This window comes from Aegilops tauschii, chromosome 4 (genome assembly GCF_002575655.3).
Source record: "Aegilops tauschii subsp. strangulata cultivar AL8/78 chromosome 4, Aet v6.0, whole genome shotgun sequence".
NCBI lineage: Eukaryota > Viridiplantae > Streptophyta > Magnoliopsida > Poales > Poaceae > Aegilops > Aegilops tauschii.
The window spans coordinates 321,242,189-321,314,277 of NC_053038.3; the positions used below are offsets into that span (position 1 = coordinate 321,242,189).

Sequence of the window (72,089 nt, forward strand, 5' to 3'; positions counted from 1 at the left end):
GCTGACCAGCTTCGGATTGCTGATAACCTCAACTGTAGGCTGGCGACATTCCCCATATCTTACTTGGGGATGCCCCTGGCTGAGTCCAGGATCTTGGTGAGTGGGTATGATCCGCTTGTGGGACGAGTAGCGTCCCGTGCGGAGCCCTGGTGTGGTAGGTTCACCTCTAAGGATAGCAAAACTGTCCTCATTAGCTCTAACCTTGCCAGCCTCCCCGTGTATATGATGGGGATGTACATCCTTCCCGAAGGTGTGCATAACTCCTTTGACAAGGAGCTAGCTAGGTTTTTGTGGCAAACAGGAGATGGTCGGCCCGAGTACCATATGGTGAAGTGGGCTGACATTTGCTTGCCGAAGGACCGAGGTGGGTTGGGCATCCCTGCATCTCGCCGGATGAATGTTGTGCTTATACACGCGTTCCCGTTTCTAGGACATGGCCCTAACCTGCAGGTTATAGCCACTCAGGTTGGTCGTAAGCGCCGACTATTCTGGCTCATCTTCGCAGCTATGATGTGGACTCTCTGGACTACTCGCAACAAGATGGTGATTAAGCGGGAGTTCCCGCGACGTGCTTCTGACTCGTTCTTCAAATTTCTTGCCTTCCTGCAACACTGGCATCCGCTCGCTAGGCCGAGGGATCGTGATCGTCTTCAGCTTTTCCTGGATGCCCTGGTGTCTACCACGCGTCGGTTCTCCGAACGCTCTCCGGCTTCGTAGCTTGCCCCTGGTGGCGTGTTTCTTCTTCGTTCATTTGGGCATCCTTGTGCTGTGGCTCCAGCATTTTTCGTTTATGACTGTGCTTGAGATGTGGTTATATGGGCATATGCTTTATCTATAAACCGGGGCGAAATCCTGTTTGGCATGGCTGCACCATGGGCCGCCCGCAATTTGGGAAGCAGAGGTCGAGCGTGACGCATCCAAACTGTAGGGCGGCCGCGCTGAGCGCCGACGGGCTGGGAGCCGACGTGGCCATGTTGCCGCCGCGCTCGCGCGATATGCCGGCAAGCGCAGAGCCGCCGTGCAGGACGAAGCCACCGCTCCAAGCGCTGGCCGTTGTCCGCGCCTGAGGACGCGCTGCCGGGAGCCACGGTCACGCGTGTACTTCACGGGTCGCGCGCCGCGCGTGGCCACCGCCCTCCGCCGGGAACACCGCGTTGCCGTGGAGAAGCCTGGGCCTAGGCGAATGCGGGCGCGGCTCGGCGGCTGGACCGGCGCCATTCCTCGGCTGTGCGTTGGAGGCGGCACTGCGTTTCGAGGAGCCGGGCGTTGAACGCGCCGCATCGCGGGTAGCCCACAGGGAGGCGTTGGTCGTCTTCCGGCTGTAGAACTGCGCCGCCACGCCGTTCTGAGGGCTGAGGCGCCCTCGCACCACACGCCGGAAGGCGTTGCCTGCCGCTGGTTCCGCGTTGTCACGGACGAGCCTCCACGCAATTGCTCCGCCAGCGAGCGTGCTGACAACATGTTCGAAGGTTATAGCGAATGAAGTGAATCGCAAATTAACTCTTGTATTGACCGATGGAAAAGTTACAATATATACATCCGTAAAGGACGCGATGGTACAAAGAGACGTCGGTTCCTAGCGAACAAACACTACGTCTCTGTGGGGATGAACCGCAAGTCGGTTAGGATAAGGGTAGATTCCCTATTAATTAAACATGCTTAATTAATTCCAACAATTTCGGTATTAACACGTGAACAAGCAAAAACCACTTCTTTTTCTCCTATAGTAAGATCAGCCGATAAAACATGTACTGCAGATGACCAAAATTTCTATTGAGCCAAACACAATTGAGGCAACGACTATAATATTTCTATCTCCTGAAATGTACATTGACAACAGTTGGCTGCATATTTGTCTGCTGAATCGACAGTGCAAGCGGGAAAAATGGGTGAAACAAGGAAGAGATTCTTTTTCCGCGGCTGTCGGAAGCACCAGAATCTGACCCTGCAGAAAAGGGAGATATATGCACGTGAAGTTACTCAAGAAATGCTACTAAAACAAAATAAGACTTAGAAAAGCAAATGTACAAATAATTTCCCTCCAGTGTCCCGAAAGTGATATCAAGTCAGGTCAAGATGCAAGCGGGGCGGGTGCGGTGGATTACGTAATGAGAGAAGTCTGAAATAAATCTTGAATTTGTACCCGAAGTAATGAGATAAGTCTGAAATAAACCTTGAATTTATACCCGAAGTCTGAGATGGTGTTTGGTTCTCTAGTCCTAGGACTTTTTCTAGTCCCTAGGACTTTTTGAAAAAGACTCTTAAGGAGGTGCTTCTAAAGACTTTTAGCAAAAAGTCCCAAAAAAGTCCCACCCTGTTTGGTTTACTAGGGACTTTTTCTAGTCCCAACACAAAAAAGTCTCTGGAACCAAACACCCCCTGAATCGAACCCTTACCTCGAAATCCTTGAAATCAGCACCCTATTTTTATCAATCCCAGCCGATGTTCACCCCAGACCTGTTTGTTGCACCGGGTTACGGGCGATCCCGGTTCCCAACCGGGATTACTCACTCCTCTCCCTGATCATTTGGGCCCACATGCCATCTCTGTTTTATTCCTCGCTCTCTCTTTCACTTTTTCCCGCACTCACCCTGCCGCCGGCTTCATTGGCAGCAGCCGAAGCCTGACAGACAGTACAATGTCCATCAGCTGCTGAAGCTCGACACCAACCAGCTCATCAAGCCATTCGAATCCACGCGTCCATTGCCCTCGAAGATGACAACACCCGCTTCGTCAATGCGTCTCGGAACCGCACGTCCATCGCCCGGGAGCGTACTGCTCTGCTCTACACAACAGCGTCCTGTTGCCGTCGTTCTTGGAGACCTCACTCCGTGGTCAGATCCGGCGCCCAGACATGGACGAACTCGCACGCAGCCGCGTCTGCTGGGGTGCCGCGGGATTCCCACCCGGTCGCATCCCATGGGAGAATTAGCCGGACTTATTTGTGGGGCGGGCTAACGGCCTAGCAGAAAGGCCCGCCCCAGTTGCACCCTTAAAGTCAGGTGAGATTTCTTACGTTTTGGCTTGCTCTGATGTGGTCATGTTGCCTTCATGATTACATCACTACGCTGTGGGAGCTCAAAACCGTTCATTGGTCAGGTTAGACCCTGTACAATGCAAGGTGCTTAGAGGAGGTGCTTATAGTAAAATAAACAGTCTAAGCAGCATGAGGCGGGTCTAAGAAAAAAAAGCAAGGAGGGTCCAAGGAAACCAAATTTGTTCCAACATTTAGCACCCATTGGGGACCCACCGCTCAGATTTTTTTCTGTACAGGAACCCACCGCTCAGATTTTTTTTTCCTACCCTGTACGTTTCCCCATTGAACTTCCCTCCACCAATTCAAAAACTGGCAGCAGCAGATGGGAGGTGGGGGTGCTACCGCTAGCCTCCCTGACAGCGAGGGACAAGTGCTGCGATCCACACGTGGGCCTCATCAAAGGGGAGGACCGGGATGGGGTTGAGATGAGAATGAATATAAGGATGAAACGACGATGATGCATGCGGTTATTGAAGATGCCCAACATGCGGAGATCGATCAAGGGACATCAAGTGATGAAGCGGAATAGGGCACGGGGGGCATATGATGCTGGTGGACGACTACTTTGTCCCCGACGCGCTATTTGAGTCCTATTTTCGTCGTCAATTCTAGATGAGCTGAACTGTGTTCGATCACCTCTACAACGGTGTCCGGGCCTATGATGACTACCTTCATCTTGAAGAAGGATGCCGTTTGAAAGATTGGATTATCTGGTTACCAAAAGTGCATGGCTGCATTGAGGATGCTTGCCTATGGCATGGCCGCGGATTCGTGGGACAAGTACCTCCGGATGTCCGAAAGCACATGTCTCGAGTCATGGTCAGATTTGCTACTATGGTGGTCAAGATGTTTGGACCGAAGTACATGGGAGAATGAACTGCCGAAGACACCGCACGACTCATGGCACTATCAGAAGCAAGAGGGTGACCAGGTATGCTTGGATTTCCGGATTGCATGCACTGGCTATGGACGAATTGCCCATATGCTCTACAGAGGCAATGTCAAGGCCATTGTAAGAAGCCCACCATCATTCTTGAAGCACGTGCATCACAAGACCTCTAGATTTGGCACTCTTTATTTGGGATGCATGGGTCTCACAATGACATCAACTTGTTGCAGCGGCCTCCATTGCTTGCAAGGTTGTGTGAGTGACAAGCTCCTCCGTGCAACTATACCATCAATTGTCATGACTACAACACGGGCTATATTATCTTTGTGATGATAGATATCCTTCATGGGCGACCTTCGTCAAGACCATCTCTGATCCAAGGGGTGAGAAAGATCTCACTTTGCCCAAAAGACAAGGAGCTAGAAAGGATGTGGAGAGGACATTTGGAGTGCTCCAAGCCTGTTTTGCGGTTCTTCAAGGACCTGCAAAAGTATGGGATCCAAAGATGTTGTGGGAGGTGATCATAGTGTGTGTGATCATGCACAACATGATTGCGGAGGATGAGTGCGACGAAGTTTGCCACAGTCTAGAATTTGAGCAAATAAGTCTTGACCAATGTTGACTTCTCATGCGGATACAAGTTCAAATTGATATAGTTCCACACACCCTAGTTCTAGAATCTAGATGCTTGGTCACAGCAATGGATCAAGAGTTACCTGGTTTTATCTTAAATTTGACGACATTTGGTTGCCTCACTGATATAAATTTTATCGGATGCTCTGTGCAATGCCTATGCCGATCAATTGCTGAAAACAGCTGCAAACAAGGAAACGAAAGTACACGATATATCAAATGAAGGGAAAATTACTATCATGCACTTGAGTATGACAAAATCGAGAAGATAAACAAAGTAATGGAATGTCATAAAAATGATTTAGAAAGTTCAAGTTGGACACATCTAAACCATTGCTGTCATTACTCATCACGATGGAAACCCTCATATTGCATAGGTAAGCGTTGAGCTAAATTACTACTTTACTACAGCAATGAAAAAGCCATTGGTCGAAAACAAGTGTAGTGTTATATTATATCAATAAAACAACTCGCACATTGTATTGGAACAGGGATACTAAATTTCCAAGAAATATCTAGCCTACCCAGGCCTTCTGCGAAGTAGGAGGGGTTAAACTTACACCTCAACCCAACCTCATGCAGGGGCTAAGCTTGCATTTTAGCAACAGTGCTTAGCACCCACTACTCTCTCCTTAGCTGGAACCCACAAAAGAAATATTGCAGCCTGCTGACCCACCTTCCCGATTTGAATCGCCTGCCACTGCTTCTCTCAGCGCCGATCTCATCAAAATAAATTGAACTAAAAATTTAATACCGCACCACTCTTTTCCTTCATGCCAACCGCACCTACTCTCTCATTTCTCTTTCCTCAGATCGCCAGCAACCACCCCTCTCAATGGCAATGTAGCTGCATCTTCACTCTCCCAACTAATATGCAAAATCATCACCAAGTTACCAACATGCAAACAGCCAATCATCTCCCAGGCCAACAGGACCTCTGACCATCAGTGCAGTGCATAGTATCTATTTGCAGTAATAATGTCATAACAAGTGGATACATGAGAAAAAACATAGCGGCTCCATTTTCAAGTATAACCAATATGTAGAAGTCAGATGTTAATACTAACATTCTAAGTAGAAAATTTTTATAAGATGCTGCTCTGCAGTACTCCCTCCATTTTTGTATACAAGGCCACTTCGTTTTTCGTGTCAAATGTTGACTTATAATTTTGGTCAACAAAATATGAACTAAATGTCATCAAAAATATATCATCGGAAAGTTCTTTGAAATGTGCATCCAATGAAATACTTTTTATGGCATATAACTCACTTTTTGTTGGTAAAATTAGAGGTCAAAGTTAAGACATAAAAATATGAAATGGCCTTGTATAAGGGAATGAGGGGAGTATTATTTTTTTGCAATAACTCTGCACATCTAATCTCTGTTTTGTTGTTATTTATTCAAAGATGATAGAAGCTATACACATTACATGCCACAAATAGCAGGATATACAATGTCCTGCTCAGAGTTTTGAAGAATCATAGGTTCAATGACAGACTTAAAGTAAGCCCAACGCAACAATATCAAATGTTTAGACATTCCAGTTAATAATGTATTAACATGTGCTTCATGTTCAATTTTCTACCGAGGCCATATTGATTGCTTGACAAAAGCGAAAAAGAGGTTGGTGACTCGAGTAAAAGCACGTGAACACTTGCAAGATATTATAGTATGACACTCAAGCCAGAAAACTAGCCAAACTGGAACTACTGTATAACATATATTCAAACAAGCTGTAGAACAAACCTTCTCATCATAACGAAAAATTGACAGATCAAAGTATGGTGAAGGACTTTGTGATTGGCAAGTGTAAGGCAATGACGCCATCATCTTTTTCACAAACTGCTAGACAGAAAACAAGTAGCAAACTAGCAATCATCAAAAGGTTCATCATTACATCCTCTAACAAAAGAGGTAAATTGTTCACAAATCAGATGCCTTAAGCGTACACAAATGAGAAATATGTAGTAAGTATAGTTATTATCAAGAAATAAGCCATCAGCAACAAGTGACCGTTTCACACCTTTAGTTTTTTTCATCTGAAAGGTATGGGTTTCTAACATTTTCACAAGCATACCACCTCATCTGGAACTTCATGTAAGTTGGTATATAAAACTGAAAAGGCATGACAACCAGCAGAAAATAAGCTTAAAGCTAAAAAAAAAAGTTTTGCTTTTTCTTAGTTGATTCGCTGAAACCTGAAACAAATTGGACTTCTAGTACTACTAGAACTGACGCATGCTCAGGAAGCTAACCTGCAAGGATACAACTCATTCTAGCCCTACATTATTTGTAATTCTCCACATTATATCCAAGAAAATCTCTTTGTATTATGCAATTTATTCTGAACATAAATATCCAAGAAAACTGTTTTTTATATTGTATGTTATGTATGTTATATCCAAGAAAACCACTTTTCTTAAAATAATTGTGGGAATTGTGCATGGTATTACAGTATTACTAGAATACGTTGAAACATTTCAGTACAGTCAACAATCAGTGCATCATCCTTGGAAATAAGGAGACCATTAGCGCCGCGACATGCACAAATCCTCACATCTTGTCGAGGCATTTAAATGGAACAGATCAATAGAATGGTTTACAAAAAATGCATCATATATTCATACGACTTGTGTTATCAACATTACCTGTGAGGGGCTGCTTGCTTTACTTTTAATGGTGCGGAGTTGATCAAGAGCATGAACACTATTGGGATTGGACGAGATAAATTTCTCATGCAAAGAATTTTGAGGATTTGCATGGAAATGATCATAATAATGTTCAAACAATGAATACAGCTCCTCCGAAGAATTCTGCTGACAAATTATGTATTATGTTCAAACACAAGGGAAAATATATCAAATCACTTGAACAGCATTTCTGATGATCATGGATACCTGATAGAGTGACACAATCTCTGTCGTCTCCATGTTGTACACAGCAAAGAATGCTAGGTTTTGATCAGTGCTTCGAGTAACCTAAAGAAATATATTAGAGCATCTGCAATTAGATGGTGACAAGATGCGAATAAAATACTGGTAAGATGCAGGAGAAAATAGATTTACCCTTCCATTGACACTACCAAACTTGATAAATAGGTGATGGCGATCCAAAAACTGTACCTGTTCCACTATCATGTTATAAACACCTCTTGAAAAATTCTTTAGCAGAAAACAATGTGTTCAGTGAACAACATAGTCCCTGTAAATACTTGGGTTACTGATAGCTAGCTAAAATGAACAACAAAAACTGTAAGTGAAGAATTTAAAATTTTAATCTAACAGAAAAATGAAGGGATGACAGTAGGAGAAAAAAATCTCACATAGAAGACTGCAGAGAAGGCATAAGACTTACAAAGTAAACCAGCCAAAACCAGGAACAAAAAGGAGACAAAACCTAGGCTAGCCAATACTTAAGAATAACGAGAAGAGAGAAGAAAGAAAGAACCAAGGCAAAACAAAAACAGAGCAAAATCCTACGGCTATTGTGATTCATTTAAGCTAGTCTTGAAAGTATATATAGGTACCTTCCATATGATAAGATCCACATAGTCTTGAAAGTGAAAATAAAATTTCTTCTTCAGGTGCTGGACCCTCTGCAAATAAAAATTACCATTTCAAACAAGTAGAGATAAAACATTTTTCCTTCACAACAAAGACCACACGACCAAGAAAGAAGGGGGCATAAGCAATTAAGAATAAGTTTGTTTTAAGAATTCAAAAGATGCAAGATTCACTGTAGACGATAATGACAGGGAGTGCAAATATTTTAGCAGTGAATGCAAAAAATTAGAGATGATTTTAAGCATCATAATTGACTTGAGGATTCAAAATATTGAGATCAACCTGGGAATAACCAAGCGAGTAAGAATGCAAAGCACGGACCAAGATCACATAGCAAATGAATGAATGGCGTGTAAGATAGCTAAGTATCTAACCAAAGCCTGATCAGGTTCCTCATTCCATGTCTTGTGGAAAATAAATGATAGCAACCGTTGCTTGATGCCAGGAAGAAAAGAACTCCCTTGTGCAGCCTGCAAGCATAAACTCCATTATCAGTTTCGTAGTTCACAAGTTCAATATCAGACGATTTCCAATTAGTCTTGTTCAAGGATGACAGATTGCAGACATGAAGGTTTGCTCAAGCCTCCAAAGGCTATTTGCTGTATAGAAATGATGTGGGTAAAACAAAGACTATTTTTTTCAGACAACAATTAGAAGAGATGAACGAAAGAATATCAAACAACGAACGCACAAAGCTAGTTTTTTGGGAAAGGTTGCTCTTCTTCTTCCCCCCGCTTCGCCCACCGTGTCGTCCCCGCGGGCGACCAGGGGCAAACCCTAGAGCGCCGCCAGCGTCCTCTCTCCTCCTCGCCTCCCTCCCCCGGCGTAGGTGGCGGCGGGGAACTGGCTCCTCTTCGTTCGGTGTGCGGCTGGCGCGGGACAGCTTCTTGTGTGGGGGTGGTGGGCTGGCGCGGGGCCCTCTGGCGCGACGGCAGGCGCGCGGGTCGACGACGCGTGCCGCGTACGCTGGCGCGGTGGCGGGCTGCTGCTGGCCATGGTGTGGCCGCCGCGAGTCTGCTCGAGCGGGCGTGTGCGACCCGTTCCCTGGCCAGGACCGGACGGATCTGGCTCGGGGCAGCTGGGGCGCGGCGTGGGCGGTGGCCAGAGACCCAGACCCGGCTGGGTCTCTGGGGGCGGTGTGCTGCGTCCGTCTTAGGTGGGTGGGTGCGGGCAGGCCTCCGGCCAGATCTGGCCTCCTGGCTCAAGGTGGTGGCGCGGGCCACGAGCGGCCCGCGCCGGCTGCCGCGGTAGCTCCGGTGGCAGTGGTGGCTGGTGGAGGTAGGCCGGCGTCCTTGGGTGGCACAGGTTGGTGGTGGTGGTGCGTGCTGGCCAGATCTGGCGTTTTCCGGCGGGCGGCGCGGATTGGGGAACCGGCTTGGCGTGGCTGTTGCTCCAGCTGTGGGCGGCGGCGGCGAGGCGGCTCGGCCCTCTTGTGGCGGCTTCCATTCGCCGCGCCGGCATCACGGCAGCTCGACGGGTCGGCTGCGGCGGCGGCTGGATTTTCGGCGTCGGCTCGTTTGTAGGCGGCCCGGTTGGACCTTCGATCCATCTCCTCAGCATCCGGCCGCTATCTTCGTCATTGGTTGGCCATCCCCAGCTGCGGTCCATCACTCGTCTCGCACCCGGCAGCAGGACCGAGCTCGTCTCGCGCCCGGCAGCAGGACTGACCTCATCTCACGCCCGGCAGCAGGACCATGCTCGTCTCGCGCCCGGTGGCAAGACCGAGCTCGTCTCGCGCCCGGTGCCGCAGGACAGGTCGATGGACGCCAGTTTTGGCCGGCCCATTGGGTCTTGGCACTGGGGGCAGCCCAGGGGTGCGAAAGGCGGGTCCTTTCCGCTCGTATCTTTGGTTGGGGTAGCAGCGGGTCTTGGGAGAGGTGGTGTCAAGGTCTTGGATGCCGGGGCGGCGGCCCTGGTGGTGGGTCCGCAGTGCTCATGGGCAGAGCCCGCGGCTTGGTGTTGCCCGGTTGCCACGGCGTGTGGGCGGCGTGGTAGCCAGGGTGTGGCGTTCGATGGCGGTGAGTGGTGGCCGGGGTGAAAACCTGTTCCAACTTCGGACGGACCGGCGGCGGCAAAGCTTGCTCCCTTCTTGAAGGCGTCGTTGCGGCTCTCATTGCCCATCATGTTGCTCCAGAGGAAACTCTGATCCTCGGATCGGGTGGTGGCGGCGCTCCAGTGTCATCCCCTTCTTGAAGGCGCCGCCTTGGAGCCCACGGTTCGTCATATGCGGCTTCACTTCTTCGCGGTGGCGTGTTCACGGCTGTAGCCCCCGGCTGCTCTTGTAGTGCTAGGGATGGTGTTGCTGCGCTCGGCGCCTATGTATCCTGCCTTGGGTGTGTGTGCGTGTGTTGTGCGGGCATGCGTTTGTACCGGGTGCTGTTGATCGTTGCTTTATATATAAAGCGGGGCGAAAGTCTTTTTTTGTAAAGAATATCAAATAAAAAATTGAGAGTTCGATAGTAAACCAGAGATTTATATTGCCGGATAAACTACAATTGTATGTCTCACTAAACCATGTGGTATGTTGCTCACATGTTCCAAAAGTGATCATATAACTGATAGGTAGATCGCAAACCGGAAGAAACAAATATGAGAAAATGAATGCAACCCATGTACACACTGCAGACTCAGCAATCTTAAAAAATACAAACATTTGCATGTACCTGGCCATGTGAATAAAGAAATAGTTCGTCATCTTCCCGGCAAAATGCACCAATTCTCCGTACCTCAACAAGGCTGCCTGAATCTCGGATTTGTAGGACATGTATTGTTTGATATCGAAGAGAGACAATGCAAACCAGATCCTCATACAAGTATGCACCAATACTATGAGCCAAATTGATAAAATCATTGCAGAAAGCTTTCTCGTCTAGTATTGCACCATCTTCTAGCCTAATAACACAAATACAGATGTGCTAATCCACCAAATGTAGGAAAGCATGGTTACAGAATATATTTTAGTTTAAAGCCGCATTCTTCCTAAATCAGGACAAATAGATAACTGTACCTTACAAGATAGAAAGTTATTTTCTCAATTGATGGTACCCCGTGAATTGCACCCTCAGTGACACTTGATTCATTACTTCGTGCAGTTGACGTTGCAAATAAGCCATATTGATGGCCCTCCATGTAAAGGAAAAAGTCCTCACAAATGTACTCATTGCTGGATGCAAGTGAGATTGAGTAGAGCTGCTTAAAGAAACTCTCAAATCTCTCTGCATTGGCCGGAAGATCATGAGCATCACATTCTTCGTGGCATGAAAACGTTAACCAGATGGGACGGTACACAATCAAATCTTGGTGGTTTCGACTAAAGGCCACAAGATACTTGCCATCATCGGTGAACTTGCGAAATGAATAGTCTGGACAATCTATGTCGTATATAGTGTAACTTGGAACCAAATTCTCATAGAATTGTCTGACAGTATTAACCTGTCAACAATGGAAAAGGGAAGGAGAAGAAAGACCAGTTAGATCTTCTTAAGTTGCAAAATAAAAAGGTTGCAGAAATTTGCTCCCATCACAAGTTCACAACCAAGACTCAATATGAAGAGCAAGCTAGAACACCAAAGCATGTGAGTTCCAATAATTACAGGAAGACAACACACATTGGTCATCAACAATATACAGCAACAAGTGTGAATTATGTCTACCTAATAGAAAGATATGAGCCTACATTCTTGAACTTTAACTTTTGACAGTTACACTCCCCATCTTGGGTAACGAATATCTTTATCTAAAAGTTAGTATTGTCACAACATCAAGTCTGTAGATTTTGTGCATGTTTGATCTATCCTAGATTATGGACACATGCAATAACAAATTCATCCATATTACATGTATTTTTATTTTCAGTTCACACATTAGGCAATTGTTCACTTATCTGTTCATGCTTGATAGGTGTACTGCACTACATAACAACTCTCCCAAAAAAATACTCTCAATTCAGCAGTCCAAGGATTTTGTTGCATTATTCCTCAAACCCAGTTTCAAGCTTGACATCCTACACCATTGTTTTGCTTTCCGAACCATAAACTAGTTAACTAAATTACTTGACATAGATAATTGTCTAAGACTCTAAGTCATAGGGATAAGATAATCATGCACCGCCCCTGTTGTACAGATTACCCTAAACTTGTTAAGGTGATAGGTGGAAAGTTGTCAGTTCACTTGGAGCATTGCCTACTACATTTGACCTCTTATTTTTTTCGTGACATTTCACTGCTTATGAGCTAATACTTATTCACAAGCGTGACATTGTCGCATTAATATTTTTCTATGTATCCCACTGTGTAGCATAAAAATGGCTTAATACCAGGGGTGTCATTAGCTCTAGACTCTAGATATCTCTGGCAAATATCTTAGCCACAGTTTCCATACTACAACACAGACAGGAGTACCATAGTCAACAGTAGAACCCCAAAAATGGGGCCTCGCCCCACCCACAAACCCCCCAGAGGCCAAAGGCTAAGCACGTGTAGCAACGGCAACCACAGCGGCTTTGGCTAGGGTTTCTCATGCCTCCCGCCGGTGCCGCCGTCGATCTACCTCGTCTCCTGTGGTCTTAGGGCAATGGAGGTGCGGTGGATCTCGGCCCTTGCTGGCGGGGGGTCCGTTTTTCATGTTTTTTTTTAGTTTTGTTTGGGTTTGTGTCCTGCTCAGAGAGGCGAGGCGGCGGTGGCTCTTTGAAGATGGAATAAGGTTCTCCCCGCCTAGTCTCCGTCCCTATGGTGTTTCTAGCATACTTGGAGGGCGTGTGAAGGTTTGTCTCGGGCGGATCTCGCGGGATTCGGTCGGCGTTTGTCCTTGGTGGATTCAGGTGAATCATCTCTTTGTGTGTCTACATGTTATCTTTCCGATCTACGTTTCTCTTCGTCGGTGGTGGTTGCTGTTCTGGTGTGGTGGTCTTATGGGACCTTAGCACGACAACTTCCTGACTGTCTACTACAACAAGGTTTGCCCGGCTTCAATAAAAGAGGGGCGATGACGGCGGCGCCTCTTCGGCTCGCTCCAGTGCTTGTAGCCATCGCTAGGTGGTCTACGGACCTGGATATACTTTCTACTTCTAGTGTTCTTTGTACTACCTTGACGGTTGATGAATAGATCGAAAGTTTTTCTTGTAAAAGAAGAAATCGGCAACCACAGCGACACCACCCTCTGCCCGCCCTAACGCAAGGAAAGCAGCCGCATTCGGCCGCCCTCCGCGTACCCACAGTCGCAAGGGCACTACCCCTATCACCAATTCTGAGGGTTAGCGGGGCGGGAGGAAGGAGGAAGAAGCGTACGGTTGCGCCGGGGCGCGGAGAGAGAAACTGCCGGTCGAACACCCTTGAGGCAAGGTTGCCGCTGCGGAAGAAGCCCACCATCACTGCACCACCCGTGGCCGACGCCGGCGCGGAAGCATCGCAAGCGCACGCGCCGGGGAGGGTGGGGGTTGGGCGGCGGGGATTACTACTATTTTCCGCTGGTGTGGATGTGAGAGGGTGGGAACTGGGAAGGGGATTTTTGCTTGTGGTGATCAGTATTTATTTATACTCCTTTAAAAGGAGGATTGAAGGGACCTGGTGGATATTTGCCATTTAGCTTGCGTGCCTTGGCAAATTTATCGCTCTCAAGATTGGTTTGGCTTAAATTGTTTATTTAACACGATGATGCTTATACTATTAACATCTTTGATTATTATTATCTTCGTCCGGGTTTACTAGTTCTCACTGTATTTTAACCATAATTTTAACAAATAGTAAAATGTAAATTATACTCCCCTTTCCTAAATATAAATTTTTAGATATTTTAATATGAAGTGCATTCGGCAAAATGAATAAATTACGCTCTAAACTACGTCTATATACATTCATATATAGTCTATATTGAAATCTCTAGAAAGACTTGTATTTAGAAACGTAAGGAGTATGTAGTAAAAATAATATCATCAGAAACTACCCATAAATATGAATACAACAATATAAGTAGTAAAAGTAACATCATTAGAAACTACTCCCTCCATCCCATAATGTAAGACGTAGTGTCAAAAAATGTCTTACATTATGGAACGGAGGGAACGGAGGGAGTACATATAAATACGAATACAACGATATAAATTTTAGTGACACATATTAACATTTTGCTTGTTAAATATATGATCAAAATTTGACCCAAAATATGTAATGACGGATCTAATCCTCTCGGGCGCAACCGCCACCTTCTCTTCTCCAAAGCTGGCGGTCGGGCCCACCAGGCCAGCCCACAAGCACACCGGCACGGCCCGCCATGGGCCACGCACTGCACTGGCTAAAAAGATCGTGCCCGGCATGCGGCACGCCTTGGGTCATGCCTGGGCTTGGAGGCTGGGCATGCAGGCCGGCACGGCACGACCTATTTTATTTTTTTATGTTTTCGGAATTTGTGTGTGTGTGTGTGTTCTAAAATACGGCCCGATAAGCCTAAAAAAATAGCCCAATAGGCTGGAAAATATGTAGCCCAGCATGCTAAACGTGCCACGGGCCGGCCAGTTTATTAGCTGGGTCGTGCCTGGGTTGGAGGACGCAGCACACGGGCCGGCACGGCATGGCCCGGCTAGCAATCACGGCATGGCGGGTCGTGCCATGCAGGCCCGATTAGGGTGGCCCGGGGCGGGTCCGCATGTTTGGCCAGCTTTGCTCTTCTCCAAGAAAAAAGATTAGGGTTTCTCTACCTCCTGTCGGCGGTCGCCTCACTCCGGTAGCTCCTAGGGCCATGGAGGCGTGGTGGACCCCTTACAGGCGGGAGAGGTCTTGCTCTGTCTATAGGTGTTTTATGAATCCGTTTTAAGGTTTGTGTCCTGCTCATGAAGACAAGGCGGTGGAGACTTCTTGAAAATGGAATAAGGTTCTCCCTGTCTAGTCTCTGTTTCGGTGATGTATCTAGCATCATCGAAGGGCATGTGGAGGTGTGTCTCTCGAGGATCTTGTAGGATTCGCTTTAGTGCTAGTCTTTGGTGGATTGTTCGGATCTAGTCTTTTTTAGCAACCGATAGGAGCTCTGCCTTTTCATATAGAAGAAGAGAATTGACCAATTAATAAGGAAAAACTGGCGAAAACCAATACAACCGAGCAACGCACACCATCCCTGAGGCTGCGTACCAATCGAGCCGATGACTCCGCCTCCCAAGAGACCGGAGTTGACACCCTACACCACGACCCAGAGCTGCCGCTCCGGCTTACAAACAACACATACACACGGGCCCCGAGGTCGCGCACCAGCCGAGCCGACAACTCTGCCACCCAAGAGACCAAAGTCGACACCCTACAAACAACCACCTCTAGAGCCACCGCTCCGACTTCCACTCCAGCCCCGAGGCTGCGCACATTCGATCTGACGATTTTGTCACCCAAGCGACCAAAGTCGGCACCCTACATAAACTGAAGGAAATATCCCTAGAGGCAATAATAATGTTGTTATTTTATGTTTCCTTATTCATGATAAAGGTTTATTATTCATGGTAGAATTGTATTGTTCGGAAACTTAAATACATGTGTGAATACATAAACAAATACCATGTCCCTAGTAAGCCTCTACTAGACTAGCTCGTTGATCAAAGATGGTTAAGGTTTCCTAACCATAGACATGTATTGTCATTTGATAACGGGATCACATCATTAGGATAATGATGTGATGGACAAGATCCATCCGTTAGCTTAGCATATTGATCGTTCAGTTTATTGCTATTGCTTTCTTAATGTCCAATGCATATTCCTTTGACTATGAGATTATGCAACTCCCGGATACCGGAGGAATACCTTGTGTGCTATCAAACGTCACAACATAACTGGGTGATCATAAAGATGCTCTACAGGTATCTCTGAAGGTGTTTGTTGAGTTGGCATAGATCGAGATTAGGATTTGTCGTTCCGAGTATCCAAGAGGTGTCTTTGGGCCCTCTCGGTAGTACACATCATAAGAAGCCTTGCAAGCAAAGTGGCTAATGAGTTAGTTCCAAGATGATGTATTATAGAACGAGTAAAGAGACTTGCCGGTAATGAGATTGAACTAGGTATGAAGATACCGATGATCGAATCTCGGGCAAGTAACATACCGATGGACAAAGGGAATTACGTATGTTGTCATAAGGTTCGACTGATAAAGATCTTCGTAGAATATGTAGGAGCCAATATGGGCATCCAGGTTCTGCTATTAGTTATTGATCGGAGAGGTGTCTCGGTCATGTCTACATAGTTCTCGAACCCGTAGGGTCCCCACGCTTAACGTTCGTTGACGATATAGTGTTATATGAGTTATATGATTTGGTGACCGAATGTTATTCAGAGTCCCGGATGAGATCACGAACATGACGAGGAGTCTCAAAATGGTCGAGAGGTAAAGATTGATATATAGGACGATGGTATTCGGACACCAGAATAGTTTCGGAGTGCACCGGGTGGTCATCGGGTCACCGGAAGGGGTTCCGGACAACCCCGGAGGTCTATGGGCCTAATGGGCCAAGGGGAGAGACACACCGGCCCACAATAGGGCTGGCGCGCCCCTCTCCCTGGCCGCTGGCCCTAGGAAGGAAAAGGGGGAGGGCTAGCCCCTCCTGCCTTCCCCACCACATGGGAGAAAGGAAAGGGGGGGTGCCACCCTCCCCTGCCTTTCCCCTCTCTCCTAGAAAAGAAAGGGGGAGCTGCTTGGGGGAGGACCCCAAGTAGGATTCGGCCTACTTGGGGGCGCCTCCTAGCTGGTCCCTCCTTCCCCCACCTATATATATGTGGGAGGGAGGCGCCACACAAGGATACAACATTGTCTTAGCCGTGTGCGGCGCCCCCTCCACCGTTTCACCCTCGGTCATATTTTCGTAGTGCTTAGGCAAAGCCCTGCGGAGATAACTTCACCATCACCGTCACCACGCTGTTGTGCTGCCGACTCATCCACTACTTCGTCGTCTTGCTAGATCAAGAAGGCTAGGATGTCACCGAGCTGAACGTGTGCTGAACACGGAGGTGCCGTACGTTCGGTACTCGATCGGTTGGAGCGCGAAGAAATTCGACTACATCAACCGCGCTGACAAACACTTCTGCTTACGGTCTACGAGGGGACACACTCTCCCCTCTCGTTGCTATGCATCTTCATGGATAGATCTTGCGTGTGCGTAGAATTTTTTTGTTTTCCATGCAACGTTTCCCTACAGTGGCATCCGAGCCAGGTCTATGCGTAGATGATATGCACGAGTAGAACACAAAGAGTTGTAGGCGGTGATAGTCATATTGCTTACCACCAACGTCTTATTTTGATTCAGCGATATTGTGGGATGAAGCGGCCCAGAGCAACCTTACATGTCCACACACATGAGACCGGTTCCACCGACAGACATGCAACTAGTTTTGCATAAAGGTGGCTGGCGGGTGTCTGTTTCTCCTACTTTAGTTGAATCGAATTTGACTATGGGCGGTCCTTGAAGAAGGTTAAAACAGCAAACTTAACGAATCACCGTTGTGGCTTTTGCATAGGTAAGAACGGTTCTTGCTAGAAGCCCGTAGCAGCCACGTAAAACTTGCAACAACAAAGTAGAGGACGTCTAACTTGTTTTTGCAGGGCATGTTGTGATATGATATGGTCAAGACGTGATGTGATATATGTTGATGTATGAGATTATCATGTTTTGTAATATCAACAACCGGCAGGAGCCTTAGGGTTGTCTCTTTATTGTATGAAATGCGAGCGCCAAGTAATTGCTTTACTTTATCGCTATGCGTTTGCAATAGTTGTAGAAGCAACAGTTGGCGAGACGACCCCAATGCAATGATGGAGATCAAGGTGTCGAGCCGGTGACGATGGAGATCATGACGATGCTTTGGAGATGGAGATCAAAAGCACAAGATGATGATGGCCATATTATGTCACATATTTTGATTGCATGTGATGTTTATCTTTTATGCATCTTATTTTGCTTAGAACGGCGGTAGCATTATAAGATGATCCCTTCACTAAATCTCAAGATAAAAGTGTTCTCCCCGAGTATGCCCTATTGCCAAAGTTCGTCGTTTCGAAGCACCACATGATGATCGGGTGTGATAGACTCTACTTCACATAAAACGGGTGTAAGACAGTTTTGCACATGTAGAAGACTTGGCTTACACTACAAAAAAAGACACATCCGTGACATTTTGGGCCGAACAAATTTTTTTTCTGTCATACTTATGACACTTCTATGACAATAATTGTGACAAAACACGGTATCATCATAGATGTGGTGGGGTCCTACTTCTATGACAAAAAATGGGTTTTTCGTCCTGGGCGGGCCGGAGACGCAGCTCCATGACATTCTTTGGGCCGTCCATGATGGAAAAAACCGTGGTAGAAGCGAGGGCGAGAAAAATATCGGGGTGTTCCCGGTTACGGTGGGTGGTCGGGGCCGAGCGATGCGCGTTTCTCTCGTACACGCACGCGCGTGGGTGCGAGGCGTTGGGCTCTAACTGAACCCGAGCGATTGCACTGCAGGCTACGCGTTACTAAACCCGAATGATCGATCGATGGCTGTTAACTGAACCCGATCGAGTGATTCCTTCGCTACTGCTGCTAACTGAAGCCGATCGATGCTGCCTCTGGATGAACAGTGAGCATTGCTAGGGGTTTGGATGAACAGTTGCCGGTGGGGGTGGATGAACAGGACCCCGTGGTGTTGCCTCTGGATGAACAGGACCCCGATCGATCGAGCCGGTTGGGGCTGGATGAACAGGACCCCGTGGAGGGCAGGATGAACAGGACCACCCCGTGGAGGGCAGGATGAACAGTAGACGGTGGAGGGCTGGATGAACAGTAGCCCGTGGAGGGGTGGTTGAACAGGAGCCCGTGGAGAGGGCTGGTTGAACAGTAGCCGGTGGAGTAGCGCGCTATGGAGGCTGGATGAACAGGAGCCCGTGGATGAACAGTCACATGTGGAGGCTGGAGGAGGTCGACGGTGGATGAACAATAGCCCGTGGAGGCTGGAGGGGGTCGACGGTGGAGATGAACAGTATCCCGTGGAGTCCCGTTTTGCGGTACGCCACACCCAACCGATGAACAGGACACCCGTTTCGACCGTAGCGCTCCAACACAAGTCCGTTTCCACCGTTTTGCGGTACGCCACACCCCTCCCGATCAACAGGACCCCCGTTTCGACCGTAGGAGGTCCGTTTCCTCCGTTTTGCGGTACGTCAGACCCCTCCCGATGAACAGGATCCCGTTTCGAACGTGGCCGGTTGAACACAAGGCCGTTTCCTCCGTTCTGCGGTACGCCAGGCCTCGTTTCCATCGGCTATTCCGTCCAAGCCCTCCCGATGAACACGACGACGCATTCCGTTCCGACCCAGTCGGTTGGCTCCCCATGAACACGACGACGACGCTGTTTCTCCGTTCCGACCCAGCCATGTACACGAGCCTTGGCCATACGTACACGCGAGTAGGTGTTCGAGACCCCGCCCGTATGTACGTACGTGGCCGTATTTACTTTCTTGCACCCTGGCCGCTATACGTCGTGTACATGCTACGTGCGCGCCTCTACATCGACACGTGCGCGCCTCTACATCGACCAGTATGTACGTACACGTTCGCGACCAGAATGACAACGCTACGTACGCTTCGACCAGGTGGGTCCCAACTGTCAGACACTTCCTTGCGTGCAAAGATGTAGCTGGTGGGTCCCAGCAGTCAGGGGACGAATCGTTTTTTTTTTTGCCCGGACGCACTTCCTTGCGTGCGAAGATGTAGCTGGCGGGTCCCAGCAGTCAGGGCAAACGTTTTTTTCGCAAAATACGGTGGCCCGTCCGGTGGGTCCCCGCTATCAGGTGGAGGAATGATTATTTTGCGTGTAATAAGGCGGCATTTCCTTGCTGCGGCCGTGGACCCAGCTGTCAGCCTCTCCACGTACAGTACTCTTCCGATGGAAGTCGTTCCTTGACCACGTTGACCACGCCACGCCGAGAGCACCAGGGCGGTGGACGACGGCGAGGCCTAGGAAGGGGATGACGCGGAGCCGGGGAAGACGCGACAGTGGAAACCCGCGCAGAGAGGAGTACGAGGGTTCACTGGTTCGGCTGCGGTGTGAGGCTGCCGTCGCCGTAGGGCCTGGCCAGCGGTGGGAATAGTAGGGGGCGGTGAGGTCTCCGCGGCAACACAGCCGGCCACGAGAGGCAGGAGCATGCGGCACGACCGGCGCTGCTTTGGGCGGCTGGAGCAAGAAGACCAGAGGTTGAAGAAGCACTACGGCCGTTGGATAGACATCGTACGGTCACTGGAGCTAGAATCGTTCATATTGACTAAGTTGACAAAGCACTCCGTCCCCGTCAACTTAGTAGGCCCACAAGTCAGCCACCCACCAAGGTGGGTCCCAACTAGCAGGGGGAGTATTCATTTTTTTTTGTGCGTAATAAGGAGGCACTTCCGGTGGGTCCGAGCTGACAGCGGGGGAAACGTTTTTTTCGTGAAATACGGTGACCCGTCCGGTGGGTCCCAGCAGTCAGGGGGAAATGTTTTTTTTCACAAAATACGGTGGCCCATCCAGTGGGTCCCTGCTGTTAGGTGGAGGAATCATTATTTTCCGCGTAATAAGGAGGCACTTTTTTTGCTACGGCTGTGGACCCAGCTGTCAGCCTCTCCACGTATAGTACACTTCTGATGGAAGTCGTCCCTTGACCACGTTGACCACGCCGCGTTTCGTTGCATGCATGCGTCCATGGGCGTGGTGAGTCCCCACTGTCAGCCTCTCACGTACAGTCATGTTCCGATGAATCTCGGTTGTTGACCACGTTGACCACACCGTGCTGAGTGCACCAAAGGCCGGTGGACGACGGCAAGGCCCCAGACTGGAACGACCCGGGGATGGGGAAGACGGGGCAGTGGAGTCGCAGATGGAGAGGAGTGGGAAACTTGACTGGTTCGGGTGCACGGCAGCATAGCCGCGGTGCCGCCCACGGGAGACAGGAGCAAGAACAGAGGTTGAAGAAGGAGCACAGCTGTTGGATTAACATCCAACGGTCCAGCTGCTAGAATCATTTGTTGATTAAGTTGACAAAGCCCTGCGTACACGTCTGCTTAGTAGGCCCACATGTCAGCCACCAAATCTGACGGGTCCTAGCTGTCAACGGGAGGAATAATTTTTTTCGCATAACAAGGAGGCACTTCCTTCCGTGCGAAGATACAGCCGGTGGGTCCCAGCTGTCAGGTGGAGGAAACATTTTTTTCAGCTTAATAAGGAGGAACTTTCCTTGCGTGCGACCATGGACCTCGTGGGTCCCAGCCGTCAGGCTCTCCACGTACAGTCCTCTTCCGATGACTCTCGTTTGTTGACCACGCCGCACCGAGCGCAGCGAGGCGGTGGACGACGGGGAGGCCCCGGACGGGAACGACTCGGAGATGGGAAGACGCGGCAGTGGAGTCGCAGGTTGAGTGGAGGAGAAGGGTTATAACTGGTTCTGGTGCGGCGTGGGGCTGCTGTCGGTGGAGAATAACAGGAGGTGTGGAGGGGTGGAGGGATAGCCTGGCCAGCGGTGGGGTAGCACTTCCCAGCGATGCGTGCTAAGCAGAGCCGCTAGCCGCCGGAGGCCAGACCAGGCAGTCCCGGCGACGCTGGAGGAAGAAGACGAGAGATTGAAGGTGCATGCCGACCAAGTTGACAACGCCCTGCGTAGGCTTCGACCTATTGGCCCACATGTCAGCCTGCAAAAATTTGGCATATATTTAACCCATGTTTTCTAGAATGTACAGTCCATTTGCTGGGCTGGGTGAACAAATAATTTCGCGTTAATGCGGCCCATTTATATTATCTAAGAAATCCCAGCCCATTTACACTTCCTTCAAATACACGAATTAGCTGGGCTCGTTATATATATATAATGTTATGTTAGAAGGAGCAATTAATATCAAAAATAAACCGGAGAGGCACATTTTTTATATACATAATTAACAAATTAGCAAGTTATTGCTCAAAATAAAATGAGCGCGTTATTATTACATTGGTCCTTAAAATCTTCGCAAGCTTTTGTACGCAATCACAAGGATTTTCCTTGCCTGTGAGTCAAAAACAACCAGGATTTTCCTTGCCAACTTCTGTTAAACATTTACTTTTATAAGTTAATAACACGTGAGATGTTTTCATAATGTATATATAAGTCTCTATAAAATATACGATAATAGTAATAATATAAATATATATAATGTGGTTAAAAAAATACATTGGGCTGTCGATCTTTAAGAAAAAGCCCATAGGCCAGTATGGACCTCAAAAAATAAGTTGAAACCACTGTCACCCGTATGTCGTGGGCTATGCATGTTAAAATACAAAACCTAGGCCTAGCTGATACTTGTTCGCCCTCTGGAAAAAAAATATACCAGATCCCCGAGCGAACTGGATTATAGAGGGGGCCGGCGGCATGACTAAAGAAGCACATCAGGACAGATTTTTTTTCTTCAGTGGATGGCTCTTGATGGCGTTTTTTTACTTGCCTCTGCACCATACAACTTGTATTTTTAGCCTCCCAGTCCGTGGTGGACCAGCAGCCCATTTGCTGGGCGGGCCAACCTACAGAAACCAGCACTCGATTTTTCATCAAGCCCCAAAAACAACGCAGTACTATGTTTCTTTTGAGGCCGAAAACATTACGACAGGGGTTGAGCGGGGGAGGGGGCAAGACAGAGCAAAAAGATTAAAAAGAGCTGATGCGCCGTTGCTACCCTAACAAAGCAGGTGCAATTCTTCTCGGGAAGAAGGTGTGCCGTTGCACCCACACGTCACATACCCCAATAGTAGGCATACTAACAAGTTCACACACAAGCACAACAGAAAAGGTAAACATTCGTATCAAACTCAGGTTCACAGGACACGTTCATATTCATAGCCAACATTCACTATCAACAACTCAAAAGATTCATATATACACAAGTTCAGCATGTCTATGGATCCAAATGATTGATAGATCACACAACAATATTCATAGATAATTCACAAAAAGATTCAGATATACACATGTTCAGTATGTTTATGCATCCAAATGATTGAGATCACAGCCAATATGATCCATGGACGAACTTTAATTACCTAGGGTACAGACTGGTAAATGGTGTTCAGTCGGAGGTACTCCTTGCTAAAATTAATGCTTGTACGAGTAAACTTTCGAGTACATAAGAGGCAGCACAGACAATCTGAACTTTGCTTGTAGGTTTATCCTCAAATAGTGGCCTCGTGCCGAGGGAGGTTTGAGCAACTTGACCACTACTTTCATCCAACTAGTTTACTGGCTCATCTTGGTCCTGTAGCTCGCCAAAATTCTACATTGGAGACTGGTAAATGGTGTTCAGCCGGAGGTACTTCTTGCTAAAATTAATGCTTCTACGAGTAAACTTTCGAGTACATAAGAGGCAGCACAGACAATCTGAACTTTGCTTGTAGGTTTATCCTCAAATAGTGGCTTCGTGCCGAGGGAGGTTTGAGGAACTTGGCCACTACTTTCATCCAACTAGTTTACTGGCTCATCTTGGTCCTGCATCTCGCCAAAATTCTACATTGCAGACGAGAAAGGAGGCGGTTGAGAAAATGAACCACCCAAATTTTTTGTGCAGTTCAACTGAAATGGAGCATCCCTGGCGTGCAGACTGATTAAGTGCCAGATGAATATACGCGTCAACCAACTTGTCTGGAATCTTTAGACTCCATGCCATACACTTCGCTACCATATGTGCAGATAACCAAAAGGCACAAGTTGGGACCAAAGACTGGACTGCGTTTTTCTGGGCTATGCGCCAAGCAATATTTTTGGCGTTCACTCTCCTAATACTTGGAGTTTAACAATTGGTTGACGCCGGTTGATACTCAAATGAATATAGGCACTTCTTCTTGTCAACATCGATGCTTGTCTGAGTGAACTTTGGAGTACATAGCAGCAGCATAAGTACCTGTCCATTTGATCTTTTTGTGCAGTTCTACTGAAATTACCCGATGTAATGATTTGCCTGCGAATTCAGGCTCCAAGTTACTCCTTTATGAAATCGGCAAACAGTAGCACAATACCAAATTACCAATACATATGACAAGCACAATAATCAAGATAAAGACCAGTACAAACCTGTGTGAGGTAGCATATCAATTACTATTTCATTTGACTGGAAGCCGAGATAAGCCAAGCAACTGACAGCAAAGAAGAATGCAAGACGAGATTAGCGACTAACAGGAAAGGAAGGAAGCTGTCGAGGCAATGAAGCACCCAAAGTTTTTGTGCAGTTCCACCAAAATCAAGCATCCCTATTGGCACATATGTTGAGAGAGTGAGATTACTGTAATAGTGGGACTAGTTGATGAAACATGCACTGACAAATAGAAGCACCCTCATTATCTTAATGGGTAAAGTTAGCATTCCCTCCCTGCTCCACCACATGATTCACCTCATAGACAAACATACACACATACACGATTCAGCATAGGGTGCTACTAAAGATTTGTTTAACTCCGACAGGAAAATTAGGCAGCAATAAATTAGTGGTACTTAAGTACTCCTAATTAATTAAGTGAGACAGCAGAAGTGGAAGGGCTCCCTGGAGGATCGTCTCACATGTAAGGTAGTCGTTGCCGGAGCCCTTGAATGGCCTCGACTGAGGCCTCTGGCTTCAGCAAGATCGCTTTGGCACTGTTTACTCTTCTTCTTCTTCCTCTTCATGCTCTGTTTCTCAGTCTCCTCACCAGTTGGTGAAACCAAGTACATGATTGGCCTTCTATTTCAGAATTGGTTTTGTCACTGAGGGAGTACAAGTGTACTAGTAAAAAATAGCATTATTTTCTCATGGCAGTCGCAAAATAGAGATGAACACATGCATTAAATACCATTCTTACCTAAAGGAAGGTTATGGTGCCAATATGGATGATGAGGATTGGAACACAGATCTCCCTTTGTGCAGTTCCACCGAAATGAACCAACTGTTCCATTCAGACATTCCAGTTAAACAGCACAAAAGTCACTTCTTTTAAGAAGAGTTTTGTGCAGTGCACCAAAAGGTCACAACAGCAACCAGGTGAAATGGATATCCTTGTTTGCACAAAAGCTACAGAGAAACAGTCAAAGTCTCAAACAATTATAGGCAAAAACATTTGGCTAAACTCGTCATGGCTTATAACAGTGGCATGACTTCATTTTTACCAGGGGCATTAGATTAAGAACAACTAAATATTTGGTATAAGGGCATGGGACAGTGGGTGCACCAGCAGTCCAGCACCATGCACCTAAACAGGGGCATAAAGTGGTGATTCATAGTTTGTTGCCCCGAGAAACAAACATCCAAGAAACATATCTGGGTTGGTCCCATTTTTGTTCACTCTAGCCACCTACTCCTATGTGTGGATAGCAAATCTAGTCCTGGTCATACCACTGTGTATAGCGTTACCCCTATATTTGCCTTTTCGACCAAGAGACCGGTTGGATGACCAGTCTGTACTACTTTCACCCCCTTTCCTTCCTATTTGTACCAAGTCCGATGTACTACATACTAAATTCCCCCACCCCCACTTTATTTCTTGTTTGAACCAAGTACAAGATGCGACTCCATGAAGTAGCTTTACCTCTAACAATAGAAGAAGAAAATAGGTGACGTTGGACCATCCGATCGAGAGGGGCTGAGAGGTAGAAAATGATGCACATGCAGCGACGTAGCGAGCTGAGGAAGTAGAGCTAAGGCGGTTTCGAAGGAAGATATACCTGAAGGTCGTCGGGATGTGGATAGGTGGGCGGCGGGAGGCCGGATCCGCCCACTCTAGGGCAACGACGAAGGGATCGGAGGACCTCTCGCGCCGGCGCTCGGCCAGAGATAACGGTGCGGTCGGTAGTGGGTCTCCTCCCTCGCTGTCGACGATGGCCTAAACGCTGCCCCTCCTCCCCTTCACTGGCGGAGGGGGATACGTCCGGATCTGTAACCAGCGGTGAGGATAGAAAGACAGTGTTTTTTGAAGGGAGAAAGACAGTGTTACCACCCCTATCTTGTTTAGATCTGGAGAGGATGAGAGTGTGTGAATAGAGCAACCCTAGCAAGCAAGCGCGGAGGCTACGGCCTATATATACGTAGTGGGGTAGTTTTCCTTTTCACTCCATCAAAACAATCGTTTAAAATTGTGTACTACGTGCCAGGTCGCCGTTTTTTTAGTTGTTGATTGTTTTTTAAGATAGCTACCCGCTTGTTCCAAGTGGTGTTACGGTGTGCCAGGTCGCACTTTTTTTGAGGGTGCCAAGTCGCACTTTGTATCGTTCAAGTCTGGTACAAGTCCCTCCATTAAATGAACAACCACCCCCTCGTAAAAATTGTGAACAAGCCCACGGCTAAAATTATCGGAAACGTGGGTTGCCCCAACATGCATTATTATTTATATTTTCTACTCCCTCCGTTCCTAAATATAAGTCTTTTTTATTAGCCACACCTAAGACAAGATTTTTTTTATTAGCAGTGAACCCCACATGTCATAGACACAAAAAGTGTGGCAAGATTCCCTTAGGCAAGCCAAAGTGTGTCTAACAATTTGAGCAACTCAAGTTAGGCAAGTGTGGGAAAAATAATGTGGCAACATAAGACAAACATAGTCACAATCCAAACAGCCCCGTAATTTTTTGTGACATGCATGAAAATTTGGTTAGTTAAATTTATAGTCAAAATTTGGCAAGGTGCATCAAATCAACACATGCAAGTATCAAAAGGGAGGTCACGGTATGCATGCATGCGTTGTACTCCCTCCATTTCCAAATAAAAGTCTTTTTAGAGATTGCAACAAGTGACTACATACGAAGCAAAATATGTCTACATACATCCGTATGTAGTAGTCCATTTGAAATGTGTAAAAAGACTTATATCGGGTGCAGTGCTTTGATGTGTCGCGTCAACTCGTACAAGACCGAGCTCGCGCATGAGCGTGCTGGCTGGCAGGACTAGTAGGAGCTTTCGCTACACGCTTCTTGACGGCGGCGAACTTGCGGATGGAGTTGACCATCATGTCGTCCATGCGAGAGGCGAAGCCGGCGTCGGCGAGGGCTACGACGCCGACGGTCGCCAGCACCATCTGGAAACGCTGTGCGGTGCGGGGCCGCAGGCCGGCGCCTTGGATGATTTGGCACAGCCGACTGCCGCTCGCGACCATCGCCTCCATAGGTGCTTCTGGATTCTGGTCACTTGGTCTTGGATTGGAGTGAGCAGTGTTGCACAGTGATTGAGAAAGAACATTTATTGTCAATCTAACCCTACCATCCATACACCTCTTTGGTTTAGAGTTAGTTCACGGCTAGAATCTAACTCTAACCTCTAACTGAGTTAGTAGAGTTCTCCTCGTCTCGGTTCATCGCCATCATACTTTCCCCATTTCTGTGTTTTCAGTATCCTGCGAATCAAAGAGGCCCTTAGACTGGTTTAGGTCCGGTAGTTTTTTATAAACGTGTTATGTCCAAAATTTAATGAACGTGCTCCGGTTTCTATGAAAATAATCTGGTTTCATGTAGTAATTCATTTATTTATTTATTCTTCTGCAGGGGGTTTGCATGTAATTCGTGAGGTCTGAAATGTAAACTACCCTGGCATATGCTCCGAGTCGTGCATGCACTACGACCCAGATGCTCTATGTCCCACATGTCGGCGAAAGGGTGCATGTGGAAACATCCTAGGAGTACATATAGGAGGATAAATGCGTGAACAAATATGTAGCGGTGAAGCATAGCTGCGGTTCGAAAAGGAGACCTAAAGTGATGCTATGTATGGGTCGCACGCACCCAACTAGTGGTAGTACTAGACATACGACTGCTTTTTCCCTAAAAAAAGAGGTACGAGTGCTCAGTACTCCTATTCTATCAATGCGAGTCCCATCTGACAACAGCGTGTGTGCTACAGCTAGCTCTTCTCCCTCGTTTCTCTCTTCTAATTCTAACTCAGCCGACGCCCGGTGGGCGGGGTGGGGATTTGTCGATGGCCGGTTTGTTCAACTGCGGCCCCACCTCACAGTGAAAACGTTACTACTGGAATAAAAATCCCATATACTCCTATACTAATAAAACATTAAGGCCACGAGGCGATGCAGTGCTGGTTACAGGAGGCAAGAAGAAGAGATGCATCCATCGACGATGTCCACCTCCTCGACTCAGGGCGCCGGCCCACCGAACGGCGGCTAAGTAGCAGCGGCTTTCGTGGCCAGGCCGACGTGCTTCATAACAATGGCGTCCAAATATTCCAGCCGCTGGAAGAAGGCCAACGTCTTTATGTCCTTGCTGGCCTTGTAGTGGCCTATGTAGACGATTTCCTCGTAGACGTGGATGTGCAGGTCGACATTTTCTTGCATGGCGAGGCGCTGCGCGACGAGCGCGACCTCCGGCAACTGCAGGGCCACCAGGGCTTGAAAGAGTTCGTCACCATGGAGGCCGATGAGGGTGGCAGGCAATGAGGAGCCTGGGTGCGCGGGCTGGAGCAGTACGGCAAGGTCGTCCGCGCGCTTCTTGACGGCGGCGAACTTGCGGATGAAGTTGACCATCATGTCGTCCATGCGAGAGGCGAAGCCGGCATCGGCGAGGGCTATGACGCCGGCGGTCGCCAGCACTGTCTGGAAACGCTGCGCGGTGCGGGGCCGCAGGCCGGTGCCTTGGATGATTTGGCACAGTCGACTGCCTCTCGCGTCCATCGCCTCCATAGGTGCTTCTGGCTTCTAGTCACTTGGTCTTGGATTGGAGTGAGCAGTGTTGCGCAGAGACTAAGGAGTAGAAGGATTGGAGTGGCGGGGCGCCTTTATATGAGAATCCAAACTCTGTTGCATTCACATCGTGTTGGCTCTATTCTGCTTCTCCAATTAATTCCCTCTGCATGTAGAGTAATTTGAGGATGCATCATTGATCGTTCAACGTCTCGGGAACCGCTACCCTCTCCCTCCTTGGCATTCAAACACCTATGGAGGCGACTGCCGCTCGCGTCTATCGCGTGTTAGGAGACATTCCCGTCGACGACGAGGTGGCTATGGTGACTTCATAAATTTCAAGATGATAGTAGTAGTAGTATACTCAATATTGTGCACCGCGACCAAGGCCGAGAGGAAAACGAGAGAACTACGTATTTATTTACGGTGTAGATTCACTCATTTTGCTCCATATGTACTCCGTCTCGGTGTAGTCTAGTCACTTGTTGAAATCTCTAGAAAGACAAATACTCCTTTCTGGTTCACAGGGCTATACTAGCAAGTACTTACTACAATAGTGGGCTCACATAGCAATTTTGTCTCATGCAAGAGCCTGGCTATATGCATGCTCCAAGGTTCGCAACTGCCACGTTCGGGTTGCACTTGGCTCTTCGCCTCTTCGAGAAGACGAACAATGATGTTACTACAACTGCTTCTACAGTATCGAATCCACTGCTGCATGTCCGTCCACCGCGAGCGGGAGGGATAGCTTGTTGTAGTACTATATAAGCAAAAGCATGTCCTCGTCTGCGAGCCACCGCGCGCATGGGCGAGGGAGAAGGCGTGTAGTAGTAAAATCAAGCTTCTCCTCGTTGTACGAGTTGACGCGACACATCATAGCACTGGCCCCACATGGTTGCCTCTAAACTTGGCTGAAAGACCCGCAATGTACAATACTCCATTTCTTGCAACCTCTAACATTTACCCCACCACAAATTAAAATATATATTCCTGTCTTGACCAGATGAGCGTGCAAACTAGAATCACCAGGATGACAGGTAGGGCCAGAAGATAATTTTAATCAAATAAATATAGCATAGAGCCGACCCCAACGATTTTAAGCTTACAGGCACGGTACACGCTATCCTAGACTACTCTACACATGAAACTGCCACACGAGCGTCCGGGCTGCGCTTGGCTCTTCGCCTCTTCGGGAAGTCGAACAAAATGATGGAGTACTACTGCAGTGGAGGAGTACTACAGTATGCTTCTGGCCATCTGACACCGATTGAACTACTGCATGTCCACCGCGTACGGGAGGGAGAGCGTGTAGCGAACGAAAGCTTCTCCTAGTCCTGCCAGCCACCACGCTCATGGGCGAGGGAGGGACGCAGCTTCATTGAGTTACTGCTCCTGCCTTTGCGTCCATGACAGGTGGGCCCAATAGGTCGGTGGCCCACCTGTCATGCAGCCAAAGGCAGGTGCGGTTAAGGCGAGAGGGCGTTGTAGTAATCAAACTTCTCGGTCTTGTATGAGTTGACGCGACACATCAAAGCACTGCACTCGATATATTTCATTAATTTGCGTTTACTGATGCATTAATTACAACGCATGCATGCATGCCGTGACTCTCCTTTTGATACTTGCATGTGTTGATTTAATGCACCTTGAAGTAGTATGAATATGTGACGGTAAAGCTTTGTAATGCCCCGGCCCTAATAAAGCGAGAGATGGTTGTGCACGAGGAGGGCGAGATCATGCAGACGGAACAGGACCCGACGATGGAGCTCTCTATGGTCTCGATGGACCTCACCTTGCTCCACTGCCCCTTGTGCCTCCGCCCCTTGAAGCCTCCAGTGTATGAGGTTCGAATACACCTCGTCCGTTCGGCTGATCGAGCAAGGTGCAGGTTTCTTGATTGATGTGTTGTTCGATTGATTTGTGCAGTGCAAGGGAGGGCACCTGGCTTGCGCGGAATGCTGGGTCGAGTGCCCCGGGAACCAGTGGCAGTGCCAGAAGTGCGAGCACGGCGGTGGCTTCGACGTGCAGAACACGGCGGTGGACGCCGTCCTCTCCTCGGTGAGGGAGGAGTGCCCGCACGAAGGCTGTGGGCTCTACGTCACTTACCACAAGCTCGCCGATCACGAAAGCGTGTGTCCGCTCGCGCCCTGCAAATGCCATGTGCCCGTCTGCGGCTACGAAGGCCCGCCACCGTGGCTCTCCCACCACATCAGCACCGTGCGTCCCATGCCCGTGCACAGGATCCAGTACGGCAAGGCGCTCCAGTTGCAAGTGCCACTTTCGGAGCCACGGCTCTTGCTGTTCGCGGAGGAGGACGGCCGCACGTTTTTCTTGGTCGGCGGCGTGCTCGACATCGGCGCACCTATCACCGTGTCGGTCATCTGCATCAGAGCGGGGGCGTCCCCACTACCGCACTACGTGGCCAAGCTATGGGCGAACGGCCTGTCGGGGGAGCCCAAAGGCAGGACCGACGCCGTCAAGGTGGAAATGAAGGTGACAAGCACCAGGGATCCCGACGACGTCGCCGTGCAGGAGCTGACCTTCTTCACAGTTCCGCCCAAGCTGCTGGCCGGGGCTAAGCTGGTGTCCCTCCACATTCAGATTGACAAGCTCACATCCTAAATGATTCTACAGTGCCTTCTGTTTATCTTAGTAATATGCTAATATAGGGGTTAGCTCAGTCTACTTTAGCTTAAGAGATGGTGGGTTTTGGTGGCGATGCAACAATTACCTCGACATCAGATCAGCAGTGAAAGTAATTTTGAATAGTCGAATGGATATTTTGTGTCTGTTGGATATAAAGATCCTCTGGGTAAGAAGTAATAGCTTATATGCTTTTTTCGAAACGGAACAGCGATACTAGTATAATTTTTGTTGACATGCACTAATATTTTCGAAACGGACGTCGGGCTGTAGCTAGAAGGGCGGTTGGGACGCGACATCGACCCATACCGCGGTGACCCCCGATTGGGACGCACCGACTATGGATTTTCTCCCTCGCCGATGTCGACCGCGTCTACGCAGAACATTGTTCCCTTCCCCCAGCTGCGGGATCAGGCCGGATATGTGACCAGCGGTGTGGCCACCGTCGTTCTATGCTTGTGAAGAGAGCAACCCAAGCAAGCAGGCTTGTAGCTTAGGCTCCTGCTAGTGTATATATATAGTGGTTTTCTTTTTCTCTCCATATCAACCATTTTATATTGCGTACGTGTCATTGAAGAGTGAAATGATGGTTGCTTCTTCCGACTAACTTACTGTGTGATTTGACTACTCCTTTAGTGGCCCCTACACGTACTCCCCCTATGTGTATGCAACAGTCACACATACACATGGACGCAAAAACGCGCGCGACGCCCTAATGCATGCATGTCCGAGCACACGACGAAACACACACGGTCACGCTCAAGTGCTCAACCTACACGTGCATGCACACACATACTCAGCCAGGGTGAGCTAGTGACCGTATAAACACCGGAAAATGTATATATTGAGCGCAATGAGCGTATTATGAAGTCCACTGACAGTATTTTTATAAATATACAGTGACAGACAGTGTATTTATCTCGTTTGAAATTAAGCCATATTAACCGGAGAGGAGGCAGTATGGACTAGCATTACTTTGGTGTGTCCCGTCAACTTGCCGAACAAGGAGAAGCTTGCAGGACGGGAGAAGCTTGCGCACAGTGGCTCGCAGGACAAGGAGAAACTTTGACTAATGCAAGCTATCCTTCGCTCAGGCGGTGGACGTGCAACAGTTAATTCGGTGTCAGATTGCCAGAAGCATACACTATACTAGTACTATTATTGTTGCACTTCGCGAAGAGGCGAACAACCAAGCGCAAAGTTTACTAGTACTACTACTATAGTCTATAGAGGTACTATACTAGTACTAGGAACTGGATGGAGGAGCGTCTGCACTCTTATTATATTTTTAAAATGTGATAAAGCGATCTTCAACACATTTGGTTCTCTTCGAGGGTTCTCGCATGTGATAATGGAAGTTGATTGCATGGAACACTCGCCACAATTCTCGCTTAATTCTGGCTCATATCTTGTTACAAATAGGAGCGTTCGGTAATATTTCCTCTCTTTTTTGTTATTCAGCATATAAACAGGTCAGCAAACCTTGCGGCACATCTTTGTGCGAACCGTGCTTGCTGCACTTTGAATGTGGCCGAGAGCTGGCTTGATGAAACACCTCGCTTCCTACTTCTTTTTTTGCGGGGTACCTCGCTTCCTAGTGACCAGTGTCTTGGCTGATCGTCCTAAGAATGCTTATATATGAATAAAGCTCTCTCATTTACCCGCAAAAAAGATTAAGCCATATTAACCGGAAAGGAGGGAGTATGGACTAGCACTACTTGTTGGTGTGTCCCGTCAACTCGCAGAATGAGGAGAAGCTTGCAGGACAAGGTGAAGCTCGCTTACGCCTTTTGACTAATGCAACGTACCCTCGCCCAGGCGGTGGACATGCATCAGTTCATTCGATGTCAGATTGCTAGAGGCATACACTGTAGTACCGAACATGCCGAGTACCATCATTGTTCGACTTCACGAAGAGGCGAAGAGCCAAGCGTAAGGTTTAGTAGTACGAGTAGTACTACTACTAGAACCACATGGTGGAGCCTCTGTACTCTTATTTTTCTTAATCTTTGACTAGCAATGTCCCCGCCCGTTGCAACGGATCCAAAATAGAATAATGCATGTTCATGAACTTCAAAGAAAAACATTATAGTTTTGATGTATATATATCACTCAAAGTATATTAGGTTTCACGCAAAATATATTCCTCGTGGCTGTTTAGATGAGGTGAGGGGGATGTGATTGGTTTCTGGATACTACAGGGTTTTCTGCAAATTATAGCAGAGAAGAGGGGTCTTGTTGCAAAAACATCACAACTTACCTCACAGACGTTAGATGCGGATCTGATGGTCAGAAGTGACAGATGGCAGACACACCATCATCACCAACTGAGTCTTTTATAGAAGTATCTTTGATAAAGTACACATTTATTCCGGAGAAGGGCAGAAAACGGCAGCCCAACATGTAATGATGATATCGATCAACCATGCTCGAATATATCTTGGCCTCCGTGCGAGCCCGTCTGTGTGTTCTCGCTCCTCACCTCTCTCAAGGAACGGCAGGTTGGCCATTTTGCCGTCAATTGAGATCGGTTTGCTCACACTCCGGTCCCACATGTCAGTGATATGCCAAGAGGAGGTGCGTTGACCGACTGGCCATACGCGTACTTGGTTTTGCACCTTCATACTACTCCTCCCTCCGTCACAGTTTACAGGGCGCGCTTCATTATGATGCATTTCTCTCAATGCATTTCCACCACCAGAGAGACTTTAGACGCGTTTGGTTTACTGCTCAATTAATTAGGGCATGGTAACCGCAATTTTCTCTGGATGTAGTACTATGGAGTGGAGTAAGTGCATGTATGTGTCTATCCGGGGTGGAAGCACTACATGCATGTGTGTACGCATTATTTCCTCTAGTAATAGACGCCGTGCTATAACTACCAATGCTATTTTTCAGGCCGATCGCTAGTCACCTTAGTCCCAGAGATTTTCTCTTTTTCTGAAGCGCGCTCTATAAACAGTGACGGATGGAGTAGTATGAGCGGATTCAAAGAAGAGCATATTGATGGTTGCTTCTTCTGAGCAACTTACAGTGGGAAAGGTGGGGCTTATGATTTGACTGCTCATTACTCACTATTAATGCGGCGCAACGACCGGTCTGAGTCTCCCATGCGGCTGTGCACTACCCCCTCGGTTCTTAAATATACTCCGGAGTATTTGTCTTTATAGAAATTTCAACGAGTGACTACTCAATTATTTGTCTTTTTAGAGACTCAAATGGACTACTACATACAGATGTATATAGACATATTTTAGAGTGTAGATTCACTCATTTTGCTCTGTATGTAGTCACTTGTTGAAATCTCTAGAAAGACAAATATTTAGGAACGGAGGGAGTACACATACGAAGCAAAATGAGTGAATCTACACTCTAAAATATGCCCATTTGAAATTTGTAAAAAGACAAATATTGTTGATGACAGTTGCGACGACAAAAAAGAAGCATATTCCTTGTCCTAAGGGGAGATAACAACACGGTTGTGTTTGTCTAAAACGGTGTGAGGACGAGATTGCAATATGGAAAGTACGCCGGACGAGCTACGGTTTGTGCAAAGAACTATGGAAGATCCACATGCAGCGACGTGGGAAGACGGGCAGTGGAGCAAGGCCGGAGGGGATACCTGGAGGTCGTCGGGATGTAACTAGGTGAGCGGCGGTGGGCGGAATCTGCCCATACGGCGGCAGTGAGCAGGTGGCGTAGGCCCTACCGCGCTGGAGCTTGGTCAGAGAGAACGGCGTGTACCGCAGATCGGGACGTGCTGCCTCTGCGCCGTTGAACGGAGAAACGAGGATGCGGCCGGATCAGTGACCAACGGTGAGAGAGAGAGAGGCCACCGCAGCCTTGTGTGAGATACTTTGAAGAGAGACAAACCAGGAAGGGAGGCTCCATTGTATATAGTGGAGCGGACTACCTTTTTTCTCCTTAAAAATCGGTTTATATTCTGTGTACGTGCCATTGAGCGATATAACTTTATTTAAAAATAACGCGCCAACGCATCAAGTCAAACTTTGTTTCGTGCACGCGTGGTACACGACCTCCGTAGGTAAACAACCGCTACACGCGTTCAAATTAGCACGTGGGCTGCCATTTCGTACAGAAATGAGCTCCACCGTGTACCCGCGCGGGTGTGGCTGGGCACGAAGCGTGAGTACGTGCACGGTGCACCTATTCTCTTCTTGTATACATACACCACCTACGTGGGGTTGTGTGAGAGAGATACAAACGTAGAGAGATATAGTGTGTGGGTTCGTGAGAGTTTTTTTGGGGGGGGGGTCAATCAAAAAATGTAACATATGCAATGTGTGTGAAATAGAGTCCTGGATATATCATATATATAGAGGGGGCGATCCACGAGAAGAGAGTGGAGGTATCATCGGCTTGAGGTGTCCATAATATCGAAGAGAGGGATGATGTGTGTGTGTGTGTGCACGCGCGATCGATAAAGAGTGCCATCGAATTTGTGTGTGCCCACGTCAAAGATATAGAGTGGCCGGCCTACTGGAACGTGAGAGGGGACAGGTGCAGTTTGTCTCTGTTGCATGGATACCTACCTACAGCGCTCGACTATCGGTGTGTGGTGGGGGGGGGAGGGAGGCCTAATTAACTATAGAGGTACAATGGCTGGTATATGTGTGGAGGAGGAGAGAGGCCTACCTCATGTATTAAGGGAGATCGATCTACCTCATGTATTAAGGGAGATCGATCGGCATCCATGCATATGTGTAGGAGAGGAATAAGGTTGGGAGAGAGATAGAGCTAGAGTGTTGGAGGGGGTGGTAGTGGAGTTGCTTCTAACAAGTGGTGGGATAGGCTTGCTAGACAACCGGAGGGCACGCCTGCAATATCAATAAGAGAGGGGATGGCTGCCTGTTTATGCATGTGCGTGTGAGAGACGGGTCAGGAGGCATGCACGAATGATGGGGGGGCGATATGGCTGTGGTAAGCAGACATAACTACATAGGAAGATCAATCGTCCTTTGTCAGAGAAAGGAGAGACATAACTTGTGAGGTACGTCGATCAATGGGGGGGGGGGAATAGTTAAAGTCGACCTAGGTATATGTTGGGAGATCGATCGGTATACATGCATGTGTGTGTTAGAAGCAAATGAGGCACGGGGAGAAGGATAGAGAGAGAGAGGGATGCATCTAGGAGGTGGTGCGAGAGTCATACTATATCGAGGGGGAAGGAGTGTGCGAGTATGAGATCGATGAAAAGAGTGGTGGGAGTGAGGCATGGACGGAGATAAGAGAAGAGGGGAAGCTTGTGTTTGTGCTAGGCACACCTGGCTAGAGAGGCATATCGATCGATGTGTGCCGTAAAGAAGGAGTTGGGGGGGCCTACACACACCATGGGTGAACTACCTAAAGTGAAAAGACGAATTTGCGCGATGGAGCTAGAGAATGCTGAGGGAGGGTTAGAGGCATGCGGGCGTCTGCATGCACGAGAGAAAGTTAGCGCTAGCTAGCTACAAAGATAAGAGGATTGTGTGGGTGTAAAAGATGAATAGAGATCATACTTCATTATAAAAAGCGAATTCGGATATTTGAAGAATTTATCATAGTGTTTTAAACCGATGCATGTGTGGATATATATAATGCTGATACACATGGTGTGGTTATGAACATGTTATACTACATATAATATATTTTATCTCTACTCTTATAAAAAAACGGAGTTGTTGATGATGGTGCCATCCTGCAATATAGGCCGTCCGATTTATATCTGACGGATAGGAAGGAAACTATCGCAATTTTGAAAAAACATACCCACACCCCTCTCCATATTTGCAAATTAGGCCTCCCCTTGATCATGTTGATGTTCTGTGGAACGCATGGGCATCTTGCTAGTACTACGGATAACATATAGAACATTGATCATAATTTGGGCTAAGGTGTGGCTTTTGCAGCTCAGGTCTAAATACTTGTCATAATGTAGGGGGCGGGGCACTATACTATGTGTGATAAACACGGCGTACACGTATGGAACATGGTTTAGATTATGAATATATAGTTAGTACATCAAATGAACTATTATTTGGAATCAACATGAAGTGTATTAAAAAAAAGAATTCGAGTTCATGTAGTACAGATAGTTCATATCTATCTCTATAGTAATCATGTGGTGTGTTATTAAGGTAATACACGAATGATGGTTGAAGTTGGCAACAATCATGATTGTAGATTGTTATTGAAGTAGAGAAACGAATTCAAATTCAGTTCGAATTGCAACGGTAGTATAGACATTTAGAATGCACTAAAATGTTGGTATGAGTAGGTTACATGCATTATACAGCAAGCGAAAAAATTTAATTGGACATAACATGGATTCATACTACCGAATAGCATTTAATTGCACTAAATTGTTGGTATGAGTAGCTTTAAATAGCATTTTTATAGTAAAACGGGGCAAGACTCTCTCTTTGTGTGGTGTGAATAGTTTTATTTTTTTCGTTTTCTTTTTGGTTGAGGGAAGTGCGAATTGATTTGGTACGTACAAGTACAATATTACACGTTAGGCTTGTCCCTAAAATTCAACCCGCGCCTTGTTATATCCCAAAAATTCAGATATTGTGCTCCCGAAACTGGCGCCTTCACAACCCGCGCCTTGCTATCCCGAAATTACAACGCGCGCGAAAACTCCCTCCAGCTGCCAAATCCCGACACGCGAAATCCCCCTTCTAACCCTGAGCCGAAAGGGCCGCTAGTTCAAATCGGTGCAGGGTACTTTTGTAACACACCCTACATTTTGGACAAGCGCGTCCCTAAGTCATGGTTCAACCCCTCCCATCGCCTCCTTTTTGCCATTCAAAATCCCAGGCTGCCATAACCTCTCCGCTCCAGCCGCGAAACCCCACCCTCCTCTGTCTGCCACCTCACCGCTGCCCAGCCGGAGCCTCTTCCCCGACGACATCGTCAACCGCAACAGCTCGACGTCCCTCGTCCACCTCCCCAGATGAGGATCCGTCGTCCATCTCGTCGTCCCGCCGGTTCAGCCGCTCCGTCCTCCACCTCCAAGGAGCTACTCCAATGATCGCCTCACCTATCACAGCTGCTCCATCCCCACAGCGTCGCCTTAACCTGCTCCACCGGAACCGCAGCATCCTCACCGACTCCTCGGACGAAGCCGAGGCCTACTCGGCGCCACCAAAGAGGTTGAACACTCATCGCATCACACCTTCTCCTTAGCTCGACCTCCCGGCACCGACGGTGCTCCATCCCGCACCCCCATGGAGCGGCTACCTTGAAGCCGGCGCCGCAGGTGACATCTCCACGGCGGCTCTCCCCCAGTGCGAGGCCCCTTCGGCGGCGGCGTCCATACTAGCCGGATCTGCTGCTACTGCTCCGTCTCTCGCTCGCTCGCTCGCGCTGCTGCTGCTGCTCCGGCTCTCGCTCGATCGCTCGCTCGCCCAGCTGCTGCTGCTCCGGCTCTCGCTCGCTCGCTCGCACTGCTGCTGCTGCTCTCCCCCTCGCTCGTGCTGCTGCTCTGCTCCGATTTAGCTACACTTCAGTCGACTGAATCGACTTTTGGGTCAGTCGATTTTCAGGGGGTGGGGGGGCTCGTCGGAGTTAAGGAAGAACCACCCGCAGCGGGGACGGGGGCTCGCCGGAGAGGTACCCCACTATCTATCTTAGGGTTCAGGGTGGGGGCGGGGGGCCTATAGGGATGGCCGGGGCGGCGGCGGACCGGCGGTGGGGAGTTGTTTCGGGACGGCGAGGCGGCGCTGGGCCGGCGGTTCGGCCGGTGGTGGCTGGCGGCTCAGGGGGTGCAGGTTGAAGATGAACTGCAGGCCCTCCCTAAACTACATGTCAAGTGCCTCTCTGCTACCATTGCGTTCAGTTTCGACAGTAACATTCAGATTCCACAGTAAATTTCAGTTTCGACAGTTAAGTTCAGAGTCAATAGTTTTTACCTCATCTATTGTAGTCAGATGGTTTTTGGTGATGTAAATTTTACATCTATTTTACATCATCTATTAGAGATGCTATTAGAATCCCACTTGAGATCGACGATGTCTGTCTTGTGCTGCTTCAGCCTTGACGTCTTACGGCTCACCGGGGCTGCTCCAACGAAAGAACGATCCATCACAATAGAGCAGTGCCCTGGACGCCGTCTACAGATTCCTCAGATCTTCCTCCACACCTCCGACAGCCACCTCTGCCTCAACTGCTTCAGCGACCAACCCGATGATGCTGAGGTCGACACGGCTACGGCAAAGAGGTTGTACACTTGTTGCATCACTTATTACTATACATTCATGTCGATCCATTAGGGCTATTTTGGTTCGACGAAAAAACATAGCAATAGGGAATTTTCCAATGGCACTCTACTATTCAATTATTCATGCATTTTGTTGAAAGGAATGAAGCAAAACATTCACCTGGACCTACTTTTAAAAATCCTATGCATGAAAACAAGACCAAGTGCATTAGTGGCAGAATAATATTTTAACTATACACGCTTTCATATGGTTTCACTTTATTTTAGCCATGTTTCTTTGCATTCCTCTGCTCTTCCAATTCCTGTAAACTAAACACCCAAGTTGACAGAAATCATGTGTTTACAAATGCTCTGTTTACCATGTGCATTCCTATCCTATTCCGGTGTTTTCCCTATCCCTGCGTTTTTAGAATCATGCAAGCCAAATGAGCCCTTACAGAATTACTTCAGTTACAGGTAGGTGTCGAAGGGAACTTTGTGTGGTTTGTCCTGCTCCCGCCGCGATGTCGTCCACCTCACCTGAGGTGCTCCATCGACAGAAACATCCACCAAACCAGACATCACGACTCCTGACCGTCTTTCGCCGCCTCAGATCTCCTTCCCTGCTGCCGGCACCCACCGCAACGGCATCAGCATCATCAACTCAGTAGATGAACCTGAGGAGTACACGGGTCCACAAGGGAGGTCGCACTCTTTTGATTCTGCTTATATTATGCATTGATTAAAATTACCTGCTACTTTATCGTCCTGTTCACCTCTTGGACTCCAAGTCAGGTCCAAATTAATGTTCAAACTTGAGTTCTAAATTAGTTATGGGGCACATATCAAGGAAGCAATGAATAGTATCTCTGTCTAATATCTGGTTCACCTAGGGTATGCCTATGTTGTTCATCTTGGGTGGGAAACAAATAGTAAAGCAATCATCATCTATCTTTTTATTAAATTAAAGCAATCATCAGCCTGCTATCATTATTTTTGGATCCATCCACTGGTTGTTACCATCACTCTAAATTTCTGCATGCTCTCCTTACATAATCTCACCATATTTTTTTCGTATACATGTCAGATATTGTACACAGTCATGTTGAACATGTAGAGAAAAAGAGAAGAGTTTTGCGCGGCAATACAATGTCATGCAGACATCGCTCCATGGTGGGTTCAATGGCAAACCCTCCCCACCCCCTCTCCAGATTGTAATCCAGAGGAAGATATCTGTTCTGAGGCGGATTCAGACGCCGCTGACCACTCCTATTTACCCCCCAAGGTGTTTGCTCTACCTTGGCATGATGATGTTAGTCATATCATGCATATGTTTCCTTGCAGTGCCTACTTTTGAAATCATATATGTCATCTGCTTAGTTTAGGCATGTTCTGTAATGCCACCTATTTAGTTTCTATATCATATATGGGAATTGTGCAGTCTCATGTCTTTTAGCCAGCCATAATATACGTGAAATGTGCAATGCCATCCTGTTTAACCAGGCATCATATATTTGAATGATATCTTGCCCATCCTTTTCTTCATTACATTTCCATTTGTCGACAATGTTTGTACATTAAACTACTCTTCCTGTGAATCAGCCATTTGGGTGGGAGATTGAAAAATCTGGAGTGAAAACAAGGCCTTCAGAGCAGACAGTCCTACCCGTCGAAGTAGATCTCTTGTTGGGTCCCGATAGCTCCTCAGAGATGGATTCAGAGACAGATGACCAGTCCTATTCCCCCACCGAGGTGTATGCTCTAACTTGGCACGGTTATACTGCTCATATCATGCATATGGTGTCTTGCATTGCATAGATTAGATATCATATACACAATGTTCAACACCATGTTCTTAGTTCAGACATCATATCTAATGCCCTCTGTTTAGCATATAAATCACATATGTGAATTAAATGATGCGATCCTGATTACTTAGATAACATGTAGGTGAATTATGTCATGCGATCCTATTTAGTTATTCATCATATCTTTGAATTATGTTATGCTATGCTATCCAGTTTAGATAGACATCATATATGTGAAATTATGTCATGCTATCCGTTTTAGTTAAACAATATACATGTCAACTATTTCATGCCCTCTTTTTTCCACACTATCTATTGCATCTGTCTCTCATGCAATGTCTGTACATTCAACTATGTTTCCTGTTTATCAGCCATTTGAATTGGAGCGGGTGATGCCAGCATCTAGCGGACTAAAAACACGGTCTTCAAATAAAACAGTGCTACCTCTTGGTGGAGATAGCACCCCGGTTGTACATGCACGAGAACCAGCCCTACCACACATAACCCAAACTCTCGCAGATTGTACCCCTACTACGATGGACAGAGAACCAGCTTTGCCCAATCTAACCCCAACCGCAGCTGATAGTAACCCAGTTCCTGTTGACACAACACCATCTCCACCACAGAGCTCCCAAACAAGAGCAGTTAGTAAGGCAGCTCCAGTGCCCAAAGGGCCAGTACTACCATGGCGAACCCCAACTCCACCAGTTAGTACGCCTATTCCTGTGGAGGAAGCACAACCAGCTAGTCGTAGTTTAGCATCTATCGCATTTGATGTTGTTAAATCGTATGTGCGTATCTTCCCATCTTGGAAATATTATACTGAAGATGAAGGAAAATGTCAGTTGCAGGTGTTTGTCCAGGAGTTATGTGTAAGTAATGTTATTCATGGCAATTACTTTGCTTTGTCCCATACATCCTACCTCCATGATGGTTATAATACAACAAATTTTCCCATTTTTCTCTATAGAGAAGGACCAATTTGGAAATTCAGGATGAGGTAACCTGTGCTAATACCTCTGCTATCTTCAAGAATGCTTGGTGGCAGTATCGGAATTACCTGAAGAAAACATACTTCATCGGCAAAGAAACTCATCAAATTCCCTTACGTTCTCCTGAGACACATTTACTGGACGATGACTGGGAACGCCTTGTTCTGTACTGGTCCTGAACCAAGAATGTGGTAAGGTCTATGAGCTCATTTTCTATTTTAAGTACTATATTCTTGCGTCTTACTGTACTCTGTTCATGTAGAACAAGTGCCTAAACCTGAAGAACAATTGTTCTAATTTAAGATTCCATTGCTTTCATAGTTCAAAAAAGCGCTAGGCGTTAATTGTGCGTTTTGCCACCGCCTTGCGCTTTACCGACCAAAGCGCATGCTTATGCGCAGCTATGCACAGATTAAGCGTAGTTATGCGCAATGCATTTCGCCAACGCCTAGAGCCTAGGCGCGCTTACGCGCTCGCTTAGGCGCGCCTTTTTTAACTATGATTGCTATTGTGCATACTGCTTTGCTCTTGTATCACTCTATTTACTCATACAAACTTATTTTTAAAGTGAAGGATCCAATCGAAACTGCAATGGCACAGCAGGTATGTTCACGCATGTTTCTTTAACAGGCTTGCTCTTATCAATAGCTCTGTTGATTTCAATTTCAATTGTGTATACAGTTGACTTCTCATATCATGCACATTACTAGCATCACAACAGAGTGAATAGTGTTGTTGTACATGTAGACCCGTGGTACCCATCTGAAATCTTGTTGTGTCGTGTAGTTTCCCACGATTTGTCTTCTTTCAGTGTTGCTTTGTCTTGAACCGGTATGATTTGAACCGTGTCTCTATTTTGATTTGGTAAGACAATGCAGTGACCATAGGACATAGATATATGTTTGTTTGATGCTTTTATTATGTACTAGTACTTGGCAATAGAAGACTTGGTAGTTTAATCCTGTCCACCTTACTAATGAACTGGTTCACCGAAATGAGTTTCATATACTAGTACATGCTAAACTGTTATGTGTCTGCTTGTTTCTTCTTTTAGAATGCTGACGGAATATTGGGGAAGAGTGCCTTATTAAGCAATGGTAAAGGAAGTAATGCAGATAAGGTTCAGGATAGTGACACATCCTTGTTGATCTCCAACAAAGCTGATAAAACAGCTAAGGAAGACTATCTCGAAGACAGTGAGACAACCCCAAAGTCCTGTCTTGGTTTAGTGTTGGAGTTACTGGCCACTACCGCTTGCACAAGCTATTCAAACTCACTGTCTGAATCAGTTCGGTTTCTTGAGTCTCAACTACAAGCTGAAAGACATCGATCAGTTGTGCTGCGACAAGAAGCGGAAGGACCGCGAAAGTCCCTGGAGCATTCAGATGCATACTTTCTGGTGCAACAACAAGTGTTGGAGGATTTTAGCGCCAAACAGGACAAAGCTAATAAGCTTGCTAAGCTTATTGCCAGCATGGTGGATACCACGTTTCTTGAGCTCTTATGAAGTTGTTTCAGTTATGCTCTTGTTTTGCTGTCGCGTTTATTTGCACTGGTGGCCAATTTTGACGGCCAGTGTATGTAATATGCTGCTTTGTTCCCTATATTTGCACTGGTGGCGAATTTTGATGCCCAGTGGATGTAATATGTGTAATAGTGGTAATAGGCTAGCGTTAATTGCTTGCTTATTTATTTCCTTATTGTCTTGTTTAGTTGTTTGCTTGTAGTCACTGCAGTTCTTTTTCTGTGTTTTTCTAGTGGCCACAATAACCTATTTTTGGAAACTAGGCCAAAATAATCATGGCAACACACGGACTGTTGTAACCATGGGCCTCCTGCGGGCCGTATGATCCATGGGCCTCCTATGGGCCGTAGGATCCATTGGCCTTCTATACGGGCCGTAGGATCCATGGGCCTTCTACGGGCCGTACGATCCATGGGCCTTTTACGGGCCGTAGGATCCATGGGCCTTCTACGGGGCGTATCATCATTTCGCTAATCATGGGCCGTACTATTCATGGACAATAACGGGCCGTTTATTGGCCGTATTTGATAACTCAATGAAAATAGCCCAACGGGTTTTTTTCGACATGAAAACGGCCCAACGTATTAATGGGCCGCAAACGGGCCGACTGTAACCACAGGCTGAATTTGGGCCACAAGCAGAAAATGACAGTAACGGGCCGTAAGTAACCGAATGCTGGAAATGAGCCCAAGACTAAATGGGCCCTGAGAAGGCCGAAAGATATCATGGGCTGGAAACGGCCCAACGGAATAATGGGCCGTTAATGGGATAAAGTGATACACTGTTCATTACGGGCCAGTTTTACCACGGGCCGTTAAGGGGCCGAGGGTTACTAAGGGCCTCATATGGGCTGAAAGACGTCATGGGCCATACATGGGCCGGAAGTTAAAACGGGCTGGAATTATATTGGACGGCCCAGATGACGCTACTGGGCCTAATTTGGATAGGCCGTAAACGGGCCTTGGGATAGCGGGCTGTAAATGGGCTATATGCGAACAGGCCGTTAACAGGCTTGCCGTGGGCCGGCCCGCCACCTTTTGACCAAGTCAAACGGGCCGGCCTTTTCACACGAATGGGCCTCTATTGGGCCGTGCCACGTGTCAACGTATCATAGGCGCTTTGGGTCCAATGAGTGGATGACATCTGTCCCAACGGTGAGCCGACACGTGTTTCCTCCAGCCAATGATGATTTTACACATGGAAAATCCCCATTGGTCGGGGCTGTTAATGGGTTATCGGATCCAAAACCGGACCCGATAGCTTAACGGCGTTCCGTTACGGTGGATGCCACGTGTCGGTCACCCTTGACGAAAGCATTTCTGTGACGCGCGATTTATCATCATGGAAGTGGACACTTCCATGATGATAATTTTGGTAATGTCATGGAACACTTCTACGACAGCACAGGTATGACTATCTTGATTATGTCATAAATTTGTCATGGATGTACATGCATGACAGAAAACCTGACCTAGTGTGACAAACACGTATCATCACAGAAGTGTATTTTTTTTGTAGTGTTAAACTTGACGAGCCTAGCATGTACAGGCATGGTCTCGGAACACTGGAGACCGAAAGGTCGAACGTGAGTCATATAGTACATATGATCAACATAGAGATGTTCACCATTGATGACTACCCCATCTCACGTGATGATCGGACATGTGTTAGTTGATTTGGATCATGTATCACTTAGATAACTTGAGGGATGTTTATTTAAGTGGGAGTTCTTAAGTAATTTGATTAATTTAACTTAAATTTGTCATGAACTTAGTCTTATAGTTTTGCATGTCTATGTTGTAGATCAATGGCCCGAGCTACCGTTCCCCTGAATTTTAATGCATTCCTAGAGAAAGCTAAGTTGAAAGATGATGGTAGCAACTACACGGACTATGTCCATAACTTGAGGATTATCCTCATTGCCGCACAGAGGAATTATGTCCTTGATGCACCGCTGGGTGACAGACCTGCTGCAGGAGCTGAAGTAGATGTTATGAACGTCTAGCAAGCTCGATATGATGACTGCTTGATAGTTCAGTGTGCCATGCTTTATGGGTTAGAACTGGGACTTCAAAGATGTTTTGAACGTCATGGAGCATATGAGATGTTCCAAGAGTTGAAGTTAATATTTCAAGCAAATGCCCGGGTTGAGAGATATGAAGTCTCCAACAAGTTCTATAGCTGCAAGATGGAGGAGAACAGTTATATCAGTGAACGCATACTCAAAATGTCTAGGTATCATAACCACTTGATTCAGCTGGGAGTTGAACTTCCAGTTGATAGTGTTATTGACAAAGTTCTTCAATCACTGCCACCAAGCTACAAAGGCTTCGTGATGAACTATATTATGCAAGGGATGAATAAAACAATTCATGAGCTCTTCGTAATGCTTAAAGCCGCAGAGGTAGAAATCAAGAAGGAGCATCAAGTGTTGATGGTTAACAAGACCACTAGTTTCAAGAAAAAGGGCAAGGGAAAGAAAGGGAACTTCAAGAAGAATGGCAAGCAAGTTGCCACTCCAGGGAAGAAACCCAAAGTTGGACCCAAGCCTGAAACTGAGTGCTTCACTGCCAAGGGACTGGTTACTGGAAGCGGAACTGCCCCAAATATTTGGCGGGTAAGAAGGATGGCAAAGTGAACAAAGGTATATTTGATATACATGTTATTGATGTGTACCTTACTAATGCTCGTAGTAGCGCCTAGGTATTTGATATTGGTTTGGTTGCTCATATTTGTAACTCAAAACAGGAGCTACGGAATAAACGAAGATTGGCTAAGGACGGGGTGACGATGCGCGTCGGGAATGGTTCCAAGGCCGATGTGATCGCCGTCAGCATGCTACCTCTACATCTACCTTCGGGATTAGTTTTAGATCTGAATAATTGTTATTTGGCGCCAGCGTTGAGCATGAACATTATATCTGGATCTTGTTTAATGTGAGACGGTTATTCATTTAAATCAAAGAATAATGGTTGTTCTATTTATATGAGTAATATCTTTTATGGTCATGCACCCTTGATGAATGGTCTATTCTTGTCGAATCTCAATCATAGTGATACACATATTCATAATATTAATGCCAAAAGATGCAAAGTTGATAATGATAATGCAATATATTTGTGGCACTGCCGTTTAGGTCATATTGGTGTAAAGCGCATGAAGAAACTCCATGTAGATGGACTTTTGGAATCACTTGATTATGAATCATTTGATACTTGCCAACCATGCCTCATGGGCAAGATGAGTAAAAACTCCGTTCTTCGGAACAATGGAGCGAGCTAATGACTTATTGGAAATAATACATACCGATGTATGCGATCCGATGAGTGTTGAAGCACGCGGCGGGTATCGTTATTTTCTGACCTTCACAGATGATTTGAGTAGGTATGGGTATATCTACTTAATGAAACACAAGTCTGAAACATTTGAAAAGTTCAAAGAATTTCAAAGTGAAGTGGAGAATCATCGTAACAAGAAAATAAAGATTCTAAGATCTGAGCGCGAAGGCGAATATTTGAGTTACGAGTTTGGCCTTCATTTAAAACAATGTGGATTTGTTACACAACTCCCGCCACCTGGAAAACCACAACGTAATGGTGTGGCCGAACGTCGTAACCGTACTTTATTGGATATGGTGCATTCTATGATGTCTTTTACCGATTTACCACTATCTTTTGGGGTTATGCATTAGAGACAGTTGCATTCACGTTAAATAGGGCACCGTCTAAATTCTTTGAGACGACACCGTATGAACTATGGTTTGGCATGAAACCTAAGTTGTCGTTTCTTAAAGTTTGGGGTTGCGACACTTATGTCAAAAGGCTTCAGCCTAATAAGCTCGAACCCAAATCGGAGAAGTGTGTCTTCATAGGATACCCTAAGGAAACAATTGGGTACACCTTCTACCACAGATCCGAAGGCAAGATCTTTGTTGCCAAGAATGGAACCTTTCTAGAGAAGGAGTTTCTCTCGAAAGAAGTAAGTGGGAGGAAAGTAGAACTTGATGAGGTAGCTGTACCTTCTCTCGAATTGGAAAGTAGCACATCAGAGAAATCCGTTCCCGTGATGCCTGCACCAACTAGAGAGGAAGCTAATGATGATGATCATGAAACTTCAGATCAAGTTACTACTGGACCTCATAGGTCGAACAGAGCATGTTCCGCACCAGAATGGTATGGTAATCCTGTCCTGGAAGTCATGTTACTAGACCATGGCGAACCTACGAACTATGAAGAAGTTATGACGAGCCCAGATTCCGATAAATGTCTTGAGGCCATGCAATCTGAGATAGGATCCATGTATGAGAACAAAGTATGGACTTTGGTGGATTTGCCCGATGATCGGCAAGCCATTGAGAATAAATGGATCTTCAAGAAGAAGATGGTAATGTCACCATCTACAAAGCTCGACTTGTCACAGATGGTTTTCGACAAGTTCAAGGGGTTGACTACGATGAGACCTTCTCACCTGTAGCGATGCTTAAGTCAGTCCGAATCATGTTAGCAATTGCCGCATTTTATAATTATGAAATCTGGCAAATGGACATCAAAACTGCATTCCTTAATGGATTTCTTAAAGAAGAGTTCTATATGATGCAACCAGAAGGTTTTGTCGATCCTAAAGGTGCTAACAAAGTGTGCAAACTCCAGCGATCCATCTATGGACTGGTGCAAGCATCTCGGAGTTGGAATATACGCTTTGATGGGGTGATCAAAGCATATGGTTTTATATAGACTTATGGTGAAGCCATTATTTTGCAAGAAAGTGAGTGGGAGCTCTGTAACATTTCTGATATTATATGTGGATGGCATATTATTGATTGGAAATGATATAGAATTTCTGGATAGCATAAAAGAATACTTGAATAAGATTTTTTCAATGAAAGACCTCGGTGAAGCTGCTTATATATTGGGTATCAAGATCTATAGGTATAGATCGAGACACTTAATAGGACTTCCACAAAGCGCATAACTTGATAAAGTTTTGAAGAAGTTCAAAATGGACCAGTCAAAGAAAGGGTTCTTGCCTGTATTACAAGGTGTGAAATTGAGTCAGACTCAAAGTCCGACCATTGCAGAAGATAGAGAGAAAATGAAAGTCATTCCCTATCCCTTAGCCATAGGTTCTATCATGTATGTTATGCTGTGTACCAGACCTAATGTGTACCTTGTCATCAGTTTGGCAGGGAGGTACCAAAGTAATCCAGAAGTGGATCACTGGGCAGCTGTCAAGAACATCCCGAAGTACCTGAAAAGGACCAAGGATATGTTTCTCGTATATGGAGGTGACAAAGAGCTTGTCGTAAATGGTTACGTCAATGCTAGCTTCGATACTGATCCGGATGAATCTAAGTCACAAACCGGATACGTGTTTATATTGAATGGTGGAGCTTTCAGTTGGTGTAGTTCCAAGTAGAGCGTCGTCACGGGATCTATGTGTGAAGCAGAGTACATAGCTGCTTCGGAAGCAGCTCATGAAGGAGTCTGGATGAAGGAGTTCATATCCGATCTGGGTGTAATACCCAGTGCATTGGGTCCAGTGAATTTTTTGTGTGACAACACTGGAGCAATTGCCTTGGCGAAGGAATCCAGGTTTCACAAGAGGACTAAACACATCAAGAGATGCTTCAAATCCATTCGTGAAAAGGTCAAGGATGGGGACATAGAAGTTTGCAAAATACATACGGATCTAAATGTAGCAGACCCGTTGACTAAGCCTCTTCCGTGAGCAAAACGTGATCAGCACCAAGACTCCATGGGTGTTAGATTCATTACAATGTAATCTAGCCTAATGACTCTAGTGCAAGTGGGATACTAAAGGAAATATTCCCTAGAGGCAATAATAATGTTGTTATTTTATATTTCATTATTCATTTATAAAGGTTTATTATCATGCTAGAATTGTATTGATCAGAAACTTAAACACATGTGTGAATACATAAACAAATACCGTGTCCCTGGTAAGCCTCTACTAGACTAGCTCGTTGATCAAAGATGGTTAAGGTTTCCTAACCATAGACATGTGTTGTCATTTGATAACGGGATCACATCATTAGGAGAATGATGTGATGGACAAGACCCATCCGTTAGCTTAGCATATTGATCATTAAGTTTATTGCTATTGCTTTCTTAATGTCAAATACATATTCCTTCGACTATGAGATTATGCAACTCCCGGATACCGGAGGAATACCTTGTCTGCTATCAAACATCACAACGTAACTGGGTGATCTTAAAGATCCTCTACAGGTATCTCCGAAGGTGTTTGTTGAGTTGGCATAGATCGAGATTAGGATTTGTCACTCCGAGTATCGGAGAGGTATCTCTGGGCCCTCTTGGTAATACACATCATAAGAAGCCTTGCAAGCAAAGTGACTAATGAGTTAGTTGCAAGATGATGTATTACGGAATGAGTAAAGAGACTTGTTGGTAACGAGATTGAACTAGGTATGAAGATACCGACGATCGAATGTCGGGCAAGTAACATACTGATGAACAAAGGGAATTACGTATGCTGTCATAAGGTTCGACCGATAAAGAGCTTCATAGAATATGTAGGAGCCAATATGGGCATCCAGGTTCCTCTATTAGGTATTGACCGGACAGGTGTCTCGGTCATGTCTACATAGTCCTCAAACCCGTAGGGTCCGCACGCTTAACGTTCGTTGACGATATAGTGTTATGTGTGTTATATGATTTGGTGACCGAATGTGGTTCAGAGTCCTGGATGAGATCATAGACAATATGAGGAGTCTCAAAATGATCTAGAGGTAAATATTGATATATAGGACGATGGTATTTGGACACCGGAATAGTTCTGGAGTGCACCGGGTAGTCATCGGGTCACCGGAAGGGGTTCCGGACAACCCCAGGAGGTCTATGGGCCTAATGGGCCAAGGGGAGAGACACACCAGCCCACAAGGGAGCTGGCGCACCCCTCTCCCTTCCCACCGGCCCTAGGAAGGAAAAGGGGGAGGGCTAGCCCCTCCTACCTTCCCCTCCACATGGGAGAAAGGAAAGGGGGGCACCCTCCCCTGCCTTTCCCCGCTCTCCTAGAAAGGAAAGGGGGCGCGGTGTCGGATTCGGGGTTCCGCAGACCCTTTAGAGGTTCGAACTCTGGGGTGCGTGCGAAGAACTCTCTCCTCCCTACCTGCCTGCCCAACGATTCCACAACCTAGCTCGACGAACCCAAGGGACAAGAGACACAGCAGTTTATCCTGGTTCGGGCCACCTTGCGGTGTAATACCCTACTCCAGCCTTGTGGTGGATTGCCTCGAGGGGCTGAGGATGAACTAGTACAGTGGATGAACAACCTCAGGAGGTGAGGTGTTCTTGAGCCCGATGAGCTGGTGATGTGGTTCGGGTGGAATTGATCCGTCCCCTCTATGGTGGTGGCTAAGTCCTATTTATTGTGGCCTTGGTCCTCTTCCCAAATGTAGGCGGGAAGGGATCCCACAACGACCCAATTTGAAGGGGAACATCTAGCACAAGCTATCCTGACAAAAGTAGTCTTCACCTGCAAAAAGGCTCTGGCGGTGACGCCGCGATTGGCTCCGTGGTGACCTCCGTCCTACCGTCCTGGCAGTCTTGTTCTTGTTGCACTGATATGGAAACCTTTGCTTGATTCCTCGGGACTCTGCGCCTGCGCTTGCCTCCTTAGCACTAAAGAGGAAACTGGTACGCTGCGCCCGCTGGTGCCCGCCTGGCCTTGGTCGTCATGGCTCACGTCACATGAACCTCGCGAGGTGCACCTTGCATTGATATCTCTGCTCCTCAGGAGCCAGCCTAGTGAGGCCACCTTCAGGGAGGTCTTGGTGTCGTCCGCCTCATGAGGCTTGGCCCCTCGCAAGGGTCTTGAGTTGTTGCTGCTGAAGCTGGGCCATTGACGGAGCCACGCTGTGGGCCGCAGGCAGGCAAGTCTGGGTACCCCCATTCCCAGGACGCCGGCAGTAGCCCCCGGGCCCAAGGCGTGCTCGAACTTGGCTTAAGCCAAGGGGCAAGTGCGGAGCACCGCGACCCCTAACCGCCTGCGGCCTTGGAGGATGCGTGGCGATTGATGGGACGTGGGCGCCTCCGCTTCCCCACCCTGCCTCGGCAACTGTTCGACTTGACGAGACTCTGCTGCATGCAGGAAAAACCATCATTACACATGATCGTGGAGGCCGGCGGTTGGCCTCCTCTTGGCTATAAATGAGGAGAGGGGCGGAGCCCCTTTTGCTCATCTTCTTCTCGTTGCACGCTCTCTCTTCTTCTTCTTTGCCCCGCCGTCTTGCCGCAACTCCCATGGCGCCGATTAGGAGGTTTTCCGTAGCGGAGAAGGGGAAAACTCCCCCGAGGAGTAGGGGCCGCTCCCGCCGAAGAAGAGGTTGAGCCGCCCTCACGACGCCGATGACAGGCTAGTGGTGACGCGGCCTTCGTGCGAGCGACCTCCTCCCGGCTACCCGCTTCCTTTGTACGCTCAGGGGCAAGGCTCCGGAGGAGGTGGCAGCATCCCACGCTTCGCCAGCCATGGTAATGGTGGCCAAGTTGAGGCCGTGCGGGCTGCAGACCCGAGCACCCACGCCGAAGGCTCCTCGCGCGAGTTCGTGGTGTGGGCGGCGACACCCCCGCGCACATGGATTCAGCTCCCACGGTTCTTCGCCGAGGAGATGCCGCCGAGTGGGGCACTTGAGCTGTGGCTGCAGCACGCCAGGTGCTGCAGTCTAGCCACGGGGGCGGAGGTCGAGGTCATCCCCCAAGGCAAGATCTTCATGACTCGAGGGTGGGGCGAGGTCGCCCACGCTTGCCGCGTGGAAGGGGCCCTCGCCATCCACTTCGAGTACGATGGCGTCTCCCCGCTGTTCTTCAAGGTCTTCGATGAGGAAGGCCGCCGCCTGGAGTGTTGCCCTGGAGGTGGCCGCCAGGATGGCGTGGAAGCAGGCGTCGAGCCCGCCCCCGGTCCTGCTGATTGCTCCTCCAGCAGCAGGGACGACTCCTGGGAGTCCAGCGACTCTCCCGAGCCTAGCGAGTCCCTGTAATCAAGCGACGACAGCTACGTGCCTCCGAGCTCTCGCCGTGCTCGGAGCGCAGCAGCGGCATCCGCTCGGCATCACCGATGACCTGGATGGGGTTGGCGTCGGCCTCTCGTGGCCCATTGTTGATGATGGCGTCAGTGGCGGCACCCGTAGTCTGGGCTCCTTGGGGTTTTCCTTCTTTTGTTCCCTGCGAGGAATCGAGACGAACCCCATGGGGGTGTGTAAAGATCCTGTAATGCTTTTGCTTCAGTGTTTATTATTCCTACTATAAGGTCGTGGTTGTGTATCTTGCTTCGGCATTGCTCCCCCTTTTCATTCTCGCGGTAGCTTAGCGCTCTATGCTGGTAGGTCCCAGTCCCCAGGCAAGCTTCGGCCGTCGCTGGTATGCCAGGTCGCGATGCCGTGGTCAAGGCCAGGAGGTGAGCGGCCCAAGGTCCGGTAAGAGCTCCTGAGGCGCGATGCTCAATAGGTCCCCTTTGGCGTGCAAGCAGCTTCCTGAAGGCCGAAAAGGATGGCGGCATTGCCGGAGCAAGGCTGCGAGAGTCAAAAATTCCAAACAGCGGTGCTGCGCTAACACGAATATGTGACTTATCTTAACGAGCCTAAGGCAATTCCTTGTGCGGCGTCCGATTCGTGTTTCAACGTCGATGTTACTAGGTAGGGCTCCTGCCGGCCTCCTCTTTTCTCGCTCATCTGAATGCTCTGCGTCCTCGGGTCCCGACCCTCGAGCGAGGCTCAGCCGCTGCTGGTATGCCAGGTCGCGATGCCGTGGTCAAGGCCAGGGGTGAGGGCTAGAGAGTCAGTAGGATCTCCTGAGGCGCGATGCTCAGGAGCCCCCCTTTAACGCGCAAGCGAATCGCGTGAAAAAGGGGCAGCCAGCGGGGGCCACCTGTAGCTAAGCTCTGGAGATTCCTGCAGGTTAGCTCGAGGGAAGAATATAACTCATAATCGCGTTTGCTGTCCTGCCGATGCTCTTTCCGCAAGAAGATGAAGGCACTGAGGATCTGGTGAGGTGACGTGTGCGGGGCAGGCCGCGAGCCAGAGCTTGATCTCTCAGGTTTGTCAGCGTTGCAGGGACGGACCCGAGCACAAGCGCCGTGCCAGCATGTGTAGCCCCGTTGCGGGATGAGCAGGAGGCCGGTCAGCATCGCGGGAGGCTGCAAAGGGCAACAGACAAGCAGGTGACAACATAAATCATCTTATGGGAGGAGGCAAGCTAGTTCGAATAGATGCAAGAACGATACATGTCGCAGGGATGGACCCATGCGACCTGGGGATGATGCAGCCCGAGGGGCACCTCCAACAGAGTAAATTAAAGATGCAAAGGATACATGTCACAGGGACAGGTCCATGTGACCTGGGGATAATGCAGCCCGAGGGGCGCTCCCAACAGAATGAACCGGAAAATGTCACCTGGCACCGTTGCTGGAGAGATGTTGGAGCAGCCGAAGACGCGTGTTGAGGAAGTTGCTCCTCATGAGCTACCTGGGTCCTGAACCTCGGGAGGCTTTGGAGGCTCGGGAGGCTCGTTAAGAACCGTCGCCATCCCCGCCAGGACCGCCTAGTGCCTAGCCTCCTGAGCCGCCTGAATGCTCTGCAGGCGATGCTGGAAGGTAACAGTCGCGCTCGGCAGGCCAAAAGGCATGCAAATGTAGCTGTGAGGTGGACCCTCGCACCGGCCAACGCGTGAAGGCCAGAAGCGCTCCTGGGATGCGGCCCTGTTGAGCCCTGGGATGTTGACACAGACGCGTAGCTCATTGTCCTCGTCAGGATAAGGAGTTGCGCCAGGTGGTAGGCAGCGGTCGCCACGCATGGCTCTCGCCTCTTGAAGCTCCTCGGTTGTCTTGGTGATGAACCCCTGAGCACCTGGCACCCCGTTCCTTGTGCCCTCGTGAGGGAAGCGTGCGATGAAGCATGCCTCCATGTGGTGCCCGAGCGCCTCCTTCGTGATGTTGGCTAAGTCAGAGGCCCTCCAGAAAAGAGCCCCCGAGCCCAGCCTGAGGAGGGCGCCGGGCGTGCCTTCCTATGCGAGGGAGGGAGGCGCCCCATCCGTGGGCGCAGATCCTGAGGTGGCGCGGCTGGAGACACCGCTCTCCTGAGGCTCCTGGCGGACCAGCTGCTTCTTCTTCTTGGGGACAGCCTCAGGGGGGCGGATGGCACCTTCGTTGTCTGGGTCTTCAATCGCCGCAGCCTGGTAGGCGCGCTCGCGGGAGCACACCGCGTCCTTCTCCTCGCAAGCGATCATGATGATGTCGCGGTTCCCTGTCATCTTGAGGACGTTGTAGCCATGATGGGTCACCGCCATGAACTTGGCCAGGTCCGGATATCCAAGGATGACGTTGTACGGAAGGCGGATGTGGGCGACGTCGAAGTCGATGAGCTCGGTGCGGTAGTTGTCGCGCTGGCCGAAGGTGACAGGGAGGCGGATCTGCCCTATTGGGGTGGTGGAGCCGTCGATCACTCCTGAGAAGGGCTTGGTGGGCTGCAGCTGATCATATGGCACTTGGAGGCGGTCGAACGTCCCGATGGAAAGTACATTGAGCCTCGCACCTCCATCGATGTGGGTCTTGGTGACAAGGACATTGCTGATGACGGGCGATCAAAGCATCGGGAGGGCGCCGGCAGTTGCCGCGCACTTGAGCTGGTCGGACGAGCCGAAGGTGATGGTGCACTTGGACCACCTGAGCGGACGCGTGGCCTCAAGCCTGGGGAGGGCTGCGTTCACCTCATGAGCGAACTGCTTGAAGATGCGCTGGGAGGCTGGGGCCTGAGCGCCAGCCAAGATGCAGGCGATGGCGCGAGGCTCCTGGAAGCCCCCAGCCCCCTCGTCCTAGTGGTGGTTGTCGTTCCTCCTTCGTGGTGGTGGCAGCGGAGGGAGGCCGACATTTCCCTGAGGACAGTCCTCACGAGGCTGGTCTCTCCAAGCGCCCTTGCGAGGCTGGCCTTGCCAGCGGTCCTCACGAGGCTGGTCACGCCACTCCTGGCGGGGTCCGCGGTCGTCCCAGCGTCCTCCACTTCGACCTCCTCCAGGGCCGTAGCCTCGGTCGTTGCGCTTAGGGCGTCAACCTAGGCGCCCATCACGAATGGCCCTGAGCTCTTGACAGTCGTTGGTGTTGTGGCTGTGTACGTTGTGGAAGACACGGAAAGGACGACTGCCCTTGGACGACTCTGGGTGGTCGCAACCGTGCTTCACCTCTGGCTCTGCCGCGAGCATGGGAGCCCCCTTGCGCTTCACGTCCCTTGCCTTGGCCTTCTTGTCTTCTGGGTTGGCTGCGGGGAGTTCAAGGAGGGAGAGACGCCCCTCCTCAGCTCTCGCACTTGGTTGCCATGTTGAACATCTCTAGGGTTGTACACAGGTCCTCGTGGATGGCGAGCTCCTCCTTCATCTTGACATCACGGACACCATTGGAGAACGCCAAGATGATGGCTTCGTCCGAAACCTTGGGGATCTTGAGGCGAACACTGTTGAAGCGCTGGATGTACTTCTGCAGGGTCTCCCCTGGCTGCTGCTTGATGCGCTGCCGTGGGCTCCGTGGTGACCTCCGTCCTACCGTCCTGGCGGTCTTGGTCTTGTTGCACTGATATGGAAACCTTTGCTTGATTCCTCGGGACTCCGCGCCTGCGCTTGCCTCCTTAGCACCAAAGAGGAAACTGGTACGCTGCGCCCGCTGGCCTTGGTCGTCATCGCTCACATCACATGAACCTCGCGAGGTGCACCTTGCATTGATATCTCCGCTTCTCAGGAGCCAGCCTAGTGAGGCCACCTTCAGGGAGGTCTTGGTGTCATTCTCCTCGCGAGGCTTGGCCCCTCGCTAGGGTCTTGAGTTGTTGCTGCTGAAGCTAGGCCGTACCGGGACTTTGACGGAGCCACGCCGTGGGCCGCAGGCAAGCAAGTCTGGGTATCCCCGTTCCTAGGACACCGACACGCAGCTTGGGGGAGGACCCTAAGTAGGATTCGGTCTACTTGGGAGTGCCACATGGCTGCTCCCTCCTCCCCCACCTATATATATGTGGGAGTGGGGCGCCACACAAGGATACAACATTGTCTTAGTCGTGGCAGGCTGGCCGGACGCGCTGGAGGAGTTGGTGCACAACTCCGTCATCGTTGATGGGCACCTCACTCTTATGAGTGCGGTCATGCAAGGTGTTCGGTCCGTCCAATCCAGACTGAACGACGCTGTCCAAGGCCTTCTAACAGGCTTTGAGGTAACTCAAGTAATGCTCTTTCCTCATAAATTGGATTTAGTCTTTAGTTTAAGTGTGCCATATCTGTAGTAGCCCCCAAGACTCTGCGAGGTTTGCGAGGAAAACCTGCAGAGGATCCCGTTCTACAGGCCATTATTTGAAGTGGTGTGAACTTTTTAATGTCACATGCATCTTCTCTAGCCGTGACTGCTAATGCGGCGGCTCTAGAGGAGATGGCTCGGAAGCTCAAGCATTCCAATAAAGATCTTGACCTTGTCAACAAGCGGCTTGACGAGGCGCAATGTAAGCCCTGTGATAAGATGTGCAATTGCTTGGTACCGGATATTGGCGATCCAGACTGTATACTAATTTTTTTAATGTAATGGTCTTGCAGCTGCTGCCGCCGAGGTCGAGGGCTTGAAAGAGGCCCTGAAGAAAGCCGAGGCAGAGGCGGCCGCAAAGAAAACGGCCGCTGACGAGGCGGTGGCCGAGCTCGAGAAGGCCAAGCTCACTGGTGAGCATCACGAGGCTCGAGTAGCCGAGGTGCAAGTGGACCTCTAGGATGCCATCAAGAAGCTTGAGAGCCTTGAGAAGGAGCATGGGGAGCGATCCTCCCTGCTGTCCAAGGCGGAGAAGGAGCTCCAGGAGGCGAGGTCCGAAGCACGAGGTGTCCGGGAAGAGCTCCGCCAAGTCGGGCAAATTGCAAATGGTAAGAGATACTTACTACAGAGTGTGTTCGGAGGCAACAGGTTCGCCCTGCTGACGTGTCAAACGGAGTCCAAACACCATGAAACTTTTTGTGGAATTTTTATGGACCAGAAGACATCCAATGGGCCAGAGCAGCACCAGGGGGGTGCCCCGAGGGGGGCACAACCAACCAGGGCGCGCCTAGGGGCCCAGGCGCGCCCAGGTGGGTTGTGCCCACCTCGGTGGCCTCCCGTACCCCCTCTTCACCCTATAAATCGTCAAATATTCCAAAAACCCTCGGGGTTACCCTAGATCAGAAGTTCCACCGCCGCAAGCCTTTGTAGCCACGAAAAACAAATCTAGACCCCGTTCCGGCACTCTGTCGGAGGGGGAAATCATCACCGGTGGCCATCTTCATCATCCCGGCGGCCACCATAATGAGGAGGGAGTAGTCCACCCTCGGGGCTGAGGGTTTGTACCAGTAGCTATGTGTTTAATCTCTCTCTCTCCCGTGTTCTTGAGATGGCACGATCTTGATGTATCACGGGCCTCGTTAATATAATCGGATCATATGGTGTTTTCCCCTCTCTATCTTGTTGTGATGAATTGAGTTTTCCCTTTGAGATTTTGTTTTATCGGATTGAATACTTTTATGGATTTGAGAGAACTTGATATATGTCTTGCATATGAATACCCGTGGTGACAATGGGGTATTATTTTGATTCACTTGATATATGTTTTGGCACTCAACTCGCGGATTCCCGAGGTGACATTGGGGTAATCTACGAATAGGGATTGATGCACGTTCTTGTCTTTGTTTCTCCGATAGAAATCTTGGGGCACTCTTTAAGGTTCTTTGTGTTGGATTGATTATTATGAATCTGAAATTATTTGGCGTTATTTTAGTACGAACTCTTGGATAGATCGACCGGAAAGAATAGCTTCGAGGTGGTTTCGTACCCTACAAACGATTTCTTCTTATGTTCTCCGCTAGATAGGAACTTTGGAGTGATTCTTCGTTGCACGTTGAGGGATGGTTATATGATCCAATTATATTAGCATTGTTGAGAGATCGCACTAGCGAAAGTATGGACCCTAGGCCTCATTTTAAAGCATTGCAATACCGTTTGTGCTCCGTTTTATCAATTGCTACCTTGCTGTTTTTTTATTGTTCTTATTGTAGATATTACACTTGTATCACCATCTCTTCGCCGAACTAGTGCACCTATACAAATTGCCATTGTATTTGGTGTGTTGGGGACACAAGAGACTTTTTATTATTTGGTTGCAGAGTTGTTTGAGAGAGACCATCTTCATCCTACGCCTCCCACGGATTGATAAGCCTTAGGTCATCCACTTGAGGGAAAATTGCTATTGTCCTACAAAACTCTGCGCTTGGAGGCCCAACACGTGTCTACAAGAATAAAGTTGCGTAGTAGACATCAAGCTCTTTTCTGGCGCCGTTGCCGGGGAGGTGAGTGCTTGAAGGTATATATTTAGATCTTACAATTAAATCTTTTAGTTTCTTGTTTTATCACTAGTTTTGTTTATAAAAAGAAAAACTACAAAAAATGGAGATTGGGTTACCTCATGCTATTCTTTATCTTTATAATGTTTACCTTGAGAATAAGGATTCCGATAATTGTGCTCAATTGCTAGAAAAAGAATTCAACAAAATTTATGGCATAAAAACGTTGGATGATGGACATGATTGCAATATTTCTAGTATGAATTCCTTGAATATCCATGATGTTAATGATGATTAAATTAGTCATGATAATGATGTCTCCTATAAGAATGTCAATTTTTTCGGAGTGAATTGGGAGTGCAAATGCACACCAAAAAGGGAAGATAGATTTTGTAAGAAGCATAAATATTTAGAAACAAAAAAGTTGCAAGAGAGGCTAGATGATTGTGCTGAAAGATTTGATTTTTCTCGCCATCCTTTTGAACTTTGCAATGAACTGGTCATTTAAATCTCCAATGCAAATTGTTTCATGATCAAATCGTGTCCGAAAATTGTGACAACTTGATTACCCTTGAGCATCATGATGTCGCCTGAAGCTACGTCAGTTTTTCCCCAAAGAGGAAGGGATGATGCAGCACATCGGCGGTAGGTATTTCCCTCAGATATGAAACCAAAGTTATCGAACCAGTAGGAGAACCAAGCAACACAACGTAAACAACCCCTGCACACAGATAACAAATCCTCGCAACCCGATGTGTTAAAAGGGTTGTCAATCCCTTCTGGGGTACGGTGCCTCAAGTAAACAGACGTGAGATAAATCTGTAGTAGATTGATAGATCGAATGCCAAATAAAATAAATAAGGATAAATTGCAGCAAGGTATTTTTGTATTTTTGGTTTAATAGATCTGAAAATAAATGCAAGGAAAAAGTAGATTGCAAAGGCAAATAATATGAGAAAGAAACCCAGGGGCCGTAGGTTTCACTAGTGGCTTCTCTCGAGAAAAATAGCAAACGGTGGGTGAACAAATTACTGTTGGGCAATGGACAAAACTTCAAATACTCATGACGATATCCAGGCAATGATCATTATATAGGCATCACGTCCAAGATTAGTGGACCGACTCCTGCCTGCATCTACTACTATTACTCCACACATCAACCGCTATCCAGCATGCATCTATTGTATTAAGTTCATGGAGAAACGGAGTAATGCAATAAGAACGATGACATGATGTAGACAAGATCTATCTATGTAGAGATAGACCCCATCGTTTTATCCTTAGTAGCAACGATACATACGTGTCGGTTCCCTTTCTGTCACTAGGATCAAGCACCGTAAGATTGAACCCACTACAAAGCACCTCTTCCCATTGCAAGATAAATAGATGAAGTTAGCCAAACAAAACCCAAATATCGGAGAAGAAATACGAGGCTATAACAGATCATGCATAAAACATATCAAAGAAACTCAAATACTTGCATGGATATAAAAAGATAGATCTGATCATAAACTCAAAGTTCATCGATCCCAACAAACACACCGCAAAAGAGTTACATCATATGGATCTCCAAGAGACCATTGTATTGAGAATTCAGCGAGAGAGAGAAAGCCATCTAGCTATAACTACGGACCCGAAGGTCTACAAAGAACTACTCACGCATCATCGGAGAGGCACCAATGGAGGTGGTGAACCCCATCCGAGATGGTGTCTAGATTGGATCCGATGGTTCTGGACTCTGCGGCGGCTGGATGAATATTTCGTCGACTCCCCTAGGGTTCTGGAAATATTGGGGTATTTATAGAACAAAGAGGCGGTCCGGGGGGCACCCGCGGTGGGCACAACCCACCAGGGCGCACCTGGGCCTCCTAGCGCGCCCTGGTGGGTTGTGCCTCCCTCAGGGCACCCCCAGGCGTAGCCAGGGCCCATAAAAATTCTCCATAAAGTTTCGTGGCATTTGGACTCCGTCTGATATTGATTTCCTGTGATGTAAAAAACATGCAGAAAACATCAACTGACACTTGGCACTATGTCAATAGGTTAGTACGAAAAAATGATATAAAATGACTATAAAACATCCAAGATTGATAATATAACAACATGGAACAAGCAAAAATTATAGATACGTTGGAGACGTATCAGCATCCCCAAGCTTAACTCCTACTCGTCCTCGAGTAGGGAAGTGATAAAAACAGAATTTTTGATGTGGAATGCTGCCTATCATGTCATATCATATTCTTTCTTTATAGCATGGACATTTGTACTTTTATATTTTTCAAAGCAATAGTCTAGTTTTGACATGATAATTTAAATACTCAAGCATATCAACAAGCAACCATGTCTTCCAAAATATCAACACTAAAATAAGTTATCCCTAGCCCATCATGCTCAAACATTGATCCATTCATGAAACACACTCGCATATTAGTTATACTCAATACTTAAGTACGATCATGTTGCCTCCTAGTTGGTGCTTTTGTAAGAGAAGATGGAGACTCAAATTCAAAAATAAAAATTGCATAAAGTAAAAGAAAGGACCTTCGCGGAGGGAAGTAGGGATTTATAGAGGTGCCAGAGCTCAAAGCGAAAAACGTAGAGATAAAAACATTTTGGGAGGTGTATCCATCCCACCAATGAAAATGAATTAGAGTTCCCAACACTTTCCATACTAGATATATCATAGGCGGTTCCCAAACAGAAAATAAAGTTTATTTGTTTTTCAACCATACTTTCACTTTCCATGGCTAGCCGTATCCACGGTTGCCCTCCATACCAACACTTTCCAAAGAATTTATTATTTGACAACATAAAGTAAATTCATTTTTCACTTTGGGACTGGGCATTCCTAATACCTTTGCCTTACTCTCGTGCAATGACAAGTGAATAGACACTCATCTTGAGAATAACACATCTAGCATGGAAAATATTAGCCACCCCTCACAGCTCTGCGAGTGAGACAAATACACAAAAGAGAAGTTTATTTTGAAAACTAGAGATGGCACATGCAAATTTGCTTGGAATGGCAAAAGAATACCGCATATAGGAAGATATAGTGGACTCATGTGGCAAAACTAGTTTAAAGGTTTTTGGATGCACAAGTAGAGATCATACTTGGTGCAAAATGAAGGCTATCAAAAGATTGAGAAGCGACCAACCAAGAAACGGATAATCTCATAATCAAGCATTAAGCATAAATAACACCGAATAATGCACCATAAGTAGGATATAATTTCATTGCATGACTATTGACTTTCGTACTTGCATAGGGAATCACAAACCTTAACACCAATATTCTTACTAAAGCATAATTACTCATCAACATAACTCATATATCACATCATCATATCTCAAAACTATTACTAAGAATCAAGTTTATTTTGTCCAATGATCTTCATGAATTTTTTTATTATATCCTTCTTGGATATCTATCACTTTGGGACTAATTTTCATGTGTTGCTTTTCATAAGCTCAAACAAATATAAGTGAAGATCATGAGCATAATTTTTCTTTCTTTCTCTCAAATTAATTTAAGTGAAGCAAGAGAGAACTTATTGAAAATTTTACTAACTCTCAAATAAATCTAAGTGAAGCAAGATAGTATTTCTTCAAAAATACTAAGCACACCGTGCTCAAAAAGATATAAGTGAAGCACTAGAGCAAGTCCATTGCTCATAAAAATTGAAGTGAAGCATAGAGAGCAATTTTAACAAGTCATGACATAATTTTGGCTCTCTCAAATAGGTGTGTCCAGCAAGGGATTAAGACTTAAAACACAAAATAAAACAAGCAAAGACTCATATTATACAAGACGCTCCAAGCAAAACAGATATCATGTGATGAATAAAAATATAGTTTCGAGTAAAATACCGATGGTCGTTAGAAGAAAGAGGGGATGCCACTCGGGGGCATCCCCAAGCTTAGTTGGTTGCTCATTTTTGGATAATAGCTTGGGATGTCGGGGCATCCCCAAGCTTAGGCTCTTATATCCTTTATTCCTTCATCCATCGTAAGATACCCAAAACTTGAAAACTTCAACCACACAAAACTCAACAAAACCTCCGTGAGATCCGTTAGTGTAAGAAAGCAAATCACTACTATAAGTATTGTACCAAACCAATTCATATTTTGTTTTTGCATTATATCTACTATATTCCAACTTTTCTATGGCAAAAACTCATCAAAGAAAACCATAGAGCCATCAAAATAAGCACACAACACAAAGAAAACAGAATCTATCAAAACAGAACAGTCTGTAGCAATCTGACTAATTCGAAAACTTCTGGAACTCCAAAAATTCTGAAAAACTTATGACGACCTGAAAAATTTATATATTAATCTTCTGCAAAAAGAATTCGTATTTTATCACGCTCTGGTAAAAAATAAGAACTATTTTCGTGAGCGCAAATGTTTCTGTTTTTCAGCAAGATCAAACAACTATCACCCAAGAAGATCCTAAAGGCTTTACTTGGCACAAACACTAATTAAAACACACAAAAACACAATCTTAACAGTAGCATAATTGTTGGGGAACGTAGTATTTCAAAAAAATTACCTATGATCACGCAAGATCTATCTAGGAGATGCATAGCAACGAGAGGGGGAGAGTGTGTCCACGTACCCTCGTAGACCTAAAGCGGGAGCGTTTAGTAACGCGGTTGATGTAGTCGAACGTCTTCGCGATCCAACCGATCCTAGCACCGAACGTACGGCACCTCCGTGTTCAGCACACATTCAGCACGATGACGTCCCTCGAGCTCTTGATCCAGTTGAGGACGAGGGAGAGTTCCGTCAGCACGACGGCGTGGCGACAGTGATGATGAAGTTACCGGCGCAGGGCTTCGCCTAAGCACTACGATGATATGACCGAGGTGTGTAACTGTGGAGGGGGGCACCGCACACGGCTAAGAGAAGACTCGGTGTGTCTTTGGGGTTCCCCCCTCCCACATATATAAAGGGGGGAGGAGAGGAGGCCAGCCATAGGGGGCGCGCGCCATAGGGGAGTCCAACTAGGATTCCCAATCCTAGTTGGAGTCCCCTTCCTTTCCAAGAGAGGGAGAGAGAGGGAATGAGGAAGGGGGGATAAGGAAAGAGGGGGCGCCGTCCCCCTCCCTAGTCTAATTCGGACTGGCCATGGGGGGGGGGGGGGGCGCGGCCTCCCTTGTGGCCCTCCTCTCCTTTCCACTGAGGCCCATAAAGGCCCATGAACTTCCCGGAGGGGGGGGGGGTTCGGTAACCCCCAGTACTCCGAAACTTATCTGAAACAACCCGAACCATTCCGGTGTCCGAATGTAACCTTCCAATATATCAATCTTTACCTCTCGACCATTTCGAGACTCCTCGTCTGTCTGTGATCTCATCCGGCACTCCAAACAAACTTCGCTCATCAAATCACATAACTCATAATACAAATCGTCATCGAACGTTAAGCGTGCGGACCCTACGAGTTCGAGAACTATGTAGACATGACCGAGACACATCTCCGGTCAATAACCAATAGCGGAACCTGGATGCTCATATCGATTCCTACATATTCTACGAAGATCTTTATCGGTCAAACTGCATAACAATATACGTTGTTCCCCTTGTCATCGGTATGTTACTTGCCCGAGATTCGATCGTCGGTATCATCATACCTAGTTCAATCTTGTTACCGGCAAGTCCCTTTACTCTTTCCGTAATGCATCATCCCGCAACTAACTCATTAGTCACATTGCTTGCAAGGCTTATAGTGATATGCATTACCGAGAGGGCCCAGAGATACCTCTCCGATACTCGGAGTGACAAATCCTAATCTCGATCTATGCCAACTCAACAAACACCATCGGAGACACCTGTAGAGCATCTTTATAATCACCCAGTTACGTTATGACGTTTGATAGCACACAAGGTGTTCCCTCGGTATTCAGGAGTTGCATAATCTCATAGTCAGAGGAACATGTATAAGTCATGAAGAAAGCAATAGCAATAAAAATAAACGATCATTATGCTAAGATAACGGATGGGTCTTGTCCATCACATAACACTCTAATGATGTGATCCCGTTCATCAAATGACAACACATGTCTATGACTAGGAAACTTAACCATCTTTGATTAACAAGCTAGTCAAGTAGAGGCATACTAGGGACACTTAGTTTTGTCTATGTATTCACACATGTACTAAGTTTCTGGTTAATACAACTTTATTATTGCCTCTAGGGCATATTTCCTTCAGTCTCCCACTTGCACTAGAGTCAATAATCTAGATTACATAGTAATGATTCTAACACCCATGGAGTCTTGGTGTTGATCATGTTTTGCTCGTGAGAGAGGCTTAGTCAATGGGTCTGCAACATTCAGATCCGTATGTATTTTGCAAATCTCTATGTCTCCCTCCTTGACTTGATCGCAGATGGAATTGAAGCGTCTCTTGATGTATTTAGTTTTCTTGTGAAATCTGGATTCCTTCGCCAAGGCAATTGCTCCAGTATTGTCACAAAAGATTTTCATTGGACCCGATGCACTAGGTATTACACCTAGATCGGATATGAGCTCCTTCATCCAGACTCCTTCATTTGCTGCTTCTGAAGCAGGTATGTACTCCGCTTCACACACAGATCCCGCCACGACGCTCTGCTTGGAACTGCACCAACTTACAGCTCCACCATTCAATATAAAGACGTATCCGGTTTGTGACTTAGAGTCATCCGGATCAGTGTCAAAGCTTGCATCGATGTAACCATTTACAACGAGCTCTTTGTCACCTCCATAAACAAGAAACATATCCTTAGTCCTTTTCAGGTATTTCAGGATGTTCTTGACCGCTGTCCAGTGATCCACTCCTGGATTACTTTGGTACCTCCCTGCTAAACTAATAGCAAGGCACACATCAGGTCTGGTACATAGCATTGCATACATGATATAACCTATGGCTGAGGCATAGGGAATGACTTTCATTTTCTCTCTATCTTGTGCAGTGGTCGGGCATTTAGTCTGACTCAACTTCACACCTTGTAACACAGGAAAGAACCCTTTCTTTGACTGATCCATTTTGAACTTCTTCAAAACTTTATCAAGGTATGTGATTTGTGAAAGTCCAATTAAGCATCTTGATATATCTCTATAGATCTTGATGCCCAATATATAAGCAGCTTCATCGAGGTGTTTCAATGAAAAATTCTTATTCAAGTATTCTTTTATGCTATCCCGAAATTCTGCATTATTTCCAATCAACAATATGTCATCCACATATAGTATTAGAAATGCTACAGAGCTCCCACTCACTTTCTTGTAAATACAGGCTTCTCCAAAAGTATGTATAAAACCATATGCTTTGATCACACTATCAAAGCGTATATTCCAACTCCGAGAGGCTTGCACCAGTCCATAAATGGATCGCTAGAGCTTGCACACTTTGTTAGCACCTTTAGGATCGACAAAACCTTCTGGTTGCATCATATACAACTCTTCTATAAGATATCCATTAAGGAATACAGTTTTGACATCCATTTGCCAAATTTCATAATCATAAAATGCGGCAATTGCTAACATGATTCGGACAGACTTAAGCATCGCTACGGGTGAGAAGGTCTCATCGTAGTCAACTCCTTAAACTTGTCGAAAACCTTTTGCAACAAGTCGAGCTTTGTAGACAGTTACATTACCATGAACGTCAGTCTTCTTCTTGAAGATCCATTTATGCTCTATTGCTTGCCGATCATCGGGCAAGTCAACCAAAGTCCATACTTTGTTCTCATACATGGATCCCATCTCAGATTTTATGGCCTCAAGCCATTTCACGGAATCTGGGCTCATCAACGCTTCCTCATAGTTCGTAGCGTTATGGTCAAGTAACATGACCTCCAGAACAGGATTACCGTACCACTCTGGTGCAGATCTTACTCTGGTTGACCTACAAGGTTTGGTAGTAACTTGATCTGAAGTTTCATGATCATCATCATTAGCTTCCTCACTAATTGGTGTAGGAATGACTGGAATTGACTTTTGTGATGAACTACTTTCCAATTCGGGAGAAGGTACAATTACCTCATCAAGTTCTACTTTCCTCCCACTCACTTCTTTCAAGAGAAACTCCTTCTCTAGAAAGGATCCATTCTTAGCAACGAATATCTTGCCTTCGGATCTATGATAGAAGGTGTACCTAAGAGTTTCCTTTGGGTATCCTATGAAGACACATTTCTCCAATTTGGGTTCGAGCTTATCAGGTTGAAGGTTTTTTACATAAGCATCGCAGCCTCAAACTTTGAGAAACGACAACTTGGGTTTCTTGCCGAACCACAGTTCATATGGTGTCGTCTCAACGGATTTAGATGGTGCCCTATTTGACGTGAATGCAGCCGTTTCTAAAGCATAACCCCAAAACGATAGCGGTAAATCAGTAAGAGACATCATAGATCGCAGCATATCTAATAAAGTGCGGTTACGGCGTTCGGACACACCATTACGCTGTGGTGTTCCAGGTGGCGTGAGTTGCGAAAGTATTCCACATTGTTTCAAATGAAGACAAAACTCATAACTCAAATATTCTCCTCCATGATCAGATCATAGAAACTTTATTTTCTTGTTACGATGATTTTCTACTTCACTCTGAAATTCTTTGAACTTTTCAAATGTTGCAGACTTATGTTTCATCAAGTAGATATACCCATATATGCTCAAATCATCTGTGAAGGTCAGAAAATAACGATACCCGCCGTGAGCCTCAACACTCATTGGACCGCATACATCAGTATGTATTATTTCCAACAAGTCAGTTGCTCGCTCCATTGTTCCGGAGAACGGAGTCTTAGTCATCTTGCCCATGAGGCATGGTTCGCAAGCATCAAGTGATTCATAATCAAGTGATTCCAAAAGCCCATCAGCATGGAGTTTCTTCATGCGCTTTACACCAATATGACCTAAACGGCAAGGCCACAAATAACTTGCACTATCATTATTAACCTTGCATCTTTTGGCTTTAATATTATGAATATGTGTATCACTACAATCGAGATTCAACAAAAATAGACCACTCTTCAAGGGTGCATGACCATAAAAGATATTACACATATAAATAGAACAACCATTATTCTCTGATTTAAATGAATAACCGTCTCGTATCAAACAAGATCCAGATATAATGTTCATGCTTAACGCTGGCACCAAATAACAATTATTCAGGTCTAAAACTAATCCCGAAGGTAGATGTAGAGGTAGCGTGCCGACGGCGATCACATCGACTTTGGAACCATTTCCCACGCGCATCGTCACCTCGTCCTTAGCCAATCTTCGTTTAATCCGTAGCCCCTGTTTCGAGTTACAAATATGAGCAACAGAACCAGTATCAATACCCAGGCGCTACTATGAGCATTAGTAAGGTACACATCAATAACATGTATATCAAATATAGCTTTCACTTTGCCATCCTTCTTATCCGCCAAATACTTGGGGCAGTTCCGCTTCCAGTGACCAGTCCCTTTGAAGTAGAAGCACTCAGTCTTAGGCTTAGGTCTTGACTTGGGCTTGTTCACTTGAGCAGCAACTTGTTTGCCGTTCTTCTTGAAGTTCCCCTTCTTCCCTTTGCCCTTCTTCTTAAAACTAGTGGTCTTGTTAACCATCAACACTTGATGCTCCTTATTGATTTCTACCTCCGCAGCCTTTAGCATCGCAAAGAGCTCGGGAATTGTCTTATCCATCCCTTGCATATTATAGTTCATCACGAATCTTTTGTAGCTTGGTGGCAGTGATTGAAGAACTCTGTCAATGACACTATCATCAGGAAGATTAACTCCCAGTTGAGTCAAGTGGTTGTGGTACCCAGACATTCTGAGTATATGTTCACTGACAGAACTATTCTCCTCCATTTTGCAACTATAGAACTTATTGGAGACATCATATCTCTCAATTCAGGCATTTGCTTGAAATATTAAGTTCAACTCCTGGAACATCTCATATGCTCCATGACGTTCAAAACGTCGTTGAAGTCCTGATTCTAAGCCATAAAGCATGGCACACTGAACTATCGAGTAGTCATCAGCTTTGCTTTGCCAGACGTTCATAACATCTGGAGTTGCTTCTGCAGCGGGTCTTGCACCTAGTGGTGCTTCCAGGACGTAATTCTTTTGTGCAGCAATGAGAATAATCCTCAAGTTACGGACCCAGTCCGTGTAGTTGTTACCATCATCTTTTAACTTAGCTTTCTCTAGGAACGCATTAAAATTCAAGGGAACGGTAGCACTGGCCATTGATCTACAACAACACAGACATGCAAAATACTATCAGGTACTAAGTTCATGATAAATTAAAGTTCAATTAATCATATTACCTAAGAACTCCCACTTAGATAGACATCCCTCTAGTCATCTAAATGATCACGTGATCCAAATCAACTAAACCATGTCCTAACATCACGTGAGATGGAGTACTTTTCAATGGTGAGCATCACTATGTTGATCATATCTACTATATGATTCACGTTCGACCTTTCGGTCTCAGTGTTCCGAGGCCATATCTGCATATGCTAGGCTCGTCAAGTTTAACCCGAGTATTCTGCGTGTGCAAAACTGGCTTGCACCCGTTGTATGTGAACGTAGAGCTTATCACACCCGATCATCACGTGGTGTCTCGGCACGACGAACTGTAGCAACGGTGCATACTCAGGGAGAACACTTATACCTTGAAATTTAGTGAGGGATCATCTTATAATGCTACCGACGTACTAAGCAAAATAAGATGCATAAAGGATAAACATCACATGCAATCAAAATAAGTGATATGATATGGCCATCATCATCTTGTGCCTTTGATCTCCATCTCCAAAGCACCGTCATGATCACCATCGTCACCGGCTAGACACCTTGATCTCCACCATAGCATCGTTGTCATCTCGCCAACTATTGCTTCTACGACTATTGCTACCACTTAGTGATAAAGTAAAGCAATTACATGGCGATTGCATTTCATACAATAAAGCGACAACCATATGGCTCCTGCCAGTTGCCGGTAACTGTTACAAAACATGATCATCTCATACAACAATTTATATCTCATCATGTCTTAAACATATCACATCACAAAAAGCCCAACAAAAACAAGTTAGACGTCCTCTACTTTGTTGTTGCAAGTTTTACGTGGATGCTACGGGCTTCTAGCAAGAACCGTTCTTACCTACGCATCAAAACCACAACGATTTTTCATGAAGTGTGTTGTTTTAACCTTCAACAAGGACCGGGCATAGCCAAACTCGATTCAACTAAAGTTGGAGAAACGGACACCCGCTAGCCACCTGTGTGCGAAGCACGTCGGTAGAACCAGTCTCATGAACACGGTCATGTAATGTCGGTCCGGGCCGCTTCATCCAACAATACCGCCGAATCAAAGTAAGACGTTGCTGGTAAGTAGTATGACTATTATCGCCCACAACTCCTTGTGTTCTACTCGTGCATATAACATCTACGCATAGACCTGGCTCGGATGCCACTGTTGGGGAACGCAGTATTTCAAAATATTTACCTACAATCACGCAAGATCTATCTAGGAGATGCATAGAAACGAGAGGGGGAGAGTGTGTCCACGTACCCTCGTAGACCGAAGCGGAAGCGTTTAGTAACGCGGTTGACATAGTGGATCATCTTCGTGATCCAACCAATCCTAGCACCGAACGTACGGCACCTCCGTGTTCAGCACACGTTCAGCATGATGACGTCCCTCAAGCTCTTGATCCAGTTGAGGACTGCTACCTCTTGAGCATGCGTTGGTTTTCCCTTGAAGAGGAAACAGTGATGCATCAAAGTAGCGTAAGTATTTCCCTCAGTTTTTGAGAACCAAGGTATCAATCCAGTAGGAGACTACACGCAAATCGCCTAGTACCTGCACAAACAATCAAGAACCTTGCAACCAATGCGATAAAGGGGTTGGCAATCCCTTCACGGCCAGTTGCAAAAGTGAGATCTGATAAAGATAATAAGATAAATATTTTTGGTATTTTTGTGATATAGATTGAAAAGTAAAGTTTGCAAAATAAACAGTAAAGTAGAATAATAGATCGGGAACTTATATGATGCAAAGTAGACCCGGGGACCATAGGTTTCACTAGTGGCTCTCTCAAGATAGCATATATTATGGTGGGTGAACAAATTACTGTCGAGCAATTGATAGAAAAGCGCATAGTTATGAGAATATCTAGGCAATATCAAGAACATAGGCATCATGTCCGTGTTAAGTAGACCAAAACGATTCTGCATCTACTACTATTACTCCACACATCGACCGCTATCCAACATGCATCTAGAGTATTAAGTTCATAAGAACAGAGTAACACATTAAGCAAGATGACATGACGTAGAGGGATAAACTCAAGCAATATGATATAAACCCCATCTTTTTATCCTCGATGGCAACAATACAATACGTGCCTTGCTGCCCCTGCTGTCACTGGGAAAGGACACCGCAAGATTGAACCCAAAGCTAAGCACTTCTCCCATTGCAAGAAAGATCAATCTAGTAGGCCAAACTAAACCGATAATTCGAAGAGACTTGCAAAGATATCAAATCATGCATATAAGAATTCAGAGAAGAATCAAATATTGTTCATAGATAATCTTGATCATAAACCCACAATTCATCAGATCTCGACAAACACACCGCAAAAAGTATTACATCGAATAGATCTCCAAGAACATCAAGGAGAACTTTGAATTGAGAACCAAAGAGAGAGAAGAAGCCATCTAGCTAATAACCATGGACCCGAAGGTCTGTGGTAAACTACTCACACATCATCGGAGAGGCTATGGTGTTGATGTAGAAGCCCTCCGTGATCGAATCCCCC

General features: G+C 46.9%; 1 protein-coding gene across 3 annotated transcripts; it reads right to left on the reverse strand.

Annotated features, from left to right (window-relative positions):
* Nucleotides 1–1,622: 1,622 nt before the first annotated feature.
* Nucleotides 1,623–13,663, reverse strand: LOC109752128 (light-mediated development protein DET1). Of its 3 annotated transcripts, XM_020310996.3 has the most exons (11): nucleotides 13,409–13,663; nucleotides 11,131–11,555; nucleotides 10,787–11,015; nucleotides 8,498–8,593; nucleotides 8,087–8,155; nucleotides 7,626–7,682; nucleotides 7,458–7,538; nucleotides 7,209–7,373; nucleotides 6,307–6,402; nucleotides 4,643–4,742; nucleotides 1,623–1,945 (listed from the first exon to the last, which is right to left on the reverse strand). In XM_020310996.3, exons 1-11 carry the CDS (start codon nucleotides 13,487–13,489, stop codon nucleotides 1,812–1,814), a joined length of 1,533 nt encoding a protein of 510 aa, XP_020166585.1. In that variant the 5' UTR covers nucleotides 13,490–13,663; the 3' UTR covers nucleotides 1,623–1,811. The 3 variants fall into 3 exon arrangements, with proteins under 3 accessions (XP_020166585.1, XP_045083789.1, XP_073352764.1); XM_045227854.1 differs by lacking the exon at nucleotides 6,307–6,402; XM_073496663.1 differs by lacking the exons at nucleotides 1,623–1,945; nucleotides 4,643–4,742; nucleotides 6,307–6,402 and adding an exon at nucleotides 6,433–6,675.
* Between the last annotated feature and the right edge of the window lie 58,426 nt (nucleotides 13,664–72,089).

Excerpts from the sequence above, each read along its gene's own strand:
- LOC109752128 (XM_020310996.3), bottom strand. The coding sequence starts at position 13,489 with ATGGTGGGCTTCTTCCGCAGCGGCAACCTTGCCTCAAGGGTGTTCGAC. Across the intron at positions 11,556-13,408 it reads CTCCGCGCCCCGGCGCAACC|GTTAATACTGTCAGACAATT; the intron begins GTACGCTTCTTC and ends CATTGTTGACAG. Across the intron at positions 7,539-7,625 it reads TTGGTAGTGTCAATGGAAGG|GTTACTCGAAGCACTGATCA; the intron begins GTAAATCTATTT and ends ATATTTCTTTAG.